Source organism: Drosophila yakuba, chromosome 2R, assembly GCF_016746365.2.
Source record: "Drosophila yakuba strain Tai18E2 chromosome 2R, Prin_Dyak_Tai18E2_2.1, whole genome shotgun sequence".
Lineage (NCBI taxonomy): Eukaryota > Metazoa > Arthropoda > Insecta > Diptera > Drosophilidae > Drosophila > Drosophila yakuba.
In genome coordinates this window covers 10,268,877-10,329,824 of record NC_052528.2, presented here as the reverse complement: position 1 = coordinate 10,329,824, position 60,948 = coordinate 10,268,877, and the positions used below count along the sequence as shown (strand labels likewise).

General features: G+C 44.5%; 2 protein-coding genes and 1 long non-coding RNA gene across 3 annotated transcripts; all 3 read right to left on the bottom strand.

Moving 5' to 3' along the window:
• Positions 1 to 1,505: 1,505 nt before the first annotated feature.
• LOC26535241 lies at positions 1,506 to 21,591 on the bottom strand. Its single transcript, XR_005560561.1, has 3 exons — positions 20,074 to 21,591; positions 11,511 to 11,922; positions 1,506 to 6,390 (listed from the first exon to the last, which is right to left on the bottom strand). It is a non-coding gene; the product is annotated as an uncharacterized LOC26535241 (long non-coding RNA).
• Positions 21,592 to 29,584: 7,993 nt separating this feature from the next.
• Positions 29,585 to 30,393, bottom strand: LOC6529967 (E3 ubiquitin-protein ligase RNF125). The gene is made up of 2 exons (XM_002090878.4): positions 29,923 to 30,393; positions 29,585 to 29,785 (listed from the first exon to the last, which is right to left on the bottom strand). The coding sequence occupies exons 1-2, from the start codon at positions 30,199 to 30,201 to the stop codon at positions 29,702 to 29,704; spliced, it is 363 nt and encodes a 120-aa protein (XP_002090914.1). The 5' UTR covers positions 30,202 to 30,393; the 3' UTR covers positions 29,585 to 29,701.
• A 22,575-nt stretch (positions 30,394 to 52,968) lies between these two features.
• LOC6529966 (gamma-butyrobetaine dioxygenase) lies at positions 52,969 to 55,155 on the bottom strand. The gene is made up of 2 exons (XM_002090877.3): positions 54,100 to 55,155; positions 52,969 to 53,516 (listed from the first exon to the last, which is right to left on the bottom strand). The coding sequence occupies exons 1-2, from the start codon at positions 54,990 to 54,992 to the stop codon at positions 53,180 to 53,182; spliced, it is 1,230 nt and encodes a 409-aa protein (XP_002090913.1). The 5' UTR covers positions 54,993 to 55,155; the 3' UTR covers positions 52,969 to 53,179.
• Between the last annotated feature and the right edge of the window lie 5,793 nt (positions 55,156 to 60,948).

Below are 60,948 nucleotides of genomic sequence, written 5' to 3'. Positions count from 1 at the left end.
AAAGTGGTCGCAAAGTCCTGGCTGCAAATGCAAGTGGAGAGCTGAAAGTGGCTGAAAGTGGCGCCAAGTTCATTTGGCACTGGCTAAATCTCGGCACCTTTTGGCCTGCTTTGCGTGGAGTTCATAAACCAAATTGCATTTCATTGCCAGCATTTCACTGGCAGCCACGTAAACTCGCCAGTTACTTGCGATGCGAGTGGAAAGTTGCTAAAGTTTTAGCCGCATAATCTGCCCGGGCAATGCCATAAATATCCAATGGCTTTGTGTCTGTCTTGCTTGCACCAGGATGCGAAAGACTGTGCTTGTGTGTGTGGTGGTGTTGGTGTGTGGGTTTGCCTGGTTAGCAGGTTAGTGGTTGCAATCGATCTATTAAAGGGGCCCAGCAGCTCGTTATTAAAGGCCGCCTGCTGAGTTCATTATTCGACGCTGGATCCTGACCCACCGCCCACCGCCTATCCCCATCCTCGCCAGCTTCTGCTCACTCGTGTGTGCAGCCATCGATTAAGCCGAGCAGACGGGCGTACCTGGCGTATGAGCAATGCTCTTAGCGCGGTATGACTTCAGTCTCCCCCTTGATATTTGCTTCAGCTTGGGGGCTCCTGCTCGTTTTTTTTTTGCTCGACAACTTGTGGGCCTCGCGGGAGATGGCAGCACTTTCAATTGAGAGACAACAGCCGCACCTGGCGGAATTCCTCACGCGACTCCTCCAGCTCCAGCTTCACTTCCAACTCCATCTCCAACTCCAACTCCTCCGGAATTCCAGCTGCAGCTGCAGCTTAGCTCCGCAGAGGATCCTTCGTTCTTTTCACTTGAATTGCCAGCAGCATCGATTGCACGTACCACTCGTATTCCCGGCACCTCACTTCCCCCAGGGCCCGCCCAACTGCAATAAACAAACGGATCCAAGGGGGATCAAAAGGGCTGGTGGGCGGTGGGGCAGGTTGGTCGAAAGAACAAACAAAAGTGCACAATTCCCGGGCGATTACAAGTTGGGTCCACAAAGTGTCGGCATCTCTAGGTGGCGCTGGAACTCTCAAGTTTGATTCTTGGCAAACATTTAACATTTACCGCAAGCAGAGCAAAGTTTTCTGTGGCATTGTTTTTAATTTATCTAAATTGAAAAGTGCAACAAATCGCGCAACTTAAGGATGACCAACGAAACCAACAAGACCCAACTGCCAGACAGGACAACCAGGGGGCGATTTCGTCCTTCCTGAGTGGGTGCGTGGGTGGGTGGGCTTAGAAAAAAGCAGTAGTAAGTGCTGATTCTACACTTAACGAAATAAGAAACCAATTTAAAATTCGAAAGCTGACATTCAAAATCGATGTAAATCGATATTAAATGTATCTAAGGTCAATTTAGAACGAGTTATAAAATAATTAAATAAACATTGGTGTTTCTTCTAATAAGATATTGTTTTATTGACTTTCTTCCCATTTTAAAATACATTTACATTATTTATTTCCACCTCTTTCATATTAGTAAATTCTAAAAAGGATGTTTGGCTTTTCTGCCATATTTGACTCACTTTATTTATCTAAAAGATTTAGGGTAATGGTACATAACAATTCAAAGACATGAACTATTTTAAATGCTAGACAATTTGTTTCCAATTCTGCGGGTTTCATGTTTTTCTCTGACTGTACTCTATGGAGGTAGACAGCCGCAGAGCGTAAAGGGCAAGACATTTGCTGAAATAAAATTTCAATTTGCTTGAATTTCATTTGTGTGTGTCCGTCCGTCTGAGACTTTTGCTCCCGTGTGATTGTGATTGTGATGGTGTTCTGCTGCGCTGGTGTGTGTGCCCCGAGTGTGTGTGTGTGTGTCGCTGCTTTATCGCCTTGCCAGTGAACGTCAGCTTGGTTTACCGTTATGCTTGGCTGCGTAGGTTGCGTCCTGCGTCCTTCATCCTTCGTCCTGCGCCTTCAGGCTACAGCCACTCGAACTTGCCAACTATTTGCCGTGTGTATCTGTATCTGCTCGAGTATCCGTGTATCTGTGTGAGCGGGCAATCCTCCCGGATTCGCATGTATGCGTGTAAGTGTGTTTGTGTGTGTGTGTGGAGCAGAAGTATTCCCGCTGGTGACGTTTGTTGATGGTTTCCAGGTGAATGCACGAATTGCGTTTTCGTATTAAATAATAAATGAATGTTGGATTGTTTTTTCGCCCCCTTGCCGGCAGTTCCTTGGTCCTCGCTCCTCGCTCCTTAGTCCTTGGACCCTGATTCCTGATTTCTGATTCTTGATACGTCCTTATTCGCTGCTCTGTGCCATAATTCCAGCTGCCCTCGCTGATTGCCGTCCTTGTTCTGGTTCTGGTTCTGGTTCTGTTGTTGGCTCTCGTTTTCGGCTGATGGCTTCTCCGGCTCATTGTACTTATGCTCCATTCTTTCTGGGGCCCCGGACATTTAATGTGTATTTTGCTCATTCCTTAAGTGCCGATGGTTTGTTTATTAAAGCGTCTGCAATGTCACCGCGGGGAATTGCGCACAGTTATTGGTCCCAGCTCATTGTTGATAATTAAAGCGAGAGCGATATGTGTGCGTAGTGCTGGTATGCTGGAGGCGGGAAACTGGCAGTGGAGCTGGATGCTGGAAACTGGGATCTGGGAGTAGGGGTATCTGCCACTCGCTGATAGATTAACCGCACAAGGAATGTGGCAGGACCCGCTGAGAGGAACTTAATTACCCGCCAGGAGGTGACCAAAAACACAGCAAAAAGGACTTGTCAACGACCTTCTCCACGCAGAGCGACAGTTCGCTGTGTCACTTTTATTGAAATTCATTATGGGGCTTCTCAGCTCATCGCAGCATCATCAATTGGCTCATTTGGCTAAGAACTAGCAACTGTTTATGTAAAAACAATTATTGATCTTAAATGGTCAAGTTATATTGATAATGAGGTCGATGAATTGGACATTTAATAGGAAAATACGAAAAGCAAAAAACATTTTTAACCATGAATTAAAATTATAGTAGTAACAAACAACTTGATCAATACTATGTCATTTCGATTGCAAAGTGAAATAAAATTATAAAAGTAACAACAGCTGGTTCAATACTATTTCAATTCGACTGCAAATTCCACTAATTACTTGATTACTCTTTCGATTGCTGAAATTTATTAGATCACAAACTTTATATTATGTGGTTTAATGCTATCAAATTAAGAAATAAAAGTTTAACAAGACGACATATGCAGCATTAATTGCTTCATGGAGAGCCATAGTTAAATACAGGAAACCAGAAAAATGTCATTAAAAGGTTAAATGCTTGATTGGCAAACATTTAAACACAAGATTAAATATTCCGCAAAGCCACTACAAATGTTTGGTTTTTAAAAATAATAAATTTATTAGATAATTGCAGATAAACTCTGCTGACCGCTGTGGGCAGTTATTTTAGTTATTAAAAAAAGGCGCGTAAAAACAACTCCCCAAAGAATCCAGTAAAATGTCGATAATTGCATTAGCATGAATACAGCGCCTTCTCAGTTATGTTTACCCGAGGGAAATAAATAGATCAACGAATTCATCGCGATGACAATATTGAATTTCGGTAAATACTTTTGGTATTGCATGGCAAAGAGCAATTAATTAATTCCGCAACCACAAAACGCAATGTAAATGTTTAAATATCGCCGCTTGATGAAATTATATTACAAACATAGACGAAGGACACCGAAATGCGGGGGAATGCGGTACGTACTATCAACAATTTAATTTCAGCTTTGCGCACGTTCAATTTGCAATTTACTCTTGCAGAAGGAACGAAACCAACAGCAGTTGGCTGATTTTTGTGCAACGTTAGCTGCTAATTTGAAAATGATTTCGCACACCGAGCAGCCACATGGGAATGCGGATATACACGGCATCGCATTGGATACGGATACGGATTCCTCATACTAGATTCCAGATTGCAGATTCCTCCAGTTTTTTTTCTATTCACGCTTTAGTGCACTTTAGTGCATTAACTCTTCTGTGACTCGCCGAATTCTTGCACATTCAATGGGGATTGCTTGATGAATTGGTGATACGAGCCCTTATCAGTTCTCCGTCCAGTTGTCTTCAATGCACACGGGGCGAGAGAATGATAAGGGTACGAATGCACCGGCCAACACTCGGGTCAGCCCAGTTAACTACTCGTATATCCACTGATTTGCACACTTTTTTACAAGGATACTTACCCACGTATCGATTACGCGCATCAATCAATCACGCAATCAATCGGCAGCTGTAAAAAGCTACCCACCAAAACGGCTAAATGCCTGAATGGCTGACAAAACGCTTCTCATGGCTTTTCGGTGGAAGGTGTTGAACAACAGCTGGCGGAGGAGCAAATGAAAAGCCAAAAACTAAAACTGAAGAGAAGCTCTTGGCTGCTGGCTGCCAACTCATGTGCATAATTCATTTGCATGACGCATATGTATATATAAATCAGCCGAGCACACACCGAAATGTATGTAGATGCGGTCCGTATAAATAATTCAACAATCAACGGAGCTCCAGAAGAGGCTCTCTCGACCACAAAAAAAAAAAATAAAAAACACAAAACCAAAACTGAAAAACCCTTTGCCGCCTTTAGAATATTTTTCAAACGATTTTAGTGGCAAACTTGCTAATTGATTAACTCGCCAGTTCGTTCGAGGAGTCCTCTCCAGAGTTTTCCGTTTCGTGTTTCGTGGATTTCAAGTGGCAGTGGTTTTAGGTCGAGTCCTTGGTTCATAGGTAGTTTTGCCAAATCACATTCAGGCCAAATGCCAAGCAAGGCATTTAAAATTAGCTCTGTATCCGCATCCGCATCCACATCCGAATCCGAAACCAAGTCCCAGTTCCAGTCATGGCCTGTCTCTGGTAATATAATGCCCTGATATTGCGGATATAAACTGGGTTCCTGGGTGGATGTGGAAGTGGATGTGGATGTGGAACCATGGCTCCATTTCCCACCTTCCATGCCATTCACGTTCGCTGGGATGTCCTGTCTCGCTGCTGCACGTTATGAATTTTCAAATGGAATTCGCTGTAGTCGTTGTTGCTCTGCTCTACTCTGCTCTGCTCTCCTTTGCCCTGCGCTTCTCTGTGCTCCTCTGCTCTGCAATAAATCAAAACTATGCAACAAAACGCGCAGCAACTCCTGCAGATCCTGCTGCCATGCCATGCCATGCCATCCTCGCCACGCCATGCCATGCCAAAAAGGATGCCAGAGGACTTATCTCTCTGCCCCGTAAAACGTTGCCATGTAGCATAAACCAGCCAGCTGGTTTGGCTCCATGCCCCTTCGTCCTGCCTCGTTGCTTTTTTCACTGTTGCACTTTTACGGTTATAAATTCCGCCCAGCGGCCCCCGTTCTGCCAGACGTGGGGGGCGTGGCACATAAAACCGGACACATGCTTTTAATCTTCGGCGCAAACATGCTCACAGCTCGCTGATGCATGGCCAAGGATGCTGATGCATGGCAAGGAGCAAGGAGCTGCTCTAGTAGCTCCCCATCTTCTTCCGCCGGAAGTTAAAGCGTTTTCCCAGCTGCACCGTCTAAGTCCTGTCCATGTGTGTGTCCTTTTCAATTAGCGCCTCAACCTAAAATTGGCTAAAAATATTCAATTTTAGCTTAGTGCCGAAACTTACACGAAGTGTAAACGGGGACAGGAGGTGCTCGAGAGTGGGTTATCCTATTCCTGGGCGAGTTTTTGGGCGCATAAATGTCGCTTATCGGCTTTTATCCGCTCCCTTTGTAACAGTGTGTGTATGTGTCTGAATATGTTTGTGTGTGTTAGTGTGTGGGCACAGGATATGGCCAGGAATCCTGAAAAGGGGGCCATTGTTTGCATCTGGGCCGTGCGGCTGTCGCTCTGGCTAACCAATAATGGGAATTGGCCTGGTTTGGGGCACTCCGGGTCGAGGATACGGCCTGCTATCGCCAATGGCCAGGACACGCAGGACGTGTCGTGTTGGTGCAGCACCTACTGCGTTATCAGCCCTGCTGCTGCTGCTGCGGCTGCCACAACCCAGCACAGGTGCTTTAAATTTCCCAAAATGTTGACCAACGTGAGGGGAAGAGGGCATCCAGGGTCTAGGATCCAGCAGCCAGCATCCAGGATCCAGAATCCAGGGTGTCAACATTCATGGGCCTGTGACATCGAATACTGAGTTTTTATGCGCTTCCGTTTCGGAGTTCTTACTTTGGCCCCACTATGGCCATGGAAAATCGAGCATTTAGCGCCAACGTTATGAATATTGAAACAATTTTACGCTTGCCATTTTGCATTTTGAATGGCTTGTGACCCCCGTCGCCTCGCTTCCCTTTGGCAATTTTGCTCTATTGCGGTTTGGCTTTGTGATGGTTTGGTTTTCCCGGGCAACTTTTGGCCCAACATGAAGTTCAATGGAGTTGGCTGGTTGGGGAAAGTTGAGAAAGTTTTAGTGCAGTAAATATGGTAAATACACAAAGTCACCTATGAATTATTAACCATTGAGGTAGGCAATTGCCGAAGTTCGAGCAGTTTATCAAGCAGTGACAGTGAACAGTTTGATTAGCTTTACTAGATTGACAACTAAAAGGGGTAACATCAACTCAATTACGTAAGACTCTTGCAAGCTTTAGTATTTAATATTTGAAAATGAGAAATTTGCATTCATTTTTCCTATTTACTGAGCTCCTTTAAAAGCCACTAAGGCCAATGCAAACATTCCAATGGGCTCGCAAACATTTCTCAATTTTGGCAGATTTTCAGGTTTTCATGGCAAAACATTTACCCGCCCTCAATTTTGTATAAAAGTTGGCTTTGTGTTTTTGGCTGAGCAATTTGCTCGTTGGAAATCTTGTTGAATTTTGGACAAACAAGTTGTTAATATTTATTTGGCTTTTACCTGCATGTAAATTGGGGAATTCACTGGGCCAAAGGAGCCGGAAAGGAATGCCATTCGCAATGGGTAAATGGCTAAGATAAAAATCAGTTGATGAGTTGAAAATCCGAAATGAAATATGCTCGAATCAATTTACAATCCAGCCGTTGATGACGACTGTTCTCCTGTTTGTGCGTACACCCATGTGGACAAGAAGGACATGGACACGGATTCGGATTCGCATACGGATTCAGATTCGGACATAGACATGCCCTGTTGACATCTCACACACGGCTTTCCTTTACGGATATTTTCAGGCGGACAGTTGATGGTGTGTGCTGTGCTGTGTGGTGTTTGGTGTGTGGGTATGCAAATGCGTTCGCATTTCAAATGAATTTCGCATGCAAATACCGAGCCGTGCACAAAATCGTTCCAAATGGTTCGAAATGTGGAAATCAAAACAATCAAGTGAAGCGTTTAGCCCCGGCCGCAGCACTACATACAATGGATGAAAGAGATGGCAGTGCTCGCCGGGAAAGAGACGGCGCGATGCGAGACAAATGTCATAAATATAAAATCAAATGCAAATTGGAAATGCAGACATAGAGGCATAGAGAGACTCTATGCAGCAGCGGCAGGAGCAGCATACGGATACAGATACAGATACATATCGAGATTTAGATACATTTTAGCTCTACTGAATTGGAAAGGATTTACGAAACATTCAAATTGCGGCAGAGCGAGAGCGAGAGCGCAGCTGTGCAAGAACGAGACAGCGCGACATGGCCAGAATATTTGCATTTAATTAGCAAAAAGCCCGGCACATCCAATTGAATGGTGTATGGTGGATGGGCTTGAAATTTGTTTATGGACAACTATTAACATTTTCCAATTACACAACATAACGCTCATAAATTATGCCATGCATGTGTAATTGTTTCGATCCCCTCTTACAGCCCCACCATTCTTTGCATTTGCTTGTTTAATTAAGTATAACTTTGCCGTGAACAAATATTCAATAAGCAGGCCACAAAACCAAATCAACGGAAGTTGTTGTTGCCGCGGCAGTTGCAACATTCGAGTAATTAACATTAAATCATAAATGCCACAAAATGCCACAAAATGCCACAAAATGCTACGGAAACGAGCAATAGCCGATCCAGTATGATTATGATTGTCATACGGATAGAGATACCTACCCCCCTGAACTCGAATTGCAATCCAAACTGAAACCGATTGGCGGTGCCCGGTACTTCGGATCGTATTTATTCTGACAACTTTGTGTCGCCCTTTTCAGTTTATTATTTCCCGCAGTCAGCACAAAGTGCTGAGCTCTGAGCTCTGGAATGCGGTGACCGGGCATCGGATTTCTGCCATTTTGGGTTCCTTGAATTGAGATTAAGCGCCAATTCCCAAGATCTTAAGTCACAGCTTGGGGATAGTTTTGTGGGCAGGCGATAAGAGCGCCGGATAGGGACTCAATATACACAGGCATATGCAAATATGGGTGACTTGAGTTGAGCTGGCATTTCGAGGGCAGGCGATAAAAGTCGAGCTGCAATGGCTGCAAAGATAACCATGTGGCTCGGTGACATCAATTGAAGGCCATTGTTTGGCTGGCAACCGAACTGATCCAAACCAAACCGAAATGAACCAAACCGACTGCATAATTGATGCCGCTCAGACAGCTCATTTGCCTACCAAATGCCTTCGAGAAAATGCCAATCAATTGGAAATGTTTTGTATGTAGTTATATTTATACACACCCCTATGCTCTTCTTCTGTATCAAGACGCTAATTAATCATTGCGATGTTTGAGGGCTGGGGCAGCAAAGTCAATTTAATTGATGGCAGGACGAAACCGGAGCCACCACCGAACATCCGACAGGACGAACCGCAGACCCAGTTACATTGGAGATCCTTCGAGCTCGGGTTTTGCAAGGATGCAGGCTCGTGTGATTTGCATGGCTAATTTGACAGATTACATGGAAGACATTGTGTCCCGTCTAGATATCCAACCACACACGCATGACGAAGCCGAATGTGATTAATTGCATTTAATGATGCGACAAGCAAATGAAGAAATAAGTATCGGAATCGTTGTTTAATTCAAATGCGTTGAATCTAAGCTCTGCCTTAAACATCCTATGAATGTAGCTCTAAGACCTTTTTCTTCTGGACTTTCAACTGTTTCTGTTTTTCTAAATGTATGCGTTATTAGAAGAAATATTTTACAATTCGAAATAGGAAATGTGATTAAATTCTTGCCCATGAAAAATCGCCTCAGCTTTGATCATTTGTTTAATGAAAATGTTTCATGAAATCGTATTAATTATATTGCTTATAGATTTCAGTCTCTTGTTTACTAAATAATTTCGTCTTTAAACAATCTTTAATCAAGCGTGTAGTTTATGTTTTTGGTTTCCTTTCTCATATATGTAAGTTTATGTTGTAAAAGTGATGGATGGTGCAGTGGCTCCGCTTTTGGCACTGTCAATAAAACTCTTCCCCCTTCTAAAACCCCGGTAACGCCCCCTAGCCCCCTAGCCCCATACCCATTCCCATACCCATATACCATATCCCATATTTGAGTTGAGTTGAGTTGAGTTGAGCTGCTGCTTAACTGTCCACTTCCTGGCGAAGCCCGCATAGCGGAAGCACAAGCTCAGGGGCGTTGCAAGCGGGGAAATTGCGAAGGGGGCTCCAGAGGCGGAGGATGAGAAGGGACAGCTGTGTGTAGAGGGCGGCCATGTGGGCATGTGGGGCACATGGGGCACGCGGCAGCTGGCTGGGAATGGGGTATTCGAAATGTATGTGGAACGACGGCGACGCCGACACTTAAGCGATAAGCGACGGCAACAACGTCGCGCATTTGAATTTCAATTAGAATTTTAATAATCGAAGCAATGAGTGTGTGCGTATGTGTGTGTGTGTGCGTAAGTGAGTGTGGGTAGTGGGGCCAATGCGTTCAATGTGCGCATAAATTTCGCTTCCGTTTAGCCTGGCCCCACCGCCCGAAAACAAAGCCCCCCAATCGGGCAACTCTTTGAGCTATTTGGAAATTGTTTTGGCTCCGGCGAGGGAATTTATAAAAATGTTTGCGCGCAGAGGATGTGGGAAATAAATGAAAACATAAACAAAATTAGCTGGGGGCGGCTCACGAAATTAGCACAAGGACAAAGCCGACAGAAAATCCCGCAAGGATACGTGGTGGAAAAAAAACGTGCGACATGTTGCTAATTTTTTTCCACTCTGACTCCTGCGTAATGTAATGAAAAAATGTGCTGCAACAGAAGATGGGACAACCAACTAACAACAAACAGCGAGAAAATGCCCCGCGGGAAAACAAACCATTCGTGGAAAAAAGCTAGAAAACCTGGCTGGCTAAATGACACAAAAAATGGGCAAAAATAACACCGAAATAAGGTGAGATATAGGATATAGGAACGTTGGTTCAACAATTTCAGTTGATAGGGAGGAGGATTTCTCTACAGAGTCGCATATTCAACAGGAAAATCCCTTAATTGGAATAAATTAACTGTTATTGCTGTGGCATGCACACGCACACGCACACCAATACAGACGCACGCAGCTCAGATAGAGATACAAATACATTCGCTGCTATCATTTTGCGCTGCTCCCAATGGGGCATGTAGTTGTATCTGTAGCTCTGCATCCACGAGTGTGTGCACTCGTATCTGCTGTGTGCTTGTTGTGTGTATCTCAGAGTTCGCTTTTTTCGCTCAGCAAAGAGGCAGCCCAAAGCAGACATAACAAAATTAAATAATATGATAAAAGCGAAATTTATGACACGAGAGCGGTACTGCGACAGCCAAAAAGAGGAAAAAAGGAAACGCTGCCAAAAAATACAGCTTGGCAGCAAACTGCTCTGGTTATTCTCAATGTTTGCGGTCGAGAACTTAGCACGGTTCAAAGTTCACACACCGCTCTGGAGCGAAGGAAACCCGAATATCCTGTTTCTAGGGATCTTTGGCTGTTAATGAACAGAAATGTAGACGGATGTGACATAGTGAGTTCTTTGAATTTGCATAATTCGAAGGGGAATGCATTAGTAGTTGTCCATTTCTCGCTCCATTTCTCAGAATTTCAAACTGAACCTGATTTCCAGTAAAACTGATATCTCAAAAAAAGCTAAAACTACACGGAAATATAACATATAATATCAAAAAGCTCCATATACTATTTCTGGTTCGTAGTAAAACGGATTCATTTCAAGATATTGTTCATGGTTCTTTGTTCTAATTTCCTAACTAGAAGCCCTTCCGTTATAAGAAAGCCAGTTGAAAAGGATTCTCCAATAGATCTGCTTCGAGATAAGCGACCGAAACGTCATGGACAGAGACATGAGAACAACAGTACAATGACATATCCCCCATCTCCTCTTTCTTCTTCCCCTCCCCCTCTCCCTGTCCTCTTGGTGTCGCCTTGCTGTTCGCCTCGTTTTGGTTCTGTTATGTGGCTTTCTTATCAGTTCGGTGAGCAATTTGTTGGGCGATAAGCGTATGTATTTTCGGCATTACCCGCGCTGTTTGCTCTGCCCATGTGTGCGTACATGTACGTGGCCATGTGGCAGGCGGAGTACTTAAATTACTGTGATGAGTAAACCCTGGATCTGTATGGGACCGCGATATCTGCGTATAAAACTCACCCGAATGAAATTCCAATCCCCAGTTCCAGTGCGTCGATCTGTTTGCCTTCCAGGCACTTCAATTAACAGACGCGGATCGCTTAATTTGCTGGATAGTTTGCTTTATCGAGGGGGCGACTGAAGGCTGAAGTAGCTGGTTGGGTTGACTCGACATTTCACGCGATTGAGGGCAGTTATATGGCCTAATTGATAGGTCTTTCTCGCAGCCAAACTATCCGCATACGGCTTCCAATTTGCTTTACTTTCACATTCGGGCTGAGTGATGGGTGGACGCTGATGATTCAGTGAGGGGGGGGTGGTCACATCCTTTGGCCTTCACCCAAATACCCCGTTTCATTCCGAACCGCTCCGCTCCGCTCCGCTCCGCTCCGTTCACCACCGCTGACGACGAACAACTGTGTGTGCCGCACAACTGTAAAAGGCAAAAGAAACGGTCGAAAATTGTATAATTGAAATGGAACAAGGGAAACGGAGGAAAGGAACAGAGAGCGCAAGAGAGCGAGTGGGTGTTTCGCTTCCATTACGGTTCTATGCTTATCAGTGATCGCTTGTTGCGCCTGCGAGAGCGAGATGGCCTGAGCACCACGCTCTCGCTCGCACATTATTCATAAATTGTGATTTTCTCTTTTTATACCCGTTACTCGTAGAGTAAAAGGGTATACTAGATTCGTTGAAAAGTATGTAACAGGCAGAAGGAAGCGTTTCCGACCATATAAAGTATATATATTCTTGATCAGGATCAGTAGCCGAGTCGATCTGGCCATGTCCGTCTGTCCGTCCGTCTGTCCGTCTGTCCGTCTGTCCGTCTGTCCGTATGAACGTCGAGATCTCAGGAACTACAAAAGCTAGAAAGTTGAGATTAAGTATACAGACTCCAGGGACATAGACGCAGCGCAAGTTTGTCGATTCAGGTTGCCACGCCCACTCTAACGCCCACAAACCGCCCAAAACTGCCACGCCCACATTTTTGAAAAATGTTTTAATATTTTTTCATTTTTGTATTGGTCTTGTAAATTTCTATCGATTTGCAAAAAAACTTTTTGCCACGCCCACTCTAACGCCCACAAACCGCCCAAAGCTGCCACGCCCACACTTTTGAAAAATGTTTCGATATTTTTTCATATTTGTATTAGTCTTGTAAATTTCTATCTATTTGCTAAAAAACTTTTGGCCACGCCCACTCTAACGCCCACAAACCGCCCAAAGCTGCCACGCCCACACTTTTGAAAAATGTTTTGATATTTTTTCATTTTTGTATTAGTCTTGTAAATTTCTATCTATTTGCCAAAAAACTTTTGGCCACGCCCACTCTAACGCCCACAAACCGCCAAAAACTGTCCTTCGCACTTACACTAGCTGAGTAACGGGTATCAGATAGTCGGGGAACTCGACTATAGCGTTCTCTCTTGTTTTTATATCGGCTATTAGAACTACATGCATACATACGTATATGTACGATTTTATGCTCAAGACGCGACAATGAAATCTGCAAAACGTGGAAAAAGCAGACAGAGAGAGAGAGAGAGAGAGAGATAGACAGGGAAAACAACATTTGCGAAACACATGTCAATGGCATGTCTTTTTTTATTTTTTTTTGGTTAGACCCACGGGATTTAGGCACGGAAATCCTTCTGCTTGCGTCACAGCGGGCGAAATGCCTCAAAAAGGTAGGGTGCATAAAAATTAGGCGAGCAAAAAACGGATTTGCTGAGCGCGCAGCTAAATATTTAAAAATTTCAATGGGAAAACAAAAGCATGGAGCGCAGATGAGCAGGCTGAGATTCAGATTCACCATTCAGCAGCAGCAGCAGCATTCAGCATATGCAAATTTTCTCCGTTCTCTATTCCTCACGCTTTCATCTTTCGTTTCGGTTTCTGACGTATGAATGCTGATGTCAAGCTGCCCGCCTGCTGCCCCTCCACCCCACCGCCCCTCACCAACCGCACCACTCATCCGTACATCTTTAAATAATATTTATATCCAAGGGGTACAATGCGGGGAAGATGCCACTGATGCCATATGCAAGCGCTCGCCGCTTCTCCACCACCTCTCCCTCCTCCGCCTTCTCCTCCTCCTGGCCCCAAAATGGGGCAGCGTCATCGAGTTTTATGAGCAATTACAACATCTGTTGAATATCGCGATGCTCGCACAAAGAATATAGGCACTCGCACAAGGACAACCACCAGCATGGAACGCTCTGGCGTTTTTATTCGCCATTTCTACACTGAGAAAAACATATTTCCTTATAATAAGAAGTGTTTCAGTCCACAGAAGTTTGAGGAACTTAGAATAAGCCATAAGAAAAAATTCTAAGAGTATGTTTTGAAAAGTGCGAAAGATCCATCGGATCACATGTTGCCCTCGTTGTTTCCAGTGTACTTCAAATGGCAAACAGATCAAGTGGGAATACGAGACCAACAATGAGACCACTGAAAGAGACAGCGAATCGGGGAGAAAGAGCGCGCGAAGGTACCGAGCAACCCCAACCACTTGGCATTGAACTTGTCTGCACCCCCCCGCCACTCCCGCATTTGAAGAAAGGGAGCATCTCGTCCTGGCAGTGATTGAGCCATTGAATTAACATTTGGCAATGATTTACAAACAAATTCGGATAATGGCCTCGAAATCGAGCTGCGTGGGCGTGGCCCTTGTGCGTTTGGAATTTCAAGTAACCATTATACCGAAACTACACCAGCGGCAAATCATTCCCAGAAGGAAACCCACTCAAGACGGAAACCCTGGGGGAAACCCTGGGATTAAATATGATATTTTCGAGGCCACGTCTATGGTTTCCTCAATTATGTGGATGCCTCGATAGATATGTACAATTTTAAGGAAGTATTGGGAAAAGGGCATTGTTTTTCAGTATCCGTGAGTTAATTTAAGTAATAAGCAGATTTTGTACTTAGATCAAAACTTCTATGAACTGATATTTCTGCCTGTTGAAAAGATAATAAAAGATCAGTTTCTGAAGTTCGATGAAGTGAAACTTTTAGGGCAAAGAACCAACTCGAATCACATTCGCTACACCAGATCCAGACCATTTGGCCACTCAAAAGCTCTAACCGCACTCCTTGCGCTAAAAACCCTTTCTGAGGACCCTCAATCCGGTTACCCCTGAAATGCACCAATCAATCAGAACTCAGGAGGAGGCAGGGGCAGGGGCACAGGACGAGTGCGGGGAAGGGCGACAAAGGATGCAGTGCCAAAGGCGGAGCCAGCGAAATCTGTCAAAAAGTGGTAAATGAAACTCTTCAGATGTCAGTGAGCCATAAAATTATGCGATAATTAATTTCTCATACACAAATCCCGTGTCGTTTTCAATGGATTTCAGGCCAAAACCGAGGGGTGCGACGATGGTCCCGCATTCCGAGTGCATTGTTTGCCCGCCGTTTGCTTTTTAGCGATTTTTCAAATACATTTTTTAGCTTCCAACTCAACCCAACCCAACCCTCCTGTTGGCTGTTGGCTTCCGCAATTATGATTGTCCTTCGTCACTCGTCGCCGGGCGATTCCTTTGCTGCACTCGATGCTGTCTCCTTGCGGCCTTAATTAAAATCTGTACAAATTTCTGTTTTCGCCAGCAAATTGCCGGACTGCTGGCCACTGTGCTGGCCAAGGGGCTGCCGAGGGGGTACAGAGGGGTATCGAGGGGGTACGGCGGGGGTTTCGGGGGGTCAGAGACAACCCCCGACTGGCGAGGACAAACCTTTTCAGTGGGCAAAAAGGTTGCCGAGCTTGGATGCGGTGGCCTAAAACAAAGCGCACAGATTTCAATTGTTTGTCGCCATTGTTTGGCTTAGCCCATTGAAAGGGGCGTGGTCGATGGGGGTGGGGTGGTGGTGGTAATGGTGTTCGGTAGTATCTGAAGCATGCTATAAGTTCCCATTGTCTTGAGTGCGCATTGAATATGCGAGTATGTGCGGATGCTGGGGCCCAAATGGCAAAAGCCAAGTCCCGATCCCTGAACCATGGCCACCATTTCGTGAAGAAGTGTCCGTGTGTGAGTGAGTGTGTGTGAGTGTGTGTGTGAGTACCGGAACATACAGCTGGTCGTTGCACCACCGAAAACACCCAACCGAATGCCACTTTCAACTAATTTGTCAACCTCAAGGCAAATGAGCATAGCACCATTACGAATTCTACCGCCGCCAGGTGGCGCTTTGCTGGCAAACTTCCGTTAATTAACGTTAATTTACTTGAAACTCGCCCCAACATCCGCCAGCGGAAATGTTGGAAAAACCATCCCCTGGGGGTGGGGATGGGGGCTGTGTGGGTGGCATGCTCAAGTACTTGAGGCGATTTGTTCGCCTAATGGAAAGAGGAATAAGCATCCAGGAGCTGGCAAATCACTGGGAATTAAACAATGGTGCTGCACAGGAAAAAGGACTATTACACTTTGCTATGTGTGGAAGTGGTTCATATAAGATACAAATGAAAAATTATTTTCCACTTATATTATGCTGCATGCATAAGCTGCATGCTTAAGCTAGAAAACTCGAAGGGAACTCAAATAAAGTACATAGTATTATTTGAAGTATATTTAAGAATCTTTTTCAACTGCATAATTTATTTTCAGTGCACAAAGAGCAGGCCAATAATGTTAAATTGTGGGCGTGGTGTGGCCTGCGAAGCTGGCAAGTCATCATCGAGTACGTGCCACACTCGCCATTCGCCAGCAGCCATTCGCATGCATCGAGGACATTTTGATGGCTGCAACGAGGCAGCAGCATCCTTTTCTCTTTGCGGAGATTAAAAAATTATCCCGCACAAAAAGTTGACAATAAGTCGGTGGGGCAGCGGAACTATTTGAGGCAACTTCGGCGCCTGGCGACGGGTTGTTCAGTATGCGCAGTGTGTGCCCGATGGAAATATGATTGAAGCCAAGGCAAAAACAAGCAACAAAGGCGTCCTGGCACAGGACGTGCTCCAACTGCCGCTGACCGTGGCAGGATTATGCAAAGACACGTCAGGAGTTGTTTGATCTCCGCCGGGGGAATCGACGGATGGCATAAGAAAAGGTACAAGTACAAGTAGCCGACGGGGGAAATGAAAAATCTGGCGAGCTGGATAGCTGGCAAACAAATACGAGGTCCTGCGGCCATTTATTGATGCGGTGCACTTTGCACAACGTATCCTGATCCTGCGCCCCCTTCTACAGCTTTGCTCATCTCTCCCACGTGAGTTGAGCAAAATATTTTAGTTACAACTTTTCGATCCACCCATCCAGCATCAGGCAGCCAGCAGCCACCCGCAGGGCCATAAAAATTCTATAAAATATCGAAAGTTTTCGCCCAATGTTTTTACTCCGTGAGTGTAACTGGTCGTGCAGCTTACATTTTTGCAGGAAAAGTTATGAAAATTCATAATATGCCAATATACACACACACACGCGCATATGGCGTCCAACTTTGTGGTCTTTTAAAAGATTGTCTGCATTATTTGCGGCTGTTATTGTTGTTGTTGGTCCGGCTCCTGATCCGGATTCTATATGCCACCCACCACCCGTATTGCCCAGCCCCCTGGAATTAGAAGCCCATGGCGAACCGAGGCAAACATTCTCTGAGCTGTTAACAAAGTGAAACCGCACAGTTTTGTTTTGAAAAGTTTTTCATTTTCCCCCCCACTTTTCCCATCTGCATCATAATTTTTTAGGCGATAACGGTATTTAGTTTTGGCCAAGCATCGGCTTTTAGGGGTTTTTCTGGTTTCCAAGGCTTTTGTGGCGCTTGCTTTTTGCTTCGGATTTGTAACAAATAGGGGGGATAATGCAAACTATGATTATTCATGGCCTGTGGCGTAAGCCCTGAGATTATGTGGCAAAATAAGAAACTACAGCAACGTTCCATTAAAGCCATTTATTGATATGGCCTTCCGGCTAATTGGGTTAAAGTTTTGTAGTTAAAATATGGCTAACTGCATTAGGAACATGTTCTTTCACCGTTGCTGTTTAAGTAAAGAACAAGTCTTTTCAATTTTAGGTTTTTAGGCAAAATAATGTAGTGTTAATATGTATTAAATATCTGAAAGCTTTGTGTTTAGTATCTTGTTCGACAGATTAGACAACGGTGGTAATGTAATATTTTCAGCTATTACAGTCAAAGTGTTTCCCTCTTTAAGTTCCTCTTCCTCGATGTTTCAAGCACTTCAAGTTTACTTGTGCCTCCAAATACCTCCACCTATACAGTAACTCTATTCCCCGAAAAGCCAGAAGTTAATTCAGTTGATGCGTGAACATATTTTGGCCTATTTGGCTGCTTTTCTGGTTTTGTGCCGTCGTGTTTTTGGCGGTCTGGCGTAACGAGCTGCTAAATCGATTGTGACTAATTCGCGGCAGGCGAGGACGTGGCAAGGACTCGTCCAAGGACCTGCTAATAAACCAACGCCGTCACAAGTCAGGGGCTGGCATTATTATTAATATATTAAAGACAATTCAATTGGAAAATTGGCAGACGAAACGCAGCATTGCTCGTATGAAGTAATTGAAATAAACGAGCTGCGCGAGATGGAAATGCCATACATTCAGATACAGATACAAATACAGATACTGATACTTATACAAGTACAGATACAGATACGAAACGGTACTCTGTGTTCTAGAGTTGAATGTTTAATAAACGATTTCCGTCCGCCAGAACAGAAGCATTTCAAATGCAGGCAGCCCCGAATACGAATGTATCCGCATATCTACCATATCTATCTGAGTCTCGGCCTGAATATAAGTATGAGTATGTGTGCATACTCGTATATTTCTCTATCTGCATCTGCATCTGTATCTGTATCTGCATCTGCGTTTGCCGAGATTAGAGCAGTGTTCGTGCCTGCCAACAATTGGCAGAGCAAACTAAAATCAGTGCGTGGAGTATCTGTATCCGAATCTGTTCCATCTGTGTATCTCTATCTGCCACAATGAGCTCACTTTGTGTATGTTCTGTGTTCTGAGTTCTGCGTTCTGTGTTCTGTGTTCTCAGTGCTCGATTCTCGTTTCTGTGTGTTTTGCGCTCGAGTGTGCGGGTGCATGTCAGACATTTCATTATCGAAATGTGTGCGAGCCCCTCGACGAAAATGATAATGAGGGCTTATCGGGCAGCTCCAGAACGGAAGTGACCCGCTCTTTCATTGAAATCAGTGCCACAGTCAACCAGGGGGCGGCAATAAAATGAGTGCCATTTAAATGAATCTCTTTAATAAATAAAAATCCATCAACAAGTGGCGGCTAGCTCATTTTGCGCTTTACCAAGATAATTATAATTAAACCCCCCTGCCTGCATACTAAACTGGATTCACTCATCCCACCCACGGCTGTGCAATCAAATAGTCATAAATAAGTAATGATGTGCCTGGATTCCTCTCGTATCCTTGTATCTTTGACTATCCGAGTATCTATGTATGTACATTGCATGCGAGCAGGCACACAAACACACACTCACTCAAAGGCTGTGTAAGTGCAAAAGGCATTTATTTCTGGACCCAAATGATGGCACGACCAGGCGTGGCTTCAAATTGTAATGATGCCACGCCCCCACGCCCCACGCCCATCGCCTTGTAACCCCCCTTCCGCAGGACTTCAGGACTCGCACCGAGAAGTTCCTTTCGCCAGCGGAGAGCAAATAAATTGCTATAAAATTTTACCCAAAAGTCGCATGCGAAACCCCACAGCAGTCGTGTGTGTGTGGGTGTGTGTGTGGAAGGGGGTGTGTTTGGGGTGGTGGGTAGCTGGTGGGCGGTGGGTGGGGCCGTTGCCTTGCAGCCTAGTGCCAGTTTCAATGGCATAACCAGACCGAAAAGCAGAGTCTCAGGACTGAGAAATGAGCCTGGGAGTTGGGCCACTGTCGTCATGTCAAGCAACTCAATTCAATTTGGTTTCTCACGCGTTTGTTTGCCCGCCTCGAGCTTCGCCCCTTCGGTATGTATGTGTGTGTGTGTGTGTGTGCATGTGTGTGAGATTGTGTGTGTTTATTTTTATTTAATTCATTTCATTTCACTTCTTTTCTTTCCCATTCGGTTTTGCTTTTCATCTGCCAAGCGACCGACATTGTTGTTTGTGCCGAATGCCATATGCCGTCTTATTTTTTGGCCTGATTATGCTAATATTGATGGCAAATAAATAACAATCTGCGAGAGTGGAAAACTTTTGCAGCGCATAATTTATTGAAACTTGACTGCCTTTTGTCGTGGGAGCTCATAAATTTCACGTTTTCAAAAATATGAAAAGGCAGGCCCATAAAAAAGCGAAAGTGAAACAGATTATGGCTGTCATAGATGGTAATTTATGGGGCCATGGCTTCAACTGCCACACAGCCATGCAGCCATTTAGCCATTTAATTGATTTAGCACAGGTCCAGGAGAAGCGTAGCTCCCCCCAGATCGGCTGAGATGGCATTACCAGCAATTTCCTCGGGGAACTCATTTATCTGGCTCACTCACGCAACATATTTTCCACTGCCAGCTTAAAATTATGCTACACACACGCACACTCCACACTCCACTCACTCGACTCTCGACACTCGCAACTCGCAACTTGCAACTCGACGCCCGGATGATTTAAACACGCTTACTTACATGCCAGACGGAACATTTGCAGCTCGATGAGGGGGTTTTTCCAATTTCCGCTTAGCTGCTTCCGGTGTTTTTGGCCGCCGGCGACTTTAAGTGGTCGCCACCGCAGCTGTCATCATCGCTCAACTTAAAGCCTGGCCGCCGGCTGTTGCTCACTGGGATATTGATTGGGAGCTTGGCAGCTTGGGAGCTTGGACTTGGCGACTGAGATGGGCCAACCTCTGGCCAACTGGCCCTTTTCTTAATCCACCGTTTCAGCCGCTCAGGCAACCTGACACGAGCGAGTTCTGCAGCGAAATGAATCCGTGGGATGCTGCTGCTGCTGCGTATCCACCAGATGCACGATTCCGACGAGGTCTCCGCTTCGTGAGCCGAATGTACTCCGTATCTTTTTGGGACAAAAGCTGGGAGAGCGCAGTGCGCAGGGCGAGAGTGGAAAGTTCGGCGGGGAAATGTAAACAAAAAACGCTCGGCAAGCGCTCGGCTTTTTGGGATGCTGCATTTAATTAGCCACCGCTTGCATATCGGAGCTTTGCAAGAGAGCGAAATCCGGGTAAGAGAGCCCCGGAAGAGAGGCCTGCTGATGAGGCTACTGACCTTTGTCTTGGCCAGAGGCGTGGAATCGGGGGCCTCCAGGGTTACATATACTCACAAATATATGTACATAGTAGATATAGTGTGGGCTTAGCACCTCGAGCACTAAACGCTCTCGAGTGTTTTCTAAATACGTTGAATTTACACAATTTTCAAATTTCGCCGCCGCCGGCGAGCGCTTTTAATTAAATTAATGCATTGCCTACATTGCGGCGCTCTTGGCCACTTAATTGTTGGCATTTTTCTTGCCCTGTTTTTCGGGGCAGCGGTGGCAGCGGGTGTACAAACAGCTGTGCCATGGAGCGCATAGATTACACAACAAACAAAAGCGGCTCAGAGACAAAAGCCACTGGCAGCTGGGGCGCACGTTGGAGTGGAGCAAGTGGAGCAAGTGGGCAAGTGGGCAAGTGGACAAGTGGGCAGGAGCCACTTGCTGCGAAATCTGAGCAGCTTTAATTCGAGATCCCCGGCATACGTCAAATGTTGAAATGCTGAATGAAGGCAAATTTGTTTTCCCTTCGTGGCAGCGAAATGAAGGAAAAACCAGGAAAAACCCAGGAGCAGCGAAGGCATGACGAAAGAAAAGTCGACCCAAGTCAGCGGGGGCGCGTATTAATCAAAACGAGTCCGACTTGGACACCGGACTAATTGCAGGGCTCATATGTACGTCCACTGGCTGGGCAGCATATCCGGATGCCATTTAATTAAAGTGATTCATTCGCTGGCCATTTTTCTATATCTCAAGTCTGTCCTTTCCATGGCGTTCTTTCATCCCCTACGCTCTGTCATTTTTGTGACTCGCATTTTTATATATTTTTCATATAAATATATAAAATATGGGCTACCAATAATAGCAAAAGCTTTTGTGGTATGGTATCAAATTAGTTTATAAAACCTAAGGTATTTAATTTTTTTTTACCAAATGTGTCTAAATTGTGAAACGTGTGCAAAAGTATGCTATTATTTCATAATCAATTTCACTGCATAGTTTTGGACACGTTTTTTGATCTGCCATTTCTCTGTAAAGATTTTATAATTTCACTAGAGTGACAATTAACCATGGCTGTAAACATTGGCACTTTTATTTGTGGCATTGCTTTCTAATCAGTCAATTACCTGACTAATTGCCGAGCTTGTTTTTCCAGCGCCCCTTTTTCCGACAGCCCGCTTTTCCGAGGGACTTGCTTGCATTGCCCACTGAACCAATTTGGATTTAAATACCGCCTGCAGCTTGTTTGCTTGCTCTTTCGCACTGCGACGTGTCGTCTCGCTTGCTCTGCAACAACAATCAACACATGCCGTGTTAAATTATCTAGTTTTCAATCACGGTGTGGCAACGCTTTTTCATTTTCTTTTTCCTTGCCCTGCTCACTCGAATCCGTAACCCCCATCCCCGCTGCCTTGTTTTTCCGCTTTCCCCATTTTCCGTTGGCCCAAAGCGAAGCCGAATGATTAATGACCGCTCTGCATTGTCGCTGTTTTCGTCCTTGCAGCGAAAACTGTCGATGGAATGTGTCACGAACAAAGTAAAACTAAAAGCCCGCTCCAAGGAAACTATGATGGAAATGAAATTTGATTTTGTGCCGGCGAAAAGGGCTAAGCTAAAAGCTGCAAGTTGATTGAGTAACCTGGGTAAGGGTAAGGGTAAGGTAAGGGAATGGATGGAAGGTGGAAAAGCCGAGGAAAAGTCCTCGACAACTTGCGAGAAAAAAGTGTCGATTGATAGCGATAGAGCTGATATGCAAGCCAATTTTTTGGTTCTCCTCTTTCCTGCGAAAAGCGCCGCAAAAGCCGTGGTGGAAAAACAAACGGAACAGCTGGCGATGCGGGTCGGAAAAGCGAGTGCTGATAATGACGATAACGCCAAATTCGTTGACAGCCCATACGCCCCCAAGCCCCAAAGTCCCAAAACTTTGCCTGCCCCTGCACCAAACCCAAGAAAATACAAATAACAGGTTTGTATTTTGGCCAATTCGAAGGACTGGAGTGTGTGATGTGGCTTTCGGGTGGCTTTCCTGCTCTCCATGACAAATGAAAAATGTGTCGGGCATATTAAAAAGGATTTGGAGGGAAAACCAATCCCTAAATGGCGCTGGCCAACGCATTACTTAAATTAATTTCGCTTTAAGGACAAGCCCGGCGAAAAACACCCAAACAAAAGGACGACAACTCCGAAAACTCCGGCTAAAGTAAATATTTAAATGAGCACAAAAGGGACAAAAGGCAGTGCTGGTGCTGCAAAAGTAAAACAAATAAAACGCAAACACGTCGAACGCATTAAGCACGTGTAAATATTTGTGAAGAGCAGCAACTGCAGCAGCTACCCTGGAATTATGGAATTATGTGTGTCAAAAGCTGTGCAAACTCGAAATGGGAGGGTGTCACTTTTATTTTAATTAGCCTATCATGGCGCAAAACTACCCAAAAAGGGGGTTTTATTCTATAGTTGCGCACGACAAGGATTAGTTTGTCTAGAAAACCTTTAGCTGGTTGAGCAGTTTTAGAAACTCAAATGCTTAGTTGACTAAGCAATTTTAATTACAAATTCACCATGGGCCAGTAGTTATGAACAAGAATTCGACTGCATTAAATTCTCCATTACTTGGTCCTTTCCTTACCTGCATCGCTTTGGTGGCACTACAAGTATGCTGCTTTTTTTTTTTACTAGTATTTAAGGGCGTGTCTGCTGCTCTTTGACAATGACTAAAAAAATCTTAGCAGCTGCGGGAAAACATGGAGGAAAACCCTTTTGTGGCTGCCTCTAATTAAAAAAGTGCCAGCGGTGGAAAACGCTATCCGCGGCAGTCTTTGTCGCCAATGAAGCAGCTGCAAAAAAACACGAACTGCAAGCCGCAAGATGGCACAAAATTCGTGGCATACTTTTGAGCGCAGCGCATATTTTTCCCTGGCATAATTAATTAAAATTATTCGCCGGGCAATAATAAATTTCTGCCCCACCGACATGTGTTCGTGTGTGTGTTCGCCTGTGTGTGTGTATGTGTCCAGAAGTGCTAAAGTTGGATATAACTGAATTTCGTGTAGAGCATAACAGCCAGAACATAACTGACATCATTAGCAAACTTTAATAGACTTTTTTGCCACCAAATCGGGGTCCAAAACCAGTGAAATGAAGCAAAACTAAATGTGACTTTGTGTTGCAGCGCATTTTCTTCGGTGGCTGCAAAAAATTTATTTAGTAAACAATTTAAACTTTGCACATTTGTTTCGAAATATGCAGTGGACTTGGCTTATGCAAAACTCCGCTCTGATCTGGCCAAGTGGCTTAGATTTTTTGGCCCAAACACACACACACACACACACAGGGAAGGGAGCTGCGCAAACATAATGACAAAGTTTTGCCACTGCCAGTTGCAAGGTGGCAAGAACTATGTGGGATTAGACAATTTGTATGCCGGTCTCCCTTCTGTTCTTCAGCCACCCACCGCTGGCAGAGCCCAAGCTTGTGGTTGCACAGAACTCCGAGTCCGGAGTCCCAACTCATGCCCACGCCATCGCATTCCCATTCACCCACATCCACTTCCACATCCAGTCCCAGAACCAGACCCAAACCCAGACCAGGACCAAAGCAACCGCCGTCCGCATTAAGCCACAACTGATGTTTACATTTTTAACTACGGCCAAAGAAAAGTTTGCCTTGCCAGCAGAAAACTCAACGTTGCCAGCAAAATCCCACCACCACCCCCACCAGCCAACCACCACCCACGTGCCACCCCCTTTCTGGGCCATTTGGGCATAAAATTTAATGCATATAATATTGGCTAATGATGTTTGCAGTTGCGGGGCTTAGGCGAGCATTAACTTGGCCAAGTCCAGAACACCTGCTGTCCCCTATCTTGCGTTTTTCACCGTTCGCCTTTGCCCATTTTCCCATTTCCCATTTCAGCGTTGCTCCGTGGGCCTGTTTCTTATTTAAGTCAGTGAGGCAATTAAGTCTGCGGAGGAGTCGAAGTCTTGGCCATGTTAATTGAATCACAGTTTAAAGTTGGACTAGATAAATAAGGACAAAAGTAAACTGATAGATATTCATGGGGGAGAGCAAAATAAGAAGGAATTTAAAGCTTTAATAACAAACAAAGCAAAATTTATGTAATTTATATCTGTTTAAGGAAAACGTAAAGGTATATTCAAGGTATGCTTATGAGACAAAATTATAAATGTTTTAGTACCTCAAATAAAAAATGAATATCTTTTAATTTCTAGAAACATAAAATGAATAAAGAAGTCATGTGCAACTTTAAATATTATGATATAAAAATGTATTTATCATAACAAGAGTGTTTGCACCCTCGAGAGAAACCAATGAAATAGTATTTTGCATATATTTCGACTAAACTTTGATATCATCACAACAATAGATCCTTAAACTCACTTATATGATCTCGAGCAAAACTCCTGCATACCATAAAACTTTGTTGGCCAACATTAGCCATTGTTCCATGGCCAAACAATTTCAAACTCATTAAAAATTGATTGGCAACCCACACTCATACACTTACCCAAACACACACACACACCTACACACGTACACACCTACGTAAATCTAATTGGAGAGTTTATGGCCGGCAGTTTTGATGTCCTGCCCAGAGGGACAGAGAAAGGAAATCAGGGGAAGCGAGACGGGGAGAGAAGGTGGGGCAGTTGACCAGGGAGCAATTCCGCTGCATGTTTGATGAATCCACGCTGACAACTCGCACACACATGTCAACATGCACAGGATGTGACCGGGGTGTGACATAATTAAACGCCAGAATCCTGGCTGCCAGCTAATGAGCAGAAGAAAGGGAAGCCACATCCCGGGCGCGAGCGAGACAGATGCTGCTCATTTTTTGGAAGTAGGTTAATGTGAAATTATGACAGCGGGCTTGGGCTGCTCTGGGCATGCATTTCAAATGCTTTCATTAATACACAATAGGCTTCGTTCCCAGCAGCTCCAGGAGGAGCATCGGGCAGGACTCACGGAGGAGCAGCACATGTCCGACCCTAATGACAGGAAATTGTGCGGTCAGTCGGGCAGATGGACAAACAAGAACCACAGCAACAAATCATTATGGCCACAAAATCATCATCGCTTCGACCATTGCCCACTGGTTTTGCAAATTCAATTGCCTGACAGCAAGCACATCGCTTTGCAGCTGCATCTGCATCTGCATCTGTAAATGCATTTGCATAATTGGCAGCCAAAAAACTTCGAACCTCGAGTGGCAAGGAGCAGAAGCAATTAAGAGTCAAGCCAGACAATTGCATCATTCGTCTTCCGCAGCCATTTGTCCGTTTCACGCGCAGGATATGGGAACCTGGTAGCAGGACTCAGGTCACCGGACTAGGGACACTGGACATCGAGCATGGACGGGCCCTGGACAGTCGCAAACACATTTAGTAAATTAAAAGGGAATTTATTGCACACTAAATGCAGCCATTGCCGTGTGCATCCTGCCATCCATAGCATCCCTGCCGATCCCAACCAGCCTGGCAGGACCTGCCAAATGCCCTCGAGTGCGAGTGTTTGCTTGTCCGCTTAGCTCGGTTTGCTTAATCTTTGACAACCAGCCAGAGGTCGTTGCCTCGGTTTCAGTTTCTGCCACGCCGGCAATCAGAGCAAACAATGCACGGCTCGGCACCAGGGATTCCGGATTCCGGGATTCTGCAAGTTGCATGGTGCATGGTGTACGTTGAACAGAGAACGGAGAATGGTGAATGGTGAATGTTGAACGGTGGACACCGAACGGAGCCAGCCAGGACATGCGGATATGCCGAGGTAACAACAACAATCAGGAGCGTGTGCATGCAGCTGGCAAAAGCAAATGCAGCAGCTGGGTTCAAAGGACGTCCCGCTCACAGGTCGACTAATTAATTATATCATTAGGGTCGCCGGCGGCGGTAAAAGGGCAGAAATCATTATACACAAGTGCGCAGCGAAGTTAGCGTAATGAAGATTAAGAATCTTAATTTGGGATCCATAACATTAGCAAAGTCACTGCCATCCATGTGCACTTTACTCCGATTGCAATTACTCGGGTTGGGAAATCAACATAATGGTCAGCACATATCATTAGGTTTTTATATTGGATTTAAATTTTATGGCTCTTTTTCTATAGTGTCCTATAGTAAACAGTCCTGTAAATAACATACAATTGAATCGCATACGAAGATTTGTAATACGAGTTGTATTACATTCAGAATTATACCAGTTTTCCAGAAAATGTGTAGGGAAAATGTGAATGAAAAAAACATAAACCCACAACTCACACCGTCAATCAAAGGAAATCTAGTGCGACAACTGAGCTCCTAGGATTTATACTATACCTAATTTGACTGAACAAAAGCGGGCGAGCTAAAAAACAAGAATAAAAACCGAGCTAATTTGGCACAATTTAAGCATATGTGCAGTCGCTAAACTTGGGGGTTATTCCTTATCCAACGGAGTGCCATAAAAAGCCGAGGCAGCCCAGAAGTGCACTCGCCGGCAAAATAAATTGGTAATTGCATGCGGCAAGGCAAGGCGAGCATTTAATGAAACGAAACAGGACATGCAAATGGCAATCCCAGATCCCCATTCCATTCCACTCCACCCTCGGCGACATAATGAATAGGATTTTGGGTTTCTGCGGCGAGAGAAACAGCCGGGAAAACATCGGGACATGAGCTCCTTTTGCCGGGCCAACACTGCAATTTGCACCACAGCCAAAAAGGATATGCAAAGCGATACGAGGATGCAGCACGGAGCTTGCAGCTTGGAGCAGGAGCAGTTGCCTTATGGCAACAGATGTTGCATCTTTGTTGAAAAGCAGCCAATTTGGAGCGCACCGAAGCCGAAGATAGACATGGCAGAGTGACAAAAATTTAATATGAAAACCCGGGTCCGGGAACCAGACTCAGCGAAAGACTCAAAAAAAAAAAAAAATAACACGAGTAAAAAAGGAAAATACAACGAAAATCGCCGGGCGAGAGCGAAATAAACGGCAAAATAATCGGCGCACAATGCATTGGCAATGAGCCAGCGACTGAACTGGGCTGGGCTGGGAAAGTGGGCGGAAAAGCGGTTGGAAGAGCGGTTGGAAGAGCGGTTGGGAAAGCGGTTGGAAAAGCCCCCGCTGTCTGTGTTTGCTATCGATGAAATTGTGGTCGCGACACGGACGGGCGATGGCGATAGAGCCGCTTGCCAGGAGGACGACCAGCCATGAAATGGGCGTTACAAATGAGGACAGGACAGGTGGTATTTTGCAGCGGGGACTGTAGGTCACGGCAGGACATGTAAAAATTAATTAAGCCCGCCCGCGTCCACGAAACTAATTGAGAATATAAAGCGAAATTGCCCGCCCATTCGGCACGAGTTGAAATTCAATTTTGCATTGGCTCCGCTGAACCAGTTTCTGGATGCCAAACCCTATCGATTGGCTTTGTCTCCTCAAATGTCCACACAAAACTTTCAATTACAGCCTAGTGTCAAAGATCAACAAACAAACAGCCGATGCGATGCGATGGGACGGAGGTCCTTTGGTGGAAAACCGATGCCTGGGGCAAACATTTCAATTTGCCTGCCAGCTGACAAAAGCCAAACAACGCCGTGGAAAAAAGAGGCAAAAAATCGAGTGTGGCTTGGCCCACAAATCGGACAAATAGCGCAAAAAAAAACACTGTCAGCAAAACTGAAGAGCTGCATCAGCCTTTTCATATCCTGTGCGAACGGATGTGACAGTGATCACCAAATGCCGAATGGCAACCAGCGAATGGCGAATGGAACTCGATGCCCAAAGCCTAACACACCAACTTCGACGGCGGGGATTAGGCCAGTTTCCAGTTGCATCTCTCCAAGCGAGACTATCCATGCCCGTGGCTGAATATTAGTTTACAGCGCTATATTTAGACATGGCCGAAATTCCGGAGCGTTTTTCACGGCAGCAGCAGCTGCTGGCTGGCAATCAAATGGGCTAAAAAACCTTATCGAACGGCGCTCGCCGTATTTGTTTACTCCTGCATGGTGGCATGTGTGAGCTATTATGGCCAAGTGAACAAACTGTGGCCCAAACATGGCCAAAATCCAAAACAATGAATGCCAAAACTCCAGCGGTTGCAGGATAAACCCCATTTTACCCTAGATCTAGCATTCAATGGAAAAGAATGGCCAATGACAAGCATTTTATTTATTGCCGGGATCAATAAAAATATGATTCTAATTATCTTATAATATAAGTGAGTAAACAGATAAAACACAATAAACAGATTAAAGCATGGTAGACATTTTATAATTATTTCAGAAACTTATAAACTTGAATTTTTACATAGAAACCCTACTTCAAAATACCTAAAATCCCATGTCACACAGGAATATTTCAACTCAAATAATTTCTTTTGAACACAGATGAAATACAGATCCAAGTGACAACTTCAGACCACAGAGGGTATCAACTGATCCATGTGTTGGCCAATCAACATTTAATATTCACATTTTCCAATATTTACTTGTTCGTCATTTTAAAGTGCAACAATATTTGTATAATATACAACTTTTTTGCGTGCTGCATTTTGATTTACAGCTTCAAAATAAACACAAATAAGGGCCCACAAAATATTGGTATTCGTGGATATTGGGATACATTGGTATTGGTATATGGCAAAGGGCTGATTCAGCATAGATTTATTTTCCTTTCGATGCAATATGCATGCGTGGCAGTAGTTTTTGTGCGAGCAGCCAAATCAGTTTATTGGCGCATAAAATTGAATTAAAACGTGGTTAAAATAGGGGCAAGGCGACCACAGGGCGTATGAGCAATCCTGATACCAGCAACTTAGCCTTCCATTGAAGCAGCTTGGCTAAGAAAACGCTTATCTATCTTGCTGGCTGAAAACTCATTAAGGTGGTCAAAGGACAAAGGACGAGCCAGAACAAAGCACATTCCACTGGCATTTTATGGCTTTTGCGTTTAATTAAAATCCACGGACAAGTTTGCATACATCTCTGTTAGTACAATTACAAATATACATTGGTTTACGAAAACCAGTTTAGCAGCTGAGCAGTTCACCAGTAGAGCAACAGCAAATAAAAAGGGCCAAGACTGAGCAGCATCAGCGGTAGCATCATAAAACCAAAAAGACGCCAGTCCTGGAGGAGATCATGGGATTAGGATTGGATTGGTACTTTCATGGCATTAGGCAGCTTTCCTAGTGCCATTGCAAATGTTTTCAATGTTTTCCATTAGTTCCTAGCTAGTGTTTAAACGTTGCTCATGGAGCACTTACATCGCGCAACCGCCTGGGCACCTGGTCGTCCATGTCCAGGCGGCGCCGGCAGATGGGACAACGCTTGGCCACCCAGTTGCGGGCTTCCCTGTACAGTGCTAAGCAGCTTTTGCAGAACGCGTGGTTGCAGTGCAGCTTCTCCGGAATCTGTATGCGATCCAGGCAAAAGGCACACAAATCCGGCTCTCCATCCTGATCCGCACTGAAAGACGGTGGGGCATCGCCGCCCTCACTCTGCTCTCTGCAGCAGTTCGTCGAATCGAGGCCCTGCTGTACCATATGCCCGTTCGATTCTGTATGTCAAGTGATGTGTATGTGAAGTCTTTGTATGTATACGTTGCGGTCGTGTAATAGTGTCGTCGTGTCAATTTATCTAAGTGACTTCAGTTGGCTGGATATTTTGTGGAACTAAAAATTTAGATAACGCCCACCCCCCTCCCCCGTATCGGAAAAGGGATTGACAGGTGGGGAAAAGCGGACGCCACCACGATTAAAGTTTAATTAAAATGAACGACGATAAATCTGACCGGGAAACACCTTGAGCTTCTTCACCGGCCAATAAAATTTAATTATATCAACGCCGAGCGGCAGGCATCGAATGCAATTAGTAGTCGACTTGTACAACTCAATTAGAAGCGAGTCTGGGCGGGATGGGATGCGATGGTATGGGAACTGAGCTGAAGTGGAAGCCATGTGTCGCGTGGATGAGCCGCATCCTTTTGGCTGATTTTTCCGGAGGACAACGCTTTGCACTTTGGGGCAAACGACCGCAGACGCAGACGACAAAAATCGAACTTTGCAACTACTTGCAAGGAGCGAGGAGCGAAATGACAAGACGCCGTCGATTACTCCAACAGGGTTTTTAATTAAGCCAGGCACTAAAAGTCACATCAGTCGAGGACAAGAAACCCATCTCTCGCCGGGCGAAGGACCAAGAAGCCAGGACGAAGGACGAGGGGACAAAGGACGAAGGACGACGTCCAACAAGCAGCTGACAAATTGAATCACTGGCGTCAGTTGCTCTGCAATTTAACAGTCGGTAACAAGCACATATTATTAACGCCGGCCAATTAGGTGGCCATATAAACCAACTAGCCGGCATTTGCATCCTCAACTTGATTAAAAAGTTGCAGTTCCAGTTGGCAGTCGCCATTGAAGCCAACTTGATTGTTTATTGTTCGGTGGGGAAAAGTTTTGCTTTGCAAATTGTTAAATTCTCAACTCGAATTAATTTGCCAGAGTTTCTTTAATTATGTTTATAGATGCCCGAGCAATTGTTAAGACACATCTCCACACCAGCCATACCCCCAACTTGCCAACTTTCCCCATTTCCTGCTGCTCCTGCTGCTCCACTTCTGCGAGCAGGTACTCAAATCCATACAGGCGCTCGGAAAAGTCGGAAAAGGCGGAAAAAGGCGGTGAAGGCGGAAAAGTCGGCAAAGACGCCCAAAGACAAACGGCATCAATCTGGAAAACTTAGCAATGGGGCGGGCTCTGAACTTTATCTTTGGATTCGTTTTGTTATTATTTGCCTAAAGAATTAAAAGGAAATCAAGGCAAATGTTGATGGAAGAAGCGTACAAGATTTCAAAGGAGGAGAACTTTTAAAATAAATACTACATGAAGAATGCGAAGAAAATTTGTCAACTACTTTGTCAATGAGAATTCGGCAATAAGAGATCCAAAAGTATTGATAAGATGAAATCTTTGTTGCTTTGAATAGATTTTGGATTTCTAATATAGCCAACACATGAAAATTAATGGCAACTGAGATTAAAACAAAAACTTAAATGGGGAAAAACCAAAGCCACTTAAACAAGAAAGCCCAACAAGTCTAACAAGTAGTAATAAAGTAAAATAACCATTAAAACCACCTAAACTCTGAGCAATTCTCGCACAGTCATTCCTGAGAACGCCAACTTAATTAGAGCTGAGTAGAAATCTGACAAGTCTCTGTACTGATTTAATACTTGCAAAACTGCTCGCTTTTTTGTTTCCCCCATTTTGGGGTAACTCCTTTGGGGAATAGTATCCCCGAGTTTCCGCTAGATGACGCTGCAGTCGCTGCCTTTGCTACTTTCGCTAATGAGCTTTGTTACCGGAAACGCGGACCGACAGCAAAACACAGCAGAGCTGAGCTCATTTATGGTAAGCTTTTTGTGCATTTAGACCGCAAAACAAGGACACCGACCGACAAACAACTGTATCTGTGTCTTAATGGGTTAACGTGACACCGAATGAATCATGGAGTCGAGCTGCGGCCCAACTGGCATTAGTGGGTTAATGTTTTAGCAGCGGAACGAGATGGGGAACGGGAAGGGAAACGGAACGGAAACAGAAACGGAAACGGAAACGGATGTTGCCTGTCCAGATTTCCGCCTCGAGGCGATTTCCCTGGCAATAGTCTCTAATTTAATGAGGGCCTGCTTATTTTGCAATTAGCCAAAGTTGTGCACCTTGTGCACCTAGCCTGCGATTGCCTGGAACGAAATGTTGCTGCGACTAATTAGCAGAAAAGTCTAGTAAATTGAAGTGAATTATGAAAATTGCATTTGCAGGTGTTGCAAATGAAACGGCGTCTCAGTGCGAAGGATGCGGAGATCTTATGCCGGCATTGAGTGGCCTTATTTTGGCATATAATGGCTGCCGAGCAGGAGCTGCAGCAGCACCAGCAGCAGTAGCAGTTGTGAAAGCCCCAGACAATGGGCACAAAAGGCCATTTACTCGCTTTTGGGCGTGTACCGAGGCCTTCACCCACTTCATGTTACACGCCACCACACCACCACCACCGTTGCATTGCAGCTCACTTCACATGGCCACCACCACCACCACCATTATCCGTACATACAGGTGAATGCAGTGCATCCGCCCGACCGCCGCCCACTTGTCTTTTTGTGCGCCCCTCAAGAAGGAGCGGTAATTCAGCTAAAATGCACTCAGGCCGGCTTTGTTAACCCGGCTCACAGTTGCTGTTGTGGCGGCTGGGAAGGTCCTTGCTGCTGCTGCTACTGCTGCTGCTGCGGCATAATTGGAAAGTAGGTTGCGCATTTAGTTGCATTGTCTGCGGCATCACATGGCCCAGCCCATATCCACATCCACTATATCCACCATGTCCTCCATATCCATAGCCATATCTTTATCACACACGCCCGTACCCATTTCCAAATTCCCATGCAAGGCGACCCAGTTACCATAAATCAAGTGGCCGATGGCGAGCAATTTGTCGGTCGATTTGCAACATTAACAGCCCAGGCCTGCTCATAAATTAAGTTAATATTTTTGCATCTTGGCCCTGAGAGCGGTTAGCCAAGTGGAAAGCCTGTGATATCAACGACTCGTTCGACAATTCAATTGAAAAACTGGCAAATACATTGCCGATGGCCCGAACTAAAAGATTGTTGACAGCTCGTTACAGCAACTGCAGCAGCAACAACAACAGACTTTTGGGCAATGAAAACTATGCAAATGACATGCAATGGCTGGGAAAACTTTGAAAAGCTCGCACAGACCGGGAAAACTGCAGGGAATGGCGGGGAGGAGTTGAAAAGTCGGAGGAAAGGCCTTAGGATAACTGAGGACCGAGAGATGGAAGTATACGCTATATACGAGTACACATCTATATGTATGTATATGTTTATCTAGTTTTTGGGCGAATTGCATTATGCAAAGTTGAGCGATTTGGGATTGCTTTAATAGATAAGCAATATGCCGGGCCTGGTTGGCTTGTTTTTGGGGAGCATATATGTAAATGGGGATTTATGTATCCATACGTACATACATATACATATCTGTGCGATAAACGGCACAAATTAGAGTGCCGGAGGGAAAAGCGGAGACAGCAAATCATCGGTGGCAGATTGCTCAGAGGGAAACCGGAAAATTGCTCGAAAATGCCTTTAATGCCTTTATACAGGATATATTTCTCGGCTCTATCCTGTGAGAGTGGGACTTAATTGTGAAGCAAAATAAAACAACTTAAGCTTGCTGAGATGAGCAATTTGATGCCGCGAAATCTTGCAAGCCAGACACGATTTTGTAAAAATTCATCATATTCTTTATATTATTCATATTTAAGTTCCTCTACCGCCGTCCGTTTGAGGGTTCTTCCACGCCCACTACAAACTTTAATCATAAAACAAGAAGAAACCACGAAACAGTTCCCAACACTTTCAGCAACTTGAGGACGGGGACAGAACAGGACAGGACTTCTCTGGACATTCTGAGCTGAGCTCTACCAACGCCACCAGCACCGACACCACTCAGCGCTGCATTAATTCCTACCTTTTATAATGCAAAAATGGAAGAAATAAGGTGCACTTACGCCGCCCAAAAACCCATCTCAGCCCCACCTAGTCCTGTTCCTTGGAAAGCGGAGCAAAGGAAGCATAAAGCAAAGCAAATTCCAAGCATGCCATGGAGATGGCGACTACGTCGAGGACTTGCACTCAACAAGGACGGCCATGACGACGACGACGACGACGACGACGAGGACGTCAAGAGCAGTCCAAAATATTAAAAAAAAGGACCCGCTCACACAGTGAAAATGGTTCCCAGGCAGCGCTTTTTGTTCGGGGGAAAAACAAAGGCCCATCGCCGGACTTTGGTTGTTGAAAATCCGTTGCTTAAACTAAAGTTGCTTCCCCTAATTGTGAAAATGAGCCGGCGTCACCAGATCACTCCGCCTCGCCTACAGTTGCTTACGAAATTGAGTGCCTGGTGGCGTACTTATCCCCGCTACTGTACACGCTCCCAGTAAAATCAACAAGCAACAACAATTGCCATTGCCAGTGCACTTCAGTAGCGAGCACTAAGTTCACTTTATTATTGCAAACTCGGCGAAGTCACTTCCTTTGGCTTTTTCACTTTACCACACATTTTTATTTTGACTTTTAGTTTGCCCGTCTTCTGTTTGCTGCTCCAGCATTTTCCCCAAGCATTTTCCAAAGCATTTTCCCAAGCACATATTTTTTCCAACAGTACAGGTGTGCGAAATGGAAAATGGCTTAAAACGCATAGTAAATTATCTGCTAATGAGATCGGAATTCGCATCTGTGAATGCAAAAGCAATTTTCCCAGCATAAATACGGCACTGGAAAAGCTTCTAAGCTGAAGTACTTGGCCAAGGATAAGACGAGATGCTGTCAAAAATTCAATATGTCAGTCGAGTGTATTTGCAATCATAACACACGCAGTCGAGAAATGCAATTTCCCCAGGACCCTTGAAGCCAAAGGACTTGCATGCACACACATGCTGCTAAAATTAGTTCAATCTCCAGTGAAGAGTTTTGATATTTATGCCTTTGCACATGGATATCGATATGTCATGGCTCTTGATTGGGGGAATTAGAGATATAACTGACACAGCATAAGCCTGGATGCATTTTCGCATTCGAGCATTGCAATTTAATAGACAAATACTGTGAAATCTCTGGAGAAGAGTTTTTCATTAATAGTAGAGATCTACTTTAACCAGGCCACTGAAGTGTGATTGCCTAATTAAGATGAAATCTAAGGAAAATCATCCAAATTTAATAGCTAAATCTCAATGGAATAATGTGCTGCATCAGCAAACTCGATGCTTCGTTCGCTGCGAAAGCGTGTGCATATGCACATTACGTATACGCCAGCGCGGCCACAGAAACTCCCGCTGTGTGTGCGGTTTTGTTTGACTGCCACCAGGTGGCACCTGCCCCCCTACCCTACAACCCACTATCCAGAATCCAGTATCCACAAGCCACTCCCTCTTGCAGCACCCCCAAGTTAATATGTCCTGCACTTGGCTGCATAACTCACGGCAGCCGTGTGTAATTGCTGGCCAGGAGTGCGTGCTCTGGACTTCTCGTGCTCGAACCACACATGGATGACCACCCCGTTTGGAAAATCCTAGCAAAGCCACTGCAAATATGCCAAGTTTACCTTGGTCAGCAAGTGTCGCTGGCGTTAGCATATGCATACATCGTACTCCAAATAGAACAAAACCAAGTGCCAAGTGTACATAGCGTCTAATTACAGAAGACGACCGATTTTTTATCATTAAAAGCGGCGTAAAAATAGAGGGAAAAAACTAGTAGCGAGGAGACCTAGCTAAAATTGTGGCAATTACGTGGGGAGAGCAGAAAAAAAAAGTTTTCCCCATTGGGCGGGCGCTGGAAAAACATTTGAAAGCAGAGGGCGAAGCGCACGAACGCACGAATAATTAACAAAATTTGCACTTTATCGCCGGATGCAGGACGCAGGGCGCAAACTTTAACGAGCAAACGCGAGGGTCCTTGGTCCTTCGTCCTGCCGTAGTATTTTTTCCCTGCCTTTTCTTCTGGTTTTCCCTCCGCTTGTATGCGCGTGTGTGTGTGTTTATTTTCCTCGCTTGGCATATGACGGAAGCTGATTTGAGGCAAACACAGTAACACATTTAGCTGGCAAACATGTTGGTAGCTGGTATGGCATGGTAGTTGCTGCCTTGCTGCTGGCTCTGCGACGGAAGCCAGGCTGGGAAATCGGAAAATAACTGAAAATGTGAAAATGTCAACGGAGTCGGAGTCGCAGTCGGATCTCGGTTTTAGGATTCTGTATAGGAATGGGAATGGGAATGGGAAATTCTAAGGCGAAAATCAACAGCGCGCGTTCGAGCTTATGCTGCCATAAGTGTGCAAGTGCCCCTGTGTGTGCGGGTGTGCGGGTGTATGGATGTGTGCTTAAGTGTGTGGAAGTTGTTGTTGTTGTTGCTGTAAGCGTTGTTACGGGCGCGTTGCAGTAGAAGGAAAAGCGGTAGCAGCGGCAGCAGCAGCAGCACCAGCTTGGCAACTAAAATGCAATTAAGCCAAGCCGAAACAAGGCTTTTTGCTGCCTTAAACCTCAGGCTGAGCTATCCCATATCCGCCCATTTCCCGCCCAAAATGTTCCTCACTTTCCAACTTACCCACACTTGCACACATGCAGCGCATTACTAAGCACTTTTTGCAATTATTCACATTTTCCTTTTAATTGGAATTTAAAGTGCAGCTCAGCAGCAGTTGCTCTGCTGCAACTAAAAGTCGGAGTTTTCCACAGTCGTCTGCTGATTCTAATGGACAGTAACAAGCAGCGGAAATCCCGTTAAAGGACTTAACCATTTGATTACTATTGAAATAATTCTGTTTATTCATTGCCCATTCCTTATTTGTCTTTGCAAACGAAATAAAAACATAGCCATTAATAATTCTCACATTTCATCGAACAAACTTAATTTAAATTGCATGCCCATTTGATTAACATTTTATTTGCACTTACTGCTCCGTAATTGCGCATTATTGTGTTGGTGTTTCATAAAAATACATTGCAATTATTTATCGACAAGCTTGAATGGGCATTTAATTGATTGTGACCGTTGCAGTTAATGCAAAATATTTCTGCTCGCGAAAGTATTAAAAGAATGAAGCTAGCATCAAACATCTGTCAGATGTTTCAATTTAAAATGAATCTACAGTCCTTTCTCTATGGGCGTTTATTTTCTAAGCCTCACAAAATAAAATAATAATAATAAAATGAAAATAATTATTTCCAAATTTAATTATTATTTGCACAACGATGTTTGATTTATCCTAAAATCCCTAAAATTAATCAGTTAAGTAAACTCACTAGTAAGAAAAAGAACAAAACATCTAAGCAGTGAAACTATTTACCCATCTACTTGTTATTCTTTTTATAAACCCAGCTAAAAATGCTCTTGTGAAATTTTCGAATTTTGAAAAAAGAGAAATAAAGCTTTAACAAAAAGTGCAACAAAGCATTTAAAATAAATTGCTTTCTGACGAAAAAAGGCAATTTGTTAGCCACTTCGGTGGAAGCAGGTGGCTGGTTTTAATAATGTAAAGTGTTGGCTTTGCATATAAATATTTGCACAAACTACATTTTTTGTGGCTGGCCCAAAAGTAATAAATGCTGCTGAAAGTAATCAATAAACAAAAGTATATAAATAACGGCGGACCGTTGTAGGCAGGTTTTAACGGATGAGCCGCCTGCATTTTAATTAATGCGCCAGTTAGGCGTTGTAATTTGGCCATTAAAATGCTCAATTAATGCCATGCAGGCCGAGTCGGAGGCATTAATGAATTTAAACGCAAATTTATGTACTTACAGCAAAGGGGCGGCGGGGCGTGTCGGAGTCAGCAGGAATTTGCATTTTAATGATTGAATGCATTTCAATTGAATTCAATGTGTTATGGTTCGCTTTTTCAATGTGTTTTCTATACAAGCAGTGTGTTGTCCTTTTGTAATTAACCAAACTCGATCGACAACAGTCAAATGTCACTTTAATTATTTTCAGCAAGTACATTTGCTAATGTTTGTGTTGGCAAATGAATTATATTACGGTGTGCCATTGTATCCATGTCCTTGTTCGTTAAATGCATGCGGTCCAGCAAGGTCAGTCGTTGTTCGTACTTTTTTTTTCATAATTGCCAGTGTAATTGCTTGTGTTGAAAGTGTCGAGCGGACAGTCGAATAAATAATGCATTGTGCAATTGCAGGAGAAAGGCGAAAAAGGCTAGAAAAAGCCGGAAAAAACCCGTCGACACGGTTCACAAATTATGCAAATTACTTTGACAGAGCATCTCATTAAATTGCGGCCAGTACCGCGAAAATAATAACTACTCAACTTTGAGCGAAACTATGAAAAGTAGTTGCGGCTAGCGGTCGCTAGGTGGCGCTGGCAGTACTGTGGATAGTGTAGATAGTGAGGGGTCTTAGTGCTCTACAGTGCACTAACACAGTCGCGTCTTCTTTCGCAGTTCGTATTTCCATGCGTTTTTCACACTTTTCTTGGCACTTAGTTTAGGGGAAATCCACGCTGGCTGACTGTTCCTGCCGAAGTTGAGGCTGCTGCTGCTCGTTGAGTTTCCTTGAGCGATTTTTCTTATAAGCTGCCACTGCAACGGACTGCTGCTGCTTGAAAACAGGACACACACAGGACGCAACGAATTCAACTTGTGAGCAACGAAATGCGTTGCGGGCGTTTTTATACCGCCTGCCAGCCCGATGAATTTTCCGGGTGGGGATATGCAAAAAGAAAAGAAGCGCAAGACGCACGGTCGCAGGACGAAGGACGAAGGCACCGAGAGCGGCGCGGAGCGACAGCGCTGCCCCCATCCCGCTCGCACTCGCGTCGCAGCATCCGCAGTCGGCGTCACCGCCTGCGCACGCACTGCCCGACAGGACACGTCCCAAAAAGCTCGGCCAAAGCTCGCTGCCGCACTCGTTTCGCCTTCGTGTCGCGCGCTCGTGTGCTCCGCGTGCTTCGTGCGAGTCGCTCGTGTCGGCCGAAGTTCACGCGTACTTCGGGTGGTGTTCATTTTCGGGACTGCTTAGCGTTCATTTGCAGCACTTCCCCTTCGGCTTTTTATTTTGCTTCAGCCCGTTTGCGCCGCTTTGGTGCAGTTATTATTATGCGCTGGCTTTGTCTCCTGGCTCTAATTTACAGTTTCATTTAGTCGGGGTCAGACTATAAATAGTCGCGCTCATTTGCCGCCAGACATGGGCTGCCATTTCGGGGCTTTCCATTTCGCAGACACGAAAACCCAGCCACAACCCCATCCACCCACACCCACACCCACACACGCAGACCCACAGACCCGTTCGAACGCCAAACGGCAAACGCCATCAAATCAAACACGAAAATCAAATTTGTAAACAGCGCTCAAGTGGCACAAAACATACGAGCGGAAGGTGGCGGAAAGTGGGCGGGCGGCAAAATCACTTCCCCACCTGGCATAAATTGTTGCCTTTGCTGCCAGCCATTAAAATAAACCGCTAAACGGGCAATATTTCGGCACGCTCCAAGCCAAGTCAAGTGCTCCCGGCTTCTTTGCATATGAAAGACCAAGCGGAAAAGGTGAAAACCCGCTGAGGAATTACCTCTTAGGGAACGGGGAAGGGGAACGGCATTTTCTTTTCTGACTTTTCAACTTCCCAGCAGCCAGCAGCCAGTCGATAGGCGATAAGCGATAAGCGACCGGAAATGGCTGTTTGCTGGCAAATTGGTTGCACGGCTGGCTCGCAACAAAGCGCGATACAATTTTTGCACTTAGCCGCATTTCGTGTTTTGTAAACTTGCCACATTCAATTAGCCGCAAGTGCACAGTTTGCTGCCGTCGCAGCTATAAAGCGGCGATTTCTAATTTCGATCTGTCAAACGCAAGGACCCAAGATCGATGGCAGCCGATAAAAAAGTATTTTCCCCCCACCCCCGACCACCGTTACAATCGCTCGGAAAATCTCAATTGGTGCTCGTGTGCCAGAGAGTGGTCGAAATCATTTACAATTCATGTGGAAAATGTTCGTCTAGTGCATTGTGCAGCAATTTATGCTTAAATAAAGAGGCAGACAGGCCTGAACAGTTACTGACTGAAATTTCACTGGCAGAACCTAATTCGCCGTTCGCACTAACTTGCATCACGTGCAGATCCGAAAGAAGGCGGAAAACCCATTTGGTAAAGTTCACCTGGCCTTCATTTGGCCGCTGATGAGTTGGAAAGTCCCAGCCAAGTATCGTGTGTCGTCCAGCTCACACACACATCCTGATAAGGGGAGTGGCACTAAGGGGCAAATTGGAGCCACAGCGCTGTGACCATTAGACTTAAGCTGCCGTAACCAACTCAGATGAGATGAGATGAGATGAAAGCCGGGCCAATGTGATGGTAGCAAACAAAGCCAACAGCACAGATATAATAATAACCAGGACTGCGAGTAAGATATATAAGATGATGGTTATTGTGTCCACACCATCAAATCGGCCACAGAAGGGTTAATGGTGAAATGGTGGAGGAGGCTAAAAGTGTATTCCTTCTTAAACAGAAAACCAACCACACCAAGAATGGCTAACATTAAAGTAATATACTACTGAATGAATCCTAAAATGAAACTTGAAACGAAAGATTGCGAAATTTCAAAGTTTCCATTGATTAAGAGTATAATTACAAATAAATTAGGGAATATCATAAAAAGCTACTTCAAAACAACAGCATAGCTCGTTGGTGCATTTATAAAACTTATAAAACGTAAAGAGAGCATGTCTAAAGATGTGTTTAGACATGATAAGTAGACAAACTATAAATATGTTCTATTTATGGGCTGCAATAAACATGGCATGGGACAACATAAGTGGCAACTACAGATAAGTACGATTGCAGGGGTCTATTGCCGAAGTGTTAAGAGGTATGATCACGCGGGAGGTGATTAGCGCGGTCATAGGTCACAAATATAGATTTAAGATAAACCTCAGCTGCATTGACCAACGCAGACTGCAGCGTCTTACAAGCGCTGCATTATATAGTTAGATTCAAACACCCGAATTGAACTCATTAAGTGTACGCATTAGTTTATAGTGTGTACAGAGCACAAGCAGTATATAAGAAAACATCAGGTGATGCATATCCTTTAAACACTGTTATTTCGAAGCTTTCATGTGAGAGTTGTGAGCCACAGTAGGCTGATGGCATCGAATAACTCACTTCCCTTATCTCATTACCCAAACCCATTGATCTCTTCATGACTACGATAATCGTCTGCCCAGGTCACAGCACTAATTATTCCTGGCCCCGAGCTCCATTGAGCTAAGCCCTTGGGCTATCGTTTGGATTCATCATAAAATCGCAAATTCAATTTGTTTGACACAATCTAAACCAATATTTTAGGAGCGCCGCAAGCTGCGGTACGGGGTGCTCCTGCGGAATGGTTATGGCCATTGGGTTGTGGGTTGTGGTGGAATGCCAGTGAACGTTGGCCGCATCGGCAAATTATGACCACGAAAATAAACGAGTTACGCGAAAAGCCAGCAACCGTGCGCAGTTTGCAGTTTGCATTGTGCAATGTGCACTATGGGCTCCTTGATTCGGGAGTTTGGAGTTTCGAGTTTGGAGCATGGCGCTTCGAGTTTGCACTTTGGTTGTAGGATGTCGGCCATTGCAGATGCCCATGGAGCTATGCCATCGCCTGACAGCAGAAAACCAAAAATTTTGATTTATGGCCGGGGCATAAACTGCATTTGACGCGACTGTCTCGCTCTCGTCCCTGCTCTCTCCCTCTCTCCCTCTCTCTTTCTCTCGCTCCCTCTCTTTCGCTCTATGTAGGTCTTTCTCGCTCTAGAAGGAGTGGGCTGTGCATGATATGGCTACACATATAATCAAATAGTGGCAACAAATGCGAGGATACTCCCGGATCGCCCAGCCATATGAACGGTGACATGGCAGGCACGAAATTGCAGTGAGAATGCCATTTTTCCAGCGGATTTTCATAGTTCCCGTAAGTGTTCGAGTGTGTGTGTGTGAGCACCGGAAGTGCGAACGCAATATCGTGAATCTGCTACAAGCACACACTTGCACACACACACACACTCTCCCGCTCGCTCCGTCTCGCTCACATATGGAGTTTTCCCGACGTAATGATGATTAAGCATTGTAATGAAATTGCAAATTGGCGCCACGAAACCATCAATACAGGGGCGGCGAAAGGGGGTGCCTTTAGATTACACACCAAAAAATAAACTTACATAACTGATGTCGAACTTAACTGAACCTACCATCATGTTAACATTTTTCATGTTGCTCAAATTGGTTAGTTATAGCTACATGTATTTGTAATCCCCACGGAAAACATTCAGACTACGTCCCTGCCATGTAACGTATCATCAAAGGGCGCACTCGAATGGCGAGGGGCGTTGATTTCAACAATTTCATCGCCAAAAGGCGGTGGTAATTGTATTGTAGTTGAGTGCCGAGAGCTAAATAAAACCACTAATAAGCCAAATGACTAGCATTTGTCAAGGAGTTTGCTCAGATCTGGCCCACATTCTTCGCAAAGTCACTATTCGTTTGGCTCGTTGCTTAAATTATAAGTTAATCAAAAGTTATTTACCTGAATTTTTGAAATTCGGTGCTTAACTACGCACAAAATTGTCATTTTAATTTATGAATATCTGGTATATTGCAGTTACAATTATGCATTATTAAAATCTCATTAATTATCCACGTATGTAGCTGCCTTTTTATTCAAATATAAATTTGCTGCATTTAATTTATGAGTGTATGTTACCAATACATTAATATTTCATACTTAGCCTTAAGCTTTATGCGAATAATTAAATGAATTCTCTTAAAATTTTTAAATTAACAATAGCAAATTATCTTTATGCAGGGTTTTTAAAAACCACAATAACTCCAAATGGCCAAAAAGAAGCAGGCATTTGAAAATGACTTCTATGCTAACAATGAGAGTCATTTAATTTACCAAAGAATATTACAGTCAGTGTGTTCGGTTGACATTCCCCATTTAATATTTTAGAAACAGATTTTTCAAAAATAATGCTACGAAAGATACACCAGGACACTGGGAAAGCACCGGCAGCATAATAATAATTCGGTGTGGCTGAGGAGGAGGGAAAGAAGTCGGGTCAGGTAGATGAAATACAAACAAAACTGTCAAAAAAGCCAGCAAAAATTTTACATAATCAAAATAATGACTCTGATGCCGGATGAATGTGGGCTCGGACGGGGTCTGCGGATGGATTCCGCTCCAGAGCCAAGAAATACACGACAACAATAACAAAAATAAATAAAGGCAATGACAAAAGTAAATTTCGGAATGCAAACAAAGGTAACACAAGGTGGGCGGAAGGTTTCAGGCTAATCTCTCAAGTGGCAAATGCATTCAAATGAATGTCAGGGATATTGAGGCGCATGGGATGGGAGGAGCGGAGGGGCAGGGGGCATGGTCCTGCGGGCAGGACGAAGTGCTGATGCAGCAAGGACAGGGTCTCAATGGCAACGCGGCCTCTGCGAGCAGCTTAACACATGCACTTGAAATTTAATATCACTGGCGGCTGCATTTTATTATAGCATACTTTCCAGCTGCCGCATCCTTCCACCTCTGCAACGCTTTGGCGGCAGCAGCTCAACCTCATCTACTCCTGGAGCCGGCACAATAATCCCTCATATTTATTTTTGCAAAATTATTTGCTTTGTCTGATTGCGGATTTGCAGCTGCAGCGTTTGCACAGTTACTTTGCAGCAGAAAAAGCAGCAGCAGCAGTATCAGCATCAGAATCGGAATCAGAATCAGAATGAGCAGCAAAGGCATCCTCCATAGGGGCTCCACAGTTGCCAGATTCGGTTCCGGGCAATGAATGAAAGTTCTTTATGGGCATTCGGGCCCGAGCCGGGCACTCATTTAATATGAAAGCAAATTGCATAAAATCACACCTGCAAGCCAACTTAGCACCCGTCTTGCCCGAGGTCCTCCGGTTACCTGGCAGCCAATCCCTGGCGCTTAGCGAGAAGGACGAAGGACTCGGCTCCTAGTCCAATTGTAGCCTGCAAGCGGCAGGACATTACACAGAACAGAAAATTAAGCAATGAGTATTTAAAAAATAACATTATGCTTATATAAAACGATTCTATTATTAAAATAAGCTTTATATTATTGATGTATTATATGCTTGATAGAAGATCGGTTTAATTTATTTGGGTTGTAATTTGAAACAAATATCCAAACATAGATCTAAAAATGCTTGATGGCTATTATTCTCCGTGCATGACAGCCGTAGCCGTGCAAATATCGACTGCAAGGCCCGAGCGCAAACAACATGCTGCCCATCCAGCGAAGTGATGTCCTGGTCCTGTCCACCACCACCACCGCATCCTCATCCCCATCCCCATCTCCATCCGCCGCCTCCTCCTTTGGCAGTTGTAAAAACACGTTTATGGCCGCTCCCCCTTGCAGAGTGTCTCTGTCTCTGTCGGTGTCTGTGTCCACATCCCACATCTTGACTGCATGCCAAAAATACTGCCACCGGAACGGAACTGAGCTGAACTGAACTGAGCTCAACTCAACCGAACTGAACTGAACCGAAGTGCACTGCACTTCACTGTCACCTAGCGATTACACGGGCAAGGATAAAGGATGCAAGGATCCTCGGTGGCGGGGATGCGGCTCAAGGGCGAGTGGGTGGCCGTGCAGGAGCAACTTTACGATGTCTTGAAAAGAATGTTGGGGATGGGGATTCAGTTCAACTCACACAAATAAAGTCGCGTAATGGGCCTGTTACTAATTTTGTGGACATGTAAAAGTTGCATTCGTCCCAAGCAAATGCAGTAAAATGTCCAACAAACTCAAATTGGAATACACAGAATGGCCGAGTGTGTCTGTTAATAGAAAACTCCGTTGTTAAGGGGCATCATGAGAACAGCGGTGATAAAATCTGCTCAGGGCCAAAAGGAGCATTGAAATAGGGTCTACATTTGCTGAGTAAACTTTTTGTTCCAAAATGAATTGTCAGCTTGGAATTGCTTCGAATGTACTTAATGTGGATAAACTATTTCGTAAAAAGGGTGAATATTTAGTTTTGTCTTTAATTTTGGAGGAAGTAAGTATATATTGTTGTTGTAGTTCCGCAACTAAGGGCTGCAACTGGTAACAAACGACAATTAGAAACTGCCAGCTCCTGCTCCATTCAAGCAGCTAGCCCCCTCTCTTTCGTTGCCCAGCCTCCCGTCTCTTTCTCGCCGGCGATTCCAGTGAAATTGCATACGCTTAGGCGTTGGTCTTTTGGTAGCCCTGTGTTTATGTAGCTGTCACGGCCACGCCTTGTCGCAGTCGGCACTTTGCAAAACGCCCACGTTGCAGTTGCACTTGCAGTGGCTCTGGCCCTTGTTGTTGTTGTGCTTGTTGTTGTCAACGCTTCGATTTTGCAGCTGTAGACAATAAATTTGTGCCCGCTCATTGTCAACTAAAATCAAAAACATAATTCAGAGCTGCCAGCACACGAGCGCCAGAGGCCGCAGTGTTATGCAATAAGTGTCTGTGTGCGCGTGCGAGTGCGAGTCCTGGGCATGAAATTAACACAAATGCCAAAACAGCAGCGGCAGCAGCAGCAGGAGCAGCAAGTGGGCGTGGCCGGGGGCTAAGGACTCCGGACAAAGGACATCGGACATTGGACACTGGACACTGGACTTTGGAGCCGTAGTCCGTCTGCGCTTGCATTTAATACATTCGCTGCAGGATGACCACAAATCGGCAAATCCATCTCAGCAGGCGGATACATTTGGTCACTCAAATACACTGAGAGAACAATGCACAAGAAAGACTAACAATATTTTACCACTTAACAGGAGTGAACGCTTTAGTTGAGTTGCCCGACTATCAGATGCCCTTTACTCAACTAGTGGAAGTGCGAACGAGATATTATTATAATAAATTGTAAAAATATAACAAAAAGGTTTAGAAGTGTGGGCGTGGTATCAGAAAACTTGAGCTGCATCAATGTCACTGAAATCTGTATACTAATCTCAGCTTTAGTTCCTCTAAGAGTAATGGGTATAACTAGAAAAAAAGTACTAAAATAGTACCTTTAATAGTGAAAGAGCAACCAAATTAATTCAACAGAAGTTCAAAATTTCTTGTTTTTTATCTAATGCATATTATACGCAGTAATACCTTGTGAAAATATATTACTTTATTCGAGTTACCCACAAAACAACGCACTAATTGGTCACTATACCATATACGTTATTAGAACAAGATTAACTTATTTAGTTCTTTGCACTTAAATATTGCGTGGAATGAATAATGGGTTCTTACTCTAACTAAAAACTAAAAAATTGAAGAGTTCATCACAGCTTCAATTTAAATAGCAAAACGGAAACGTTTTCTTCTCTGTGAATAAACAATGCTGGGTCGATTGGAATGCTGGAATGACTTCCGGTAGTCGTCGGTGTTGCTTGTTTAAGGCAAATATCAAATACCGATCGAAGAGCAGGCTTCAAATATTCAGGCGTTCCACTGCCACGCCCCCTTCCATGAACCACCCACCACCCACATACTAACGACCCACATGACAACCACTAATCTGCACTTGTAGTGACATTATATGGACATTTGTAATTTCCGGTCGATGCCATTTTTATAACCCTGTTCAGAACGCATAAAAGAAAATTTGCAACAATGGGGCTTACAACAATAAGCTGCTGACCAGAAAAGAAGGCCAAGAAGTGGGTTTATTTTTGCTACGGGGGTGTGGGGGTAGAAGAAAAACTGGAGAAAAGGGTTTCGGTTATTTGGGTGCCAACTTTTGGGTCACAAAAGGCGACAACCTCAGCTCGTTTACTATTAAAAAAGGCACACACACACAAACAGAGCTGGCAATTCGATTCTGTTTACGGGCTCTCATAAAAACTTGAATTTTATTCCAAGCGCCCAGGAGTCAATGGCAGAATGTGTGAGCGTCTAATGAGGCCAACTTGCCATAGAAAACAGGGTGGATAAACACACACACACATACACACACAGAGGATATTGGAGGTCCTAACCAAATATGCTGGAAAATGAAGGCATGCCACATTTGCTTAGTCTGTGAAAATGTTTGGCTTATTGCCTTATTAAGTTCATAAAACGTTCGAGTATTTAAAGGCAGCTGAAAGTGCTTATGAAATTATTGCCAGTACACAGATTCCAGGCAATGGCACACCTGTGCTAGGCCGTAAACCAATTAGCCAAATAGGAGCTCGAATTGCAGCCAGCTATTCAGCTTTTCTCGCACAAGGCATTTTCCCCGGCAATCTTCTGGATTTCCATTAAAAAGGAAATTGAAGTTTACAAGTTTCGTGCGCAGGCAGAACAATGAACTATCCTTTAAAGTTCGCATCTGAAGCATAAGCAGCGGTAAGTATAGATGAGCCAATTAGGGTTAAAGCTGAAATTTATAAAGCCGTTTTCTTTTCATACAATTTTCTTATTAAAGCTGAATGTGGATTTTTTTATATTTATCTAAAACTTTCAAATTAGGGTATACTCGTAGTACCTTTGAAATATTCATAGATTATCTAAACTCAAATGAAATGCACAAATACTCGTAGTTATACAAAATTCCAAAGGAAATAATATATCAACTGGCAATTTGAGTAATCTAGTTCAAGTTATGAGCGTACAAAAGGGAAAAATAGTTTTTATAAACGGGAGCACAAATATTAAATAAGTAATCGGTTTACAAATATCAAAAGTCTCAGCTTAAGCATTTACCATAATGACAATAAATCGGTGTAAGCCGATTAAACGAAGCAATTAAAGCCCTAACACGTTTGTTATCCCAGAATTGCATTTGAATCCATTACAAAAAACCCAAACAAAAATCAATTTGTTATGGAAATCAACATTTGATGGGCACACAACCCGTATGTCAGAGTTCAGCCGAAGGACAAAGGACTTCTTTATATATTTCGGCAATGCCCGGAGGTCGAAGGTGTGACGAAAAATAAGGTTTAAACGCTTGCTTCATTTGGCCCAGGTGGAAAAGTCAATATTGCGGCTTTAGTTGGGAAATATTAACTGTCTCCGGTTGCGAGCACCTTGGCTGCTGGGCAGCTTCGTCCTGCGTCCTGTGTCCAGCGTCCTGTGTCTTGCGTCCTGCGTCCTGTGTCCCGATTCCTGTGCCCTGGGATAAAGGTAAACCTCAACTATTTGCATGCAATTTGTAGAAAATAGAAAATAATCGAAGCAATGTGCAGCTAGCCATGAAGTGGCGAGGAAAGCGGGGAATGGGGAAATGAGGAAGAAGAGAAATGGGGAAAGTGTGGACCAAGGGGCAGCAGCTACTTAGCAAATATCAACACCTGTTAAGGGTTACACTCGAGAACAAAGCTGCAAATTGGCTGGTGGTAAGTGCAGCTATGGCTAAGGGCAACACAGCCCCAAACCACCGAAAACACAACCACCCACAGCACTGACCGCCCACCTACAACAACAACAACAACAGCAACAACATCTAATCAATTTAGCACAGTGCAGGAGCGTGGGAGAGCGAGAGAGACGGGCATACACACAGTGAGAGAGACGGAGCGAAGGAAATTCTGCTGACCGCAGGCAATGGAATTGTTCTGGGTTCCGGGTTCCTGAGCCTTCCTGGGTCATGGAAAGCATTGGGCTCCTAACTTCATTATGAGATTTGTGTAATTGTTAACCAATTTACCGTTACGCTTTCCATGCCACAAGCCACTAGCACAATCGACCAATAGGCAACTTGGTGAAGGGGGGAATGGGGTATGGGGGAACCCCCCATTTTGCCCGGTAATCTCGATAACACCCGTGATATATGATTCAAATTATAATGCCGGAAATGTTATTAATTCAAAGCGTGCCTCAATTTCTGGGCACTAATTACGATGTTCTTGCGATGGTGATAATGATGACGAGCAATTGTACATTCAGCTGGATTCCACAGATTCAAAAACACTCAACTAGTCAAGCTGTGTGGTAAATTTGTGCATATTATATATAGTATGTAGTATTTACATACTTTGGTAATCTGCATTTATGCCAATTGCCCATGCAACCAAAGAAAACAAGCTGCTGCACACGTTGAACACAGCGAAGGTATTGCTATTTGATATTTGCGTGTAATATTTGTTTACAAATTATGCCCATTAATGCCAACCAATTAAAACATTAAATTCGATTGAAACGCTTTAGTTTGCTCTTGATTAGAATCAACGGCTACTTTTTGTGGCACATATCCTAAAGATATATAAAATATATACCTTATGTTAAGCTGGCAATTTTTAGCTACATTTTGTTCGCGCCCTAAATAAATGCTCATGAATATTGGTGGATAGCTATAAATCCCCTTTGGAAAGGCATATATATTTAGCTGTGCCACACCCACATCCACAGCTACTCCATTAACCTGGGTTTTATGGCCTACTGGCGCCCCACCATTTTATAATACAACCGGTGTTAGCCTAATTAAAAATGCCAAATGATGTTGCAGCTGTCGCTGGCAAAATGGAAATAATTTGCATGTGCACTGTGTTGCACGAATGGCGATGACAACCAGCTAATGTGGCAGCATTGTCGGGGATTTGGCCCAGTTTGGATTATGGCAAACATGCTCCTCCTCCTCCCTCCCTCCTTTCGTACAACCAAAATGACCTTTAATTGTTTGATGCCACACACACACATACACAAACACACGTACGGTGGCGGCTCAAAAACCACTTTCGCTTATTGAAAAGGATGCAGGATGCACGATGGCTGGTTTATTGATCGGCGGAATGCTTTTAAGACGCGGGCATAAAAATAATAATGATGCCACCGCGTGGTGTCAAAGGGGCAGGCAGCAGGCAGGTGGAGGAAGAAGCTGGCAGCTGGCAGCTGCACATAGAAATAAATATTTATATGGGCGGCGTCTATAAATTGAATGGCGAAAGGGTTGCACGCTCCACCCATCACCCACCATACAGCTCCCGCTAAAACTCAGGTGAGACAGGCGGGACTTATGGGCTTTGGGCCAAAAACACACTCCCACACACAGCTACACACACACAGACTCACACATAGGAGAAGCATTTGGACCTGGACATTTTTACGATGTGATTTCACATAACCACAACAGACGTGCAGACAAACAGGAGCAGAACGCGAAGGACGAAGGACGCAGGACGAGGGAGCGGAAAAAGACGACATAAGTTGCAGACGCGCGTTGGTGATAAACTTTGAAATTGCCAGGACGAAGGGGCTGCCAGGACGAACGGGAATTTATTACCCTCCAGCGGCATCAAGGAGCTCACATCCTCGCCGAGAGCAGCACAAGCGGATTCTAATAAGCAAAATGCGCTGTCCTGCAGCGGAATCGGAATCGGAATTATGGGGCATTACCCAAGGAGCAGCCTTAACCCTTGTTCACCCCAACTCCACCCCTCCCCCCCTGCATGCAACCAACTGACAATCAGTCGCTGTAACCCATAGTTGCGGCTTGATTTCGATGGCACGCCAAGCATAACGAAGGCATTAATTTTCGAGAATCACAGGCTAGAAAATACAGATGTCCTTCGCTGATTTTGCAAGTGTCAGCGCGACGATGAAGGGGCTCCCACTTGAACCGAGTTGAATCGAGTCGAGTCGAGCTAAGTTGAGTTGAGTTGATTTAATTCAATTCATGGACAGACAATGATTGCGTCAATTGCCGCATGTTTATCATTGTGACAGCCCAAACTTGGCATTGTCCCGGCCAAAATCTTGGCATACAATCCCGACCGCAATCCCAATAGGAATAGGAATAGGAATAGGAATAGGAATAGGAATAGGAATAGGAATAGGTTGGCGGCCAAGAAGCAAAGCCGCAGCCACGGCGGAAATTGTGGAAATTGTGGAAATCGTATGTAAGCGTATTAGTTTGGCGATTGTGCTAGTGTCACGCTGGAAAACCCTTTCTCTGCCTTTCAAATGCTCTGAAATGTGGTGGCTGCGGCCAAGAATACAATATGGGGGTCATTATGATCCTACATATGGCTGCAAATTGGGTCTCATTTACATGGCAGATCAGAAAAAAGTAGACAAGGATATAAAGGAGATCAAGGGGTTGAAGTTTCGGATAACAAAGTAAAACATGTGCATTCAACTTTTACTTCAAAGGCCAATTAAGTAAGTACTCCTTAGTTTATTCATTTTTGTGCTTGTCTACAATCAAAATATTTACTCCTTTCGTTTAGCATAAGTTAAATCGCCACAATTTTCTATCTTAATAAAATAATGGTTTCTTAAATGGTTTGTATACTTGAGATTATTAATTCTAAAACCTAGTTGGTAAAGCTTTTACCATACGATTTGATCACATAACAGCAATACACACATTTCTGTCTTGGTTGACCATTTGGCCAATTAGGGGTTTCCTTTCAGTTGGTAAGGACTACGAGTATATGGCACACCACCCAGGGGTATGATTCAGGGCAGGTTTTCAATTACACATTATGACTGCTGCACGGTCTGGCTGAGAAGTGCAGTAAAATTTCAACTACCCCGAAAACTCGCACACATTCCAAAGAAATTGGATTTGCGACTGGTGGCTTTTCTTCGTTCTTCTTGGGCATTTTCCGCTTGCATTTGGCTCGGTTTTTTATGGGATGCCCTACCCCCTCCAATCGTCTCCCATTCGAACTTCCCGGCCCGTTGACTTTTATGAACTTATAAACAAGGGAAACGGGGCACAACCCTTTCGGCCTGTTGCTCTGTTGCTGCCACAGCTACTTCCAGTGCTTATTATGTGGATTATTAGAGGGATTTACCCGATGCCATGTACAAATTCATGTGCTCCAACTTGGATTCCGGATTCCGTATTCCGGCTGCCGGCTGCTGGCTGTCGGATGCTGGCTGCTTCACTCACTCTCTCTCTCTCTCTCTCTCCCTCTCACTTGGTCCTGGTGTGGCATCAATGACATAAATAAAAAGATTTCCAAAGGATTTGCCTGCGGGACACCGCACCCAAACACACAAACACCCGAAAAAAAGCAGGAGGAAAACACCCCGACATTCCAGCCAAGTTTTCCCAGTCCCGTGAAAATCCTGGAGGTGTGTGGGTGTGATTTACTCATATGCCAAGAGCTAAGAGCTCTGCCAAGTCGGTGTTGATCTGGCCATTGCCATAAATTGATAATAGAATATATATATACCTATAAATATATATGTAGACATACTTGTTGTCTCTGTTGACTCAACCGGCCACTGATAAGCCAACTTGTTGGCCTGCGTAAACAATGACGTGTGCTGGACTTTCACTTCCAGTGGCCTGTTTGGCTAGCAGTTGTGTATTAAATCACAGATCAGCCTGCATACCCTGTAATTTAGGGTAGATACTACTACTACTGCTCATAAGGCAAAATAAAAATAATTAAATATTTTCCAAATATTTAAGAACTTATCATAGAAGTTGAGTATTCGAAGTTGAACTAAGTTTATAACTATTGCATATTATGAATGGACTTTACTTAATCCTTTAGCTAGCTTTAATTATTATATGATGTATTTCTTAAAAAGTAACCAATTACGAATGAATAAGACTTTAATAGTTTTGTAACTCAGCGCTTAGTCTAATATTCCAATGGCAGTTTCTAGCAGGGTATCGAAAGTAATAGAATTTCTAATCAGCCAGATGTTCACGTTTAACAGATTAGTAAACTTCTCGAGTGACTTCTTCTTCCTCTTTGAAAGGCCTTAAATCACACGTTTAACCCAATTAAATAATGTCAATTAGCATTGAGGTGTGTCAAAGGCTTTAAAACCATTAAAATAGTATTTATTCAAAATGTCAATAAATGATTTAATTGCATGTGCACAATAAATGCGATGGTAACTTAATGATTCTATTCCGTCTGCTGCTACATTGCGATGTCAATCAAAGCGTTTTGGCATTGATAGATGGCTAATTAATGTGGCAATGAGCACATGAGGATGCTGCTGCTGCTTTCTAAGGAGCATCAGGTGAACTGGAGGTGGCACTGGCACTCCGCAGGACCCTCAGGCGCGAGTACACGATGTCCCAGTCGACGAAGGCGCCCAGGATGTGGCGCACATTGCGGTCCGTGTCGTCGTAACCGGTCCGTCCGTGGACCAGGCGCAAATTGTCGAACGTGAGCACGTCGCCGGGCGTGGTCTTGAATCTGCACGAGTGCTCGTGGGCCAGGCCAACGAAGGTGGCCATCGCCTCGTACCACGGACGCACCTGCTCCACCGGCACGCTGAAGTGGCTGTCGCGCTGCGGAATGCTGTGGTTGATGCGCACACACCTGCCCTCCGCGTCCAAGCTGCAAGAGATCGGGTCGAAATGTTAGCCTGGTTCTGCTGGGGCAACTATGCATGTTTCCCCCCAAAAAATTGGTTCCCTCCATCTGAAAACGTTTGAAATATTTGCCAAGCTAACGGAAGCATTGCAAGTTGCGTGAAAAATAGATTTTAACAGTTCGAGAAAATGCTGGGAATATTTTAAAACTAAATATTTAAAGTTATTTTAAATGCAAAGAATTTTCTTTTTTTTTAAATTAATTGAGTTTTCAATAATTATTTTCGTTAAATTTAAGAAACTCAAGGTATACACTTAGAGAAAAATAGATTTTAACAGTTCGAAAAAATGCTGGGAATATTTGAAAACAAAATATTTAAAGTTATTTTAAAGGCAAAGCATTTTCAATTATTATTTTTTCCTTAAAATTAATTGAGTTTTCAGTAATTATTTTTCGTAAATTTAATAAATTCAAGGTATACACTAAGAGGTCTTAAACTGAATTCTGCCAGAAGTTTTTGAAAACGCGGCTAAAAATGTATTCATTAGTCGGACATTACCGATTAAAAGAAACTCATTTACCAATTCCTCATTCAAAGTCTACTCACTTGATGACCGGTGCCCTCCAGATGTTGTGGAAGTGCAGGTCGCCGTCGCTCCCGATGTCCGCCCAATCCACGGGCGTCTGGCAGAGAACGCGGAACTGCTCCGAATAGCGTTCCCGCATCACCTCCACCACATAGAAGGCATCGGCCAGCAGATTGACCCCACCGGGCGAGGCGGACTGTTCCAGGGTGTGCAGCATGGTCACTCCGGGCAGGTACTCAAAGTAGGGCATGTCCGTGTGGAGCGGGAGGGGTGCGGCCAAGTAGGCGTAGTTACTGGCGCCAGGCTGAGCCCGAACACTGAACTCCTCTCCATAGGTGGTGCGCCGCATGAAGCCCACCCGGTTGGACAAGCTGCGAAGGACGTCCATGTCCAGGGGCGCTTCCTTGACCAAGGCTACTCCAAAAACCGCCAGGTGGTGGAGCCATTGCTGCAGCGCCGAGTCACAAGTGATCAGTTCTTGGTAGTAGAACATCTGGCGCATGTGCTCAAAGTCCAGACCGCTCCACAACTTCTGCTCCGGGCGGTAAAAGTCGCGCAGGTATCGCTGGCGGTTTGCCGATGAGAAGTCCCGCTCTCTCAGCCAACTTAACGGATACTGGGAGGCATGTCCATCGGACCACTCTACACACAGGACCTCCTGGTCCAGGTCCACGCTCTGCCGCAGGACGCGCACACTGGTGTCCAAATGGTTCCACAGCTGGGGTAACCTACTCAGCGTCTGTGGCAGATAGCACTCCTTGCAGCGGCAATTGTCACGCAGCCAAATGTCCGGGAACTGCATGTCCTGGCGGTCAGCATCCGGAACCTGGACCAGTCTCGGCTGATCCTGCTCCTGCGGCGAAGCCAACTTGGACGGCTGGCAGGACAGATCTCGGCGGTCCGCTTGGAACATCTTGAGCAACCTACCACTATGTCTTCCGATTGCGGAATGATTTGCCTACTGGGCGGTGAACTAGAAGCCACACGCTCAGGGGTACGTGGTTAAATTGAGGGAGCAGATTAATTATCGCGTGATGTTTACATCTTGAGCTACACTTTAAAAATTTATACGAAGACCCAAGTGATTCCAGTCTTATCAGAAAAAAAAAGTCTTTTCTTAGTTTACAAAAAATATAATAATAATATTATTATTTAAACTGTTTTCTAGGAAGTATACATGCTTAACAATTAGCTGAGAAAAAGTATTCTAATGGCAAAGAATGCGAGTTGTGGTGCTTTTTTTACTTCAAAAATATATTTTGAACTTCTCATTATTTGTATCATCAAATATTTTTTCTTTTAACGTATTTTTTTATAAATAACAAATATATCTATATAGACACACATTTCTTGGACAATCAAAACTATATTTCCAAATATATTAACAAATATAATAGCATTTTAAGTCAATATTTTGTACTGATTGGATAAGTATAAAGACATCATGGAGATCTATTTTTTTTTTTGATATTTTGTACTGATTGCATAAATATAAAGACATCTTGGAGATCTATTTTTGTTTAAGTGTAGGGCCATCTAAAATATCCCTTATCAATCCTTTGTGAGCAGTGCAGATTGCTGTCGCAGCGATTTTTTCTTGTTTTTAGCTGGGCAATGGATTCTCCCCTTGCTTAAAGCCCCCGCCACTGGAGCTGTAAAATTAAAAATGCAAAATTAATTTCTGCATAAAACTGCTAGCGCCAGCGATTTTGCATAATTGTTTGCCAACTGCAGCCGGGTGGGGTGAGGTGGTGCGGGGCGGGATGGGGTGGTGGAAAAGCGCCATCTTCGACAGCCCTTTCATGGCGAAGCATAAGCCCAGCCCTCGCACCACGACGTCCCTGGCCGGGGGAAGTGACGTCAATCATTGTTAGGCGCATTGATCACTTCATTCACGCCCACATGCCACACCCACGTCGATTGTCTCACCCACACCAGTGGTGATTGCAATGCGAACATCCTGCTCGACAGCGTTGGAAAATCATAAACAATAACCGGCATTTCATGGCGGGGAAAACAACGGGCAGAGAATCGGCAACAAGCATATCTGGTAACCAGTATATATGGCGCGATTTTTAATTATCACTTTCGCATTCGCATTTTGTATTCGAGTATTGTCTGGCGCGAATACGCCTCGTATCTATCCATCCACGGCAACTCTATCACCGCCGTTTCCACTCCCATTTCCATTTCCATTTGCATTTCCATGCGAAGCCTTTTACGTTCCGAACAAAGAATGCGAGCCGAACAATCCGTCGAATGCTCAGCTTTTAGTTGCGATTCTCCTCAGCGAGTTAGGGTATTTTAAAAGTAAACTGATACCTAAGGTATCGCAGAAACATTGCTATCCAGTTATGGAAGGTTATAGCTTGAGTATAAGGAGAGCGTCTCAATGGATTGAAATCATTTTATATATAAGGATGCATATCTACTTTTCCTAGTGGAAACTTTAATATATTTGATGTATCTTAAATGTAAACTGATACCTAAAGTATAACAGAATCACTACAATATCTTGAATAAACGGAGAGCGTCTCAAAGGATTCATATTAATGTATCTATAAGGATGCATATGTACGTCTTGTAGTAAAAACTTTAATCGGTAGTAGCCCCAAGGCCGATTCTTAGAACCTCGAAGAGCATTAGAAATTCGGTATGCTGTAGCATGCAGCTTATACATCTCATGCATTGTTTGGAAGGAGTCCCAGTTCCCCGTCAGAACTTTATTGTTTTCAATTAAAAACACTCACAGCCCATTCAGCTAACGAATCCATTCGCTCGGCAGTTTTCATTCCGAGTATTCGCGTATTCATAGGCTCGAAGCCAGTGGCAGTGGCAGCGGCAGCGAAAGCCGGCGACATGACACAATTGCAGATGCAAGTGAAATGTAATGAGGTGTAATGAAAATGCATTCAAGTGACAGTTTTTCCCCATTCCCCATTTTCGCCAGCCCGCCCACCTGCACTTAACAATAATCAAGCACAACAATAGTGACAAATACGAGTATCGATGAAATGAGCGATGCGACAGACAGAGTAATGAATTTCACTGAAAGAAAGCGTCAGTCAAAGTGTTTTCTATTTATTTTGTAATAACATTTCAAAACAGGCAAATCCGTGTTATCGGTTTACTACGCAACCGATCAAAACATACCGCAAATTATGCAAAAACAGCGAGCACAACACTTACGAAAATTAAACAAAACCCGCAGCGACCGCAACATATCCAGCGAAACAGAGCCCAAAACCGAAATTGGTTTATTTATTCGCCAGTCATCAAATGGCAAATAAATCAGTTCCAAGGCTTACGACAACAAACCCCGTTTTAAATGCCTGAAATATTCATAAAGCCAGAAAAAGCGGATGTGAACAGGTGAGTGAACCCCGCTGGATGATGATGAGTAGAGTGGCCTGGAGTGGATTGGCCTGGAGTGGGTGAAGTGGATTCCAGTTAACAATGCCCGTCTAACGGTGTGGCACAATGGCCAACGCTTTGGGCCTAATTAGCCTCGTGGGCGGCTAGGATTTTGGATTTCGGATTTTCGGCTATCCGTGACAATGCCAGCAGAACGCATAATTAGGCAGAAAGCCCAGGCCGACGACTACTCTTGAGAATGGGCACCAAATTGGTCTTGGCCGTATTGTATTTCCATCCGGCTGAAGAAATCCTCGGGCTCGGCAGCGAAAAAATCCCGCGTTGGATGTTGGATGGCAAAGTGCAGTAAGTAGCTGCGGCCACTGTGGGACACATAAATAAATGTGCCCACGAAATCCGTAAATATGATTAAGTGCCAAATTTATTTACAGCTCCCTGGTCGCCTTTAAAAAAGGCAGCCCCCAAACAACATAGCAGCAAAATAAGCCCAGCCCCGTGGGTTGGCAGACGGAAGGTAGAGCCGTAAGCCGGAGTCACCGCCCACCGGAAGTGAATGGCTGTGGCAGGTGGTGCTGGTCCTGGCCAACCCGATTACAATTACGTGCGCTAATTGCACTTTAAACGCGTCCGAGCTTGTCAAGCAAGCCATCCATCCGTCCGTCTGTCCGTCCGCTTGTCCGTTTGTCCGCATGTCCGTTTGTCCGTCCGGCTTGTTCGCTGCCCGCACAATTCTGTTTCTCATTTTTATGGCATTTCCTTTGGCACAACTTGCAACTACATAAATTTGCAAACATGATGTCCTTGTGCCAGGACTCTTTTCGTCCCAGCCCATGACTGTTCCGGCTCTTGCATTGTAATAGCCCGGCTGCCAAGGCTACCAAGTCATCGTCACCGCCACTGCCGTAACTCAAAGTGACGCTAAATTTAGTTTAATACACACACGGCACAGTGGATGCGTGTAGAATGGATTTGTATTCACTCAAGATATATTATTACCTAAAATTAACCAAAACAACTATTAAAAAGTAATGCACCCTTATATGTGTTTAATTCACAGAAAATTACTATTAACAGCACACAGTAAACAAAGCAACTTAACAATTTAAAATAAATAATTAATTCATTAATAATTTGATTAACATATGATGTTAAGCTACAAATATTTTAGTTGGGCTTAATACTAGAAGTAAATCGCAAAAGGGACACACTAATTAATGATTTTCTTGTCATTCCGCTATCTAATACTTTGAATTCTTAAAATCTTAATTTACCTCATATTAATTACAAAAATTCCCAAGTAACGAGCTGAGCTAACCAATGTGCAGGTGAAATAAGCACTGAGCTGTCTTCTTAGTCGGCAGCAAGTGGCCCTTATAATGGGCCAAGGCGTAAGTCCATGTCTGGCTGCCTGTTCACCTGGCTGACTTTCAGCCCACTGACTCCCCGCCCACTGGCATGCCGCCCACTTTCTCACCTGCCGCATGGCAGCCGGTTCTTTTGCTCATTTACACCTTTTATTACGTATGCGTGCGTCGGTGCAAAAGCAAAGTTTGCAGTTTAGTTTGCCATTAACGTGGCCATAAGCGTTGGCCGCCCCGATATGTATGCCATTCCACCTGCTTGCTATTCATATGCAAATAGCCCCTGCGAGGTGTGCTACCACACTTCTAGCCAGCTGCAGTTTGCTTTATGCTGGAAGAATGTTAGCCATCCTGGCTAAATCAGAGTCTGAGGCACGTTCATGCCTCAATGCATCATAATTGTTAGGTTGTGTGTGGCAGTGTGTTGTCAAAACTGAAGTTCGGAACGTTGTCCTTTTCCTGAGAGCGTATATGCACTGGGGGAAATATGTTTTGTGGCTCTGTCACTCTTATTTTAAAAGACTTGTATATTAACTATTGATGAAGCAACACCATAAAATGTTAGCACACCCATTTAAATAGGTAAAATTTCTCTCATATAAGCACTTGCAAATGAATATACCCTGGCCATGGTTTAACTTTACTGAATACCTGATTAAATCCTATAAATCTCATGATCTGATTTTTTGCAGTGCCTTTAAAAAGTAAGGCTTATGTGTGTGTGTGGGGGGGCTAGCTTGCGGGTAAAAGTTTTTAATGTGAAAAGTGCAAAGGAGAGTGCAACCCTCATGCGAGCGGAGAAGCATGTCATTCCCTGCCGCCCCCCTTCCCAGCAAGCACCCTCCGAAACCCCCCAGAAAACCCCCTTTTTGGGCCATGGCCCGCCACTGTCACTGCATTTTAATTTACTGCATACCTTGAGGCGCCATTCGCCTGCGCTCGCATGCCAAGTGGCAAAGTCCAACGTACGCTCTGTGCGCCGCCAGAAGAAGATGACTTGTTGCCTTCCTTGGTGGCACACACAGATGCACACCCCTCTCGCACACACAGATACGTCACCCCGCACCCACACACACACGCACCAGCACGTACCCATACCAACGCAGATGTTCCACCCTTGTGACAAAGTGGCGCTGCGTTTTGCATTTTACTGCAAATTAAAGGATTTCTTTTGCCTTTTCGAGTTGACAACTTAAGATACTTAGGCATAAAAAGCCTGTCATACAAGTCTGCCCTCATGTGAGTGTGTGCTCGTGTGTGTGTGTGTGCGTAAAGAGAATTAAGTGCAGTGCGCTTTGTTGAGAATCACTCGAAACAAAGCCACAGGATGCTGCGGGCCGCCCTTCCCCCACCCTCTTTACATCACCCCCGTTTCCAGCCCCACTTTGCTGACATGCGGGGTCGTCCTGTCAATCCTCAAACCCATTTTCCGATTTCCTGCACCTTTCTCGCCTGCGTCCATTTTATTATTTTGCCTTGATTATTATTTTCCATTTGCGCAAAATTAAAATACCCCCAACAACACAATGACAACACAATTTTTTGGGTGAAAAAATAAGGGGCGCATAGAAAAAATTGCAGGCTCCATTCAACCGCAAAAAGTGTAGAAAAAGCAATGGGTGGGTGGGGGGCAAGGCGGTGGATGCATGAATAATGTGAAACTGAAAACTTTTCATCAAAAATCAGCCAAGGGCTAAAACTGGACGTAAAACAGGCACAGCGGAGCCCCCCTTTCCCAGCCGACTATCTTCCCTTCCTCTCTCTCCCTCTCTCTATCTCTCTTTCTCGCTCCGTTCCCCTCCCACCATCAGCCTATGTACTGAATGTCCTGGCAGATAGGGAAAAAAGAACTGTGACAGGACGCCATGAAAAGCTCGCTTTGGTGTGACAAATCAAAGACTAACACTGGGCGCTTTGGTTAGAGCACAAAACGCACGCTCGGATGACTGGCAGTTTGTTGGCGGCGCTGGGAGGGAAAGAGGGAAAGAGAGGGTCCGAGGCGGCCAGAGAGAGAGGGCAGATCGCACTGGACTGGGCGGTCACATTTGAAAGCCGTTGACAGCTGCAGTTGGCTATGGCCATCCAGTTGGTAGACCACAAGAAACGTTAAACTTTAGGATGTCTAAGCAAGTA

Excerpts from the sequence above, each read along its gene's own strand:
- LOC6529967 (XM_002090878.4), bottom strand. The coding sequence starts at position 30,201 with ATGGTACAGCAGGGCCTCGATTCGACGAACTGCTGCAGAGAGCAGAGT. Across the intron at positions 29,786-29,922 it reads TGCCCAGGCGGTTGCGCGAT|GACTGGCGTCTTTTTGGTTT; the intron begins GTAAGTGCTCCA and ends GATCTCCTCCAG.
- LOC6529966 (XM_002090877.3), bottom strand. The coding sequence starts at position 54,992 with ATGTTCCAAGCGGACCGCCGAGATCTGTCCTGCCAGCCGTCCAAGTTG. Across the intron at positions 53,517-54,099 it reads TGGAGGGCACCGGTCATCAA|CTTGGACGCGGAGGGCAGGT; the intron begins GTGAGTAGACTT and ends GATCTCTTGCAG.